The following is a 72,089-nucleotide window of genomic DNA, read 5'->3' as shown; positions in this document are numbered from 1 at the left end:
TGGCCCAACTGGAAAAACGAAGAAACTGAGCGAAGTTCAGTTTTAAGTATTAGACATTGAACAACATCACAGCCTAAGCCTATTGACACTTTCTGGGCGTAACATCTATACATAGATTAGATACACAGCCCAATTTAGTATTGATATTATAATAATATTAAAATATTAATATTATTATAATATTCATTATAGGGACCAGTGAACAAGTCAAACGAACTACAAGCTGACGCTGTACTGAATCCCTATTAAACCGTGAGTTTCATGACCCCACTTTTAAACTGGTTTTACGAACTTTTGGGGTGAAAAACATGTTGATGCATATCTATATACTCTGAATTGTTTGATGATGGGAATTATCAAAGTGCTAACACACGAAAGTCCCCACGAACACAGTGATTAACTTCGAACCGGTGGCTTGTGAATAGTACTATTGGTTTGACAAACCCAAATGGAGCCGGCACGGTTTGCCGAGACATAAAGCCGTTTGCACATAACCATAATTATACAAACACGCTATGTAGTGTTAGACATAGCTACTCGGGGCATGTTGTGGGCGGAAAGGGGGCACAGTGGTTGATTGAGCATGGGAAATGGAGGCACGCAACACGAACAGTCAAGGCTTCACTGTAGCTTAGCATAATTACATCATAAACATACAAACAAGCGTACTTGCGAACGTACATACATACATACTTGCGTATTTACAAACTGTGATTGTTGTACGCATAACTGATTTCTTGAAACTCGTGAAACTCACCAACTATTTGTAGTTGACCCGTTTTAACATGTTTTTCAGGTATACCAGATTTGGACTAGAAAGTCAATGTGCTACGTGTTTGACTTGTGATCAATGCTGGGTAAATTGATGAAAGTGTGCTAGTAAAGAGTAAAGACGCTTAACGGGCTGAATTTAATTTGTATCACCTAGGTGTAAACAAAGTTAGATCGATGTAAAATATTGTAAACTAGTTTGTATTGTTCTTTATAAACAATGTGGTTGATACCAGAGGTGTCTGTTACATTTCTGTTTTTTGCTTCCGCAAATCGCTCAATGGGGTGTGACAGCGTGATCAATAATTTTTTGCATGATTAACAGTTTTTAAGAAATCCTTAAAATTTTTGTGAGATCTCTAGATGCTACTTCAAAAAGAAGACTTTCGACGCAAAAAAATGCTTCAATTTTACATTCATTGCGATAATGAGGTTGGATCAACCACCAAGCCACCAAGGCTTGTAACAAAAAAATTTTGATAATTAGAAATTTCGGTTTCATTTGCAAGAAGCGCTGATCCAGAAATTTTAAGATCAATTTGACTAGGTCCTCACAAGCCTACTTTTACTAATGAGGTTGGTCAAAGCCTTAATAAAACAGTAGCCATGCTAACCCCTAAGGATATTAAAATGATGGATGAGGATTAGAAAACACATGGTTTCTTGACTACGACATTAACCCAATTATCAAACCGAATACTACCTTTGGGTTTTGAAATCCAACTTAATCGGGTTCGGATTCATTCAAGTCAAGTTTGATATTCGAATTTCCGATAAAATTGTCACCCATAATGGCAATATCGATAGGAAATTTTTGACCAAAGAAACAAGTAAATAAATTTAAATTTTCTTAAGTTGTGCCAGATACTATGTATCTAACTTATATTTAATTTTTATTAAAACCTAAGTTGATAATTACTTAAAATATCCACGGTAAAAAAATAAATATTCTAGTTATATATACTTAACTAGCTTTAGAACCCGTGTGATGCACGAGAAACTCGAAAGAAATACAACTAAACTATAAATATTAAATGATTAAATTGAAAAAAAAACTTATATTTTATCAAATTAAATAGTTAAATAACTTCAAATTATATTTTTTAATGTAATATTCATACGAATACGTAATGCATTCTCACGCAATTTCTTTACAATCACGAAATGATGCACCTAGTGATTTTATAGGTTGTAATTATATTTTTGAATGGAATAGCGAATTATAACAAAAGATAATAAGATATTTCATTATAAATGACATAAAAAGAGAACATTATATATAAAATTAGCATGACTAAAACACGCTATTGTATTACAGATTTGAAAGAGATAAATAATAACTCCATGGATCCATAGAAATTGAATAAATACGTGAGAATAAAAATGCTATTTATTCATAATTTCTTCTTATTTTTTTTATCTTTTTTAGACCTATAAATATCGTTAATTAATTTTTACCACATTTATCTTATACAATGAAAAATCTTTATAAATTGATTTAATAAAAAAAAGATACATATGATTTAATTAAAGAAAGAAATATTTTTATTATACATACATATCTACCCGCATATTTTTAATCTCTATAATTTAGGTAATTAGTTATTTGATTAAATAATGTATTGATATGTTTTTTTATTACACTGATATAAATAAGTTTTTATTAAAAATAGGAAAATAATTTGAGCAGGAAATTTGGCTAAGAATGAATCTCCAAGTGACATGTGTCCTCAGTTATTTTACTTTATTAGAATAGGTTGATAGCTATTTGTATCATAATGAAAAATAATTTACATGATGGTCTTAATTCTTAATCTTATCTTAAGGGTATGTTTGGCAAACAGCTTTTAGGAGCTTTTAGGAGCTTCAAGCTTCAAGCTTTTAAGAAAAAACTCATATTCAATAAAAAGTTTTGTTTGGTTGAGAAAGCTTCAAGCTTTTAAGTTTGGAGAAAAAGCTCATTTTTTAAACGCTACTACTACTAGCGTTTGAGAAAAAGCTACAAGCTTTTACATTTGAATTTACAAGTTTGGTACTTGAACTTTTATTAACTTTTGTTAATTTATTTAATAGTTAAATATTTTACCTTTATTCAAAACTAACTACCCAATGACTCTTTAAAATTCCATAAATTTTTAACACGTTAATATTTTTTTAAACAAATTACATCATAAAAAAGAGCATTTTATTCTCTTTAATTTGAGTATGATATTGCTATACTTCTTTACCGGTTATGATTGGCAACAAGTCGAGTTAGACGACTTCGGGTCATGTGTAAGACCAAATTAGGGTCGGAACGAGTCGATAAAAAAGGGTTAATTTAGTTCGGTTCGTGTTGGTACGGTTTTGGGTCGAAAGGGGCCAGGTCAGAACATGTTTCAGATTAAAACGGTGATGGGTCAGAAAGGTTTCAGATCAAAAGAGGTTGGTTTAAAAAATTATCTATTTGAAATTATTGTATATTTTAGCTTTGTTTCTTGATTTTCGTCACCGATTACACCATCACTGTCTTTGCACGAAGTACACGTCTGCATTCGGGTTATGCGTGCACTAATATTAAGTGAATCACGTACTGACACTAATTATGCGGTTGATGTCAGGTTGCGCACGCACTCCGCCGCACAGCGCTGGCACCCAATTAGTTTTATTAAAAGCTCCAGTTACTCTGCCAACTACCTAAATATATCTAAAAAACTCCAGCTACTCTGCCAAACACCTAAATATATCTAAAAAGATACAACTACCAGCTTCCAGCTACCAAATTCCAGCTAACAGCCACCAGCTAGTTTGCCAAACATACCCTAAATATAGCTAGTTTGCCAAACGAAACCATTAAAAGCTCTCTGGTTGTTTCTCATCTCCTCTCAAATCACAAGATTTATTTATTTGTAAATGGATGCTTCTCATGAATTTGACCCGAATTCATAGGTATGGGTCTCATCAAACCCGAATAACCCTTCAACGGGTTATAACATCACATTAAATTAAAAATTAATCTTGCCAAATATTTGATATGAAAATACTATAAAATAATGATATACTAAAAACAAATATCCGACTATTTAAAAAATATATTATTTATAATTAATAAACAATTTTATAGTAAAAAAATAAGCGGGTCGTGGGATCTACCAAACCTAGATAGTTTTTAAATGAGCTATAACATATCATTTATTTGTGAAACCTTTTCATCATCAAATCCTAAGTATATTATTAAATTTTTTACAATAAATAAAATTAAAATCTAAAAAAAATACATATAAATATTATAAACGAAAAATGTAAAACAAACCCTGCAAGGCTATGTGTAGGGGGACTACAAATTGGGAGCGATTTTTGACACATGACACCATGATAGCAAAGGGACAATTTTTATTATAGGAGTGTAACGGTTTTGTATCCCCATCACATCGTCACGTCATTTTTTTATTTTCTTTTTTAAAATTAAATTAAACAAATAAAAACTCATTAAATTAAATAAATTAATTAATTAATACATTCAAATTAAAAAAAAAAGAGTAAACTAAAAAAAGGTATATACATCTACTATTATAATAAACAAAAAATTATTTACGCCACTTGGCACGTAATTGTACTATAATTGTGCCACTTGGCAAGTTTTTGGTCAATCATTAAAGACTTTTTTTCTTTATTTAAATAAAAGGATAATCAAAACATTTTTTAAATATGTCCATCCTATTATGAATTAATTATTTAGTAATTAATAATAATAACTAATAATAATGATGTAGCATTGTAAGGTAATATTATTGGAATTTTTGAAACTCCAGAAATGAAAGTGTCTTCACCGGACATAACTCACATGAGTGCATATTATTCTTCTATGAATCATCATCATCATTGTTTAAAAAACAAGATTAAAGGACTTAGTTTAAAGAATAAGTGCTCGGTTTTATCATTTCAATCTTATAGTAATCTTTATAATTAATCATATTATATATACAAGTGCCTAGTTCAAAACTAATTTGAAGTAGAAAATTATGATAATCGCTTAACACTTATACATCATATGCATTAAAACTATAATCACATGTAATGAAAGAGAGTATATATATATATCTATATTTGTGCCATTTTGCAAGTTTTTATTTTCAATCATTAAAACTCTTTTTCTTTAAAAAAAATAATCATAATTAGTAAATGGGTATTTTGTAACCAACCCTTTTTATATAAAATAAATTTATATTAATTTTTATATAATTTATAACATACATGATGACTTTTCATGCCTTCCTAATCATATTTGACATAATTGACTTTCTCTCTAAATGATATCATACACAAAAAATTACAGTTTGAAATCTTATCTGAAGAAAAACTCAATCACATAATCTCAAGCTATTCCATCTATCAAATCTTAGTTATATCGATTTATCTATAAATTCTTTCATGATTTCTTCAAAAATCGATAATAAACCTCTAACGTTTACGATTTGTTTACCTGTTTGATTTTGGTTGAATTTATGATAATCTAGGTTAACATCTTAAATTTTTTACAATATTATTGAATTTGTTAGATACTATTTTCTAATTTCTATCACTGTATATGTGTTTTTATTGATGATTATGTTACATTTACTCATATCAATGTAATTTCAAATTGGAGAAAAAGTTGATGAGGCTTTACAAACTTAATGTAAATGTTACGCTTATGACTAATTTTGAGAACCGTAATGATGCATTTGTAGAACATGTCTACTTTGTAAATATAGCTGATGAACTGTGTAATAATTTGTCCTTTTGATATCATAAACGAAACGATGTTACTTATTTGTGTAACTCACTTATCTGCAAAGTTAACGCACATTAGTTCATGTAAAAGTATATAAGTAAAATAAATAGAAGTATTCATTTATGAATAATCATGTGTATTTCATAATTTAGTATGACTAACTTTTCTGGTTAAGATTATATTAGGTTTCCATAATCATCTGATCATCTTTTTGGTAGTTTCTCATATTTTGTTTGTAAATCAAACATATATAATTTAATGTTACTAGCATAAGCAGATACACCTCTACAAACTTTTTTAATAGGATCAAGTTTCTTTAGGGTTGTGATGTATCTCGAAAGACTTTATATGGAAAGCATGTTCATACATTTGTTTTTTTTATACTATTTATGAATCAAAATATTTGATTGATGATAACTTTATCATGATTCTTTTTTTGTTTTGTAATTTTTAATTTATTCGATTTTATAAATCTTTATATTCATTTATTAAAATCAAAATATTATCTATCCAACTCGTGTATCACACGAGATACTAACCTAGTTTTATATCAAACAAAATATTAGTCTACTCATTATTAAATATTTTAAAGCTTTACCCATACCCATACTCTCACTATCTCTCTTCATCTTCTCCAACCTTCGTGGTCTTCTGCATTTATCTCAACAATGGCTGCTCAGCTTCTTAATCTCCTCATTTTCTCCATGGTTGCTCACTATAGTTAAGCATTTCTCTATTTCATTTCCTTTTCTCTCCAGGTTCACTTTATTATTTAACTAGCTTTTAGCCCGCGTGTCACGCGGTTTGCTTTTATTCTTTGTTTTTTAAATTATTACGAATATATATGTTTAATGTATGATGTGTTTAGGCATTATAGTTAAAGATTACATGAATGTATAGAATAAGTTGTGTTTTTTAGTTTGAGTTAAAGTTTAGTTTGTTTTATTTATGTTTGTATGGAGTTGTTATGGTTGGTTGTTAGTGTAGAATGTTATGTTGTTTAATTTATCATCACAAATGGTCTTTCATGGGTCTATCAATTATTGTGGTCCAACATTTTGTTGTTTAATGGATTACTTCAAATGGCCTTTCATGGGTCTATCAATTAACGTGGCGCAACATTTTGTTGTTTAAGATATGAATTTAGCGAATAGCATAGTAGCATCTTAGCGACTTAACACTAAGTGGTCTGTAGCAACCAAATATTATGAAATAGCGAGAAATAGCGACCTTCTGCGTTTTTAAAATTTTTATTTTTATGACCTATTTTGGTGGTATTTATTGACTATATTAGCTATTTTGATGGTATTTATTGATTATAATTGCTATTTTGATGGAGTACTTCAATGTAAACTTTTAAAAAAAATCTAATACCTTATCAATAAACATCAAATAGCACCCGTTATTACGTCTCTATCCCTATGAAGAATATAGATAGGTTGTTACAATTGACCATTATTCACTATTGACAACTATAGAATAAATTTAAAATCATTAAAAAGTTATAAAACAAATGACTCTTATCATTATTATAATTTAAATCGTCAAATAATGTTTTCATGATTTCATCAAATATAATTACAAGTTTTTTTTTTCGAATTTAACATTTTAAGGGACTTTTATGATTAAAAAAAAAACAGAACGCATGTTGGTTTTTTATGGGCAAAATATTAAGGGACTTTTTTTGAGAAAACAGTAAGCATGTAGGATTTTTATGTGCAAACTAATGCTAAGAAAAATTTACAAGAAAAACCAGAAGGTTTTTTTTTTGGGTGCTATTTGTCTATTAATTTACCTTCATGAGCAACGCTCTATGCAGCTATGCCTATAAACACCAAACTAAAGAGACCTAATAGGGACAATAATGGAATTTGCTTTGATTTACCAAAAGAATGGATTTTTCACAGAGGTTAAGAAGAATTGCATCCTCGACAAGTTTATGCTCTATATGTTACAGAGTTTATAATGTTGTTGTGGGTCCTAGTAGGGCAAATGCAGACAAAAGGCTTGTTATAGTTTGAGTTGGATACCGAGTCTTCATACCTTTCCCTAAATAAGTTAAACCATCATTAGTTTAAAATAAAGCATGTGTTTCATTTTATATTAATAAAATAGCAAGATTGAGGAATTACCTATCCATGACAATAACTTCATGTTAACCAAGATCGAGTTTTTGCCGTAATCACTAAGAGGCAAGAAAGGTGTTGTTTTCTTAATTAAACAGGTTTACTGCATACCTGCAGAGCAGGATTCAGTCCACCATTTTTGTCCCGCTCAAGAGGGTTCGTTTGGATCAATTGGTTGATCAATCTCCAATGGGGCAGCATACTCTATTTTGAAACCGCCAGGTGGTGGCATGCATGAGCTCAATATCCCAATCCCGGTTATTAACTTTCTTAGATTGTGGTGTTGAATATGGTAATTTCCGTTTCTCATTTTTAAGAACTAAAGGTAATGGAGGAAGTATTGCAGATTTCAAAGTCGTCTTTAATCATGTCTTCGTCTTTAAGCACCACATCTAACACGGTTGCTTGCATTCGTTCTCGAGAGAATGCAAACACCATGTTCCATTCCGGGCTAGATGTTTTTGAAAAGTGTCGTGTGATTCCTTTATAGTTCGCAACCCGGACCTCGACAAATGGGCCGAGGCTTCTGGTCACGTCCTTTCTTGGGAGGTCTTGTGCTTTCACAGCCCAAACGAAAAGAAACTGCATTGGCTCCACGAGGTCGTAAGTGCTGGCTCGTTGGTTATCGCTGGTCACGACCTGACCCCTGATTACTTGGCTGCCTCCAAGAAATGGACTCGTTTCTTTGAGTGCATACTCCATTGGTTGTGATGAAGATCCTAAGTACATCCTCACCACCTTTGGTTGACTTTGAAGCTAACCAATTTGACTTTGATTTCTCATTTCCTCAACTCCGTATACAAACGCTTGCTGCAGCTAGTTCATAGCTGCCATTTATGGTTGCGACTTGAGCGGGCGGGACAGAGCTGGAGTTTGGGAAATGGAAAAATGTTTTCCTTGAATCTTTTGACCCGTTTTGGTTATGTGAAGAATTATCCATCTGAGGAGGTGGATTCGAGACCATAATCGACGGGTTATCAGTAACAACCACTTTCAACCCTAGCTCACATTTCACACGTGAAAGAATAGTCTTCTTTTCCAATGGGTAATGGAAAACAACAGCATCCGAGTAAGGAACAAATGTTGTCCCATTAATATCGACTTTACCCATGAAATTCTTCGAGGTAATTCCTTTCGATCGGCTATACACATATGCATCAAGCATATTAGTTGTTAAATGTCTTAGTATAGGCCCAGCCCTAAGTTGATTATAGCCGGCCCTAATACTTGTAATCCTAGTCTATATATATCCTACATGTAATCTCATTGTAATCACAAATCGTAATACAATCAATATACAACGATACCAAGTTTATCTTGGTATCAGAGCCTTTTCTGGTCCAACCCTAATTGTCACCTACAACAGCTGCAAACAATCCCTCTTCTCCTTTTCTGATGGCTGCTCATCCAATCACTGCCTTTACCACAGCAGACAAAACATCACATAACTCTCACAAGTTTAGTTTTACCCTATACCCCACAAATTATGGCCATTGGAAACTTATGATACAACCCTTTTTAACCACCCACAGCCTATTCGGCTATGTTGATGGCAGTATTCCCTACCCGCCTCCAACCATCACAGCCTCATCTGCATCCGGTAAAGACAAAGAAGACACGGCACCCGCTACTCAACCCAATCCCGAATACACAGCATGGTTGTGTAATGATGCGCAAGTCCTGATGCTACTCATCTCCACTCTCTCGGAAACCTCTTTTCAACACGTTCAAGGTGTCACTTCCCGTGATCTTTGGCTAGGTCTTGAATGTGCATATGCACCACACACCTCCTCTAGAGAATTTACCTTGAGAACGCAGCTTTTGAAGATCCAGATGAAACCGGAGGAGACATCAGCCGCCTATCTGTCCAGGGCACAGGAGTATGCCAATGCCTTTGCCAATATTAGCCAACCCATGGCTGATAAAGATATTGTGATGCTTGTTGTTGCAGGTCTCCGCAACGAGTACAATGGAGTCAAATAGACTCTCTTTGCAAGACAATTCACAGCTGTGTTTAATGAACTTCCTGGTCTCCTTGCGGACCACGAGTTCTTAGTCAACAAATCAAGTCCAGAACCTGCTCCTGTACAAGCATTCACAGCTGCTACAGCAGCAAACTCCTCATCAGCCTTGGTTGAAACAGTGCAGGTCATCCAACAGCTTGTTTCTCATTTGGGGTTTCAACTTCAACCTGTCTCGGGTGCCCCTCAGAATCCCATTCCTCAAGCTTTTTATACCAACAGGACTGGACAATCAAATTATTCACGTGGTCGTGGTCAACGTGGTGGCCGTGGTGGTAGGCATACCAACTACAACCGCAACCAAGGCAATCGCACTTCAGGTCAGTTTAGTTGGGCTTCTAACCAAAACACCGTGTATGGTACCTGTAACAGGTGTGGAATAGGGCATGTTCCCTCCCAATGCCCTAACAAAGATCCATCTGCAATTCGGAACAGACAACCCACTGCCAACTATGCGGATTTTCGATCACAGACCTCCACTACCTATATTCCAGAGACAGGATCCAATGGCCATGCTTTAGTAGATCTGTCAGGTTTTGATTGTGCTGAGCCTTACTTCGGTGATGAGAGTCTTCATGTTGGTAATGATATGGCTCTACCCATTTTACATATTGGTTCACAAAAAATATCCTCTCCTAATAAAACCATTTACCTAAAAGATATCCTTCATGTTCCCGCACTCAAAAAAAAAATCTTCTCTCTGTTCAAAAATTCTGTCAAGACAATAATGTGCATTTTGAATTTCATGCAACTTTTTTTCTGTGAAGGACAAGTCTACACACACAACCCTCCTCACGGGTCCAAGTGAAGGTGGACTCTACTCCATCAAGCTTCCAACCAAACAACCAATTCCAAAGGTCGCTTTTTCAACCACTCGTGCTACAACAACCACATGGCATCAACGATTGGGACACCCACACTCTCAGTTGTTCAAGACTATGCTTTCTAAATACCGTTTACCTGTTTCTGCAATGACTTTTAATTCTGATTGTTCTTCTTGTTCTGTTGGGAAATCCTCCAAACTGCATTTATTATCCTCTGATTATAAAGGTACTCATGATTTGGACATAATATTTTGTGATGTTTGGGGTCCAGCCCCTGTTACTTCGTATGATGGTCAAAATTACTTTTTGCTATGGGTTGACCATTTTTCTAAATTTATGTGTGTCACACCCTCAAATTTCCACTAGCGGGGTTTTTTTACCGCGAGGCGCGTGACACACCAGGATCCAACCATTCGTCATACCAAACCAACACGTAAAATAATTTAAAAACATTGTTTAACCCTCGTTAAAATACAAGTTTCAAAACAACCAAATCAAATCAGAAGTTTTGCAGAAGCGTAAAGAAAATAGTTTTAAGAAAACACAAGTATCACGTGCCAAAACATGCACAACCCACAATACTTAAAAGAAACCAACTGAAGTCCATGCAAATACTAAGAACTCCAAGCAAGCATGCTACGTGCTCCCTAGCACTACCTGGCGACCTAGACAAGTATCAATACTCAAGTGACAACACAGGGTTGGTGAATTCACAAGTTAAATAAAAATAATTATAATAAGTATAAGTAGATTTTCCACATCTCAAATTATATCAGGGTAGCTAACCCATTTACAAGCTGCTAGACGGTTGAACCGAAGCTGACTGTATGTATGCCTTCCTACCAGGTCTATCACCAACACTGGCGTATAAAAGTTAGGTAAATATCACACTCGTTTTACGACATCACAGCCGTGCTAGCGCGACTAGCCCGAGTGGGGTTTGTCAAACCCAGTAGTACTACTCAATAAAACCCCACGATCTCATCCTATCGGTTCAAAGTAAAGTAAGGACTTTAAGTGATAAAAGGGCATCTAGTATAAAATTGTGATATAAATAAGAAATTTCCAGAAAAATCCGAAGTATCCCACTGCATTTTCCTCCAGAAAACCAGTATAAGAGCAAATCAATGTTTTCTCCCCGAAAACATGTAAAAGGAAAATAGTTGATGTTTTCTCCCCGAAAACAAGTTTACAAAATCAGTTTGTACTTTCTTCTAGAAAGCAAGTATGAATTCACCTTATGTATGCAAACGAGATTCCACGAACAAGCTTAACAAAAGAAAGTGTGCCTGTCTAACCAATACCTAGTACAAGTATTAAGCTATGAGGAGGTGTTTAACAATACGACACCCTGGTACTCACGTAACGACCCACACACAAACATGAACCTGACCCGACGACTCGTTGGTGACATATAATAACGTCAATAGTTTCAAATTGCTCTAACATGCATCCTATGACACCACACCGTCCAAATATCAAGCAATTATCATTTACAACCAAATCTATACATGAAACCTTTGAGACAAATTTCCGCCCGCACAACCTAATTTATTAAACTAAGCATCCCTTTGAAATAAATTCCACCAAAATTACCACAAAATAAAGTATGATTTAGGTTTCTCAAGATATTTTTATTATATTTTTGTTTTGTGTGCAATATTCACAACAATTCAATCATTCCAGGTAGGTACCGATCATTCATCAGTTTGCGCAACAAAATATATAGACTTGGCTAGACCTCTAAATCAAAGTAAATCAAGCAAGGCCAATTGGGTTAGCTTCCTAACTCAAGGTATGAACTTCCAGAAGTGGAATTAGCCCATTTGGCTTTGTCATCATCGAGTTATGATATCGTGAATATAGATCAAAATCCTACCTTACAAATCAGATTCGACCTTCGGTTTTGTAAACTCATAAAACCTATCAAGAACTCGACCAAAAATTACGAAATACAACTTTCTGAAAACTAGACTCAAAGTTGTAAGTCATCAAGCAAAGATTTAATCAAAACTAAACAATATTTATCAAGTTACAAGCAAAATCATAAGCGAGTTAAATTCTGTCCAGAATTCAATCTATCTTGAACCCTAACTAAATCATGTTTACATGAACAACAACATTCTAATCATCAATTATCGATCAAAAATGTTTTATAATGGTTATATCACTGAGATTTTCATGCCATGCATCACTTAACATCAAAGAACACACAAAGAATCAAGAAAACAACGGTTAAGAGATAGATACTTACAACCAACGATTGCTATTATGTAAATACAACCCCTAGCACTTCCAATACACCCCTAAGCTTCCCAAGTGACCCAAAATCTCTAGGGTTTCGTCCAAAAACGGCAGAGGCCGATAGTATGTGCTCTAGGGTTTTTAAAGTCGTTTTAAACAATTTTCACGACCTGACAATCCCCCGCGCGGTGCGAGGGTTATAGCCAAATCCTACGCGCGGCTCGGGGCGCTTTAAGGGTTTTTTTTGTTTTAAATATATTTATATATATAAATATATAAATAATAATAATAATAATAATAATCAAAGTATGAACACGCAAAGCTAGTAATCACATAGCACGCACATGTATTCGATTACGAGGTTGACATTTATCACCAACGCATACGGACCGACTCTTTTGTGTGACTCGTTACCGACTCGTTAAATGTTATGTAAGATTGTCTAAGGTAATGAAGTATGTGTTGACGAGGTTAACCTAAAAATGCGGGATGTCACAATGTGGTTGTTCCCTATGAAATGAAAATCAGAGGTGTTTAGAATTTTTAAACAATTTTTCATTATGGCTGAACGCCAATTTTCCACCAAACTTAAAACTGTCCAGTCCAACTGGGGTGGAGAGTTTAGAAGTCTTTCACCTCTACTTGCCTCTCTTGGCATTATCCATCATTTGTCTTGCCCTCATACTAGTGAACAGAACGGTATCGTTGAACACCGTCATGTCACCGAAACTGGTCTCACCCTCATGGCACAAGCCCATGTTACCCAACGTTTTTGGCACTATGCTTTTGAAACGGCTGTTTATTTAATCAACCGCATGCCCTCTCGCACACACTCCACAGTTTCTCCTTTTGAATATTTATTCAAGCGTCCACCTGATTTCTCCTTCCTTCGTGTCTTCGGTTGTCAGTGTTTTCCCCATCTTTGACCATATAATCCACATAAAATGGATTTCCGTTCTATACCATGTATTTTCCTCGGATACAGCACATCTCATCATGGTTACCGTTGTTTTGATCCTCTTACTGAGCGCATTTATATTGGTCGTCATGTTCGGTTTCACGAACATATTTTTCCTTCTCCATTACCACCACAAACCAAGTAACCACACCTCCACCTGACAACCTTTATGTTTCCTCTTATCCAAATCCGCCCATTCCTGTCCCATATAACATACCCACAGCCCACACCACACCAGCACCGACACCCCAAAACACCCAAACGCTAGTCCAGACAACAGCCCAACATAACTCAGCACCAATCATCGACGCCACCCACCAGACCGGTTCACAACACCGGCCCAGAACCAAACCCAGAATCGACCCAACCACAAACCCAACCCGGTACTACCTACTCCCGTCGACCCACATCTCAGCCCACAACTCAGCCAACCGGCTTTGACCGCTACAAAACCTCCACTGACACAACACCACCTCCGCCTACTCCTTCCAATACATCCACTACCAATACAAATCATCCACCTCAGCCTCGTACTCGCCCACCAAACCTACGTCAAAACCCCAAACAAACAAACCCATTTAAGCCCACCTCCTTCCATACATCCACCACTACACCTGAATCATCATCTGATGTGGAACCCACCTCCTTTGCCATTGCCAACAACGCATCTCACTGGCGTCAAGCTATGACAGATGAATACAATGCCCTTATTCGAAATGGTACTTGGTCATTGGTTCCTCGTGCTCCAAACACAAATATAGTTGACTGCAAATGGGTGTATAATGTTAAAAAGGATCAGCATGGGGCTGTTAAGCATCACAAGGCGCGTTTGGTTGCTAAAGGCTTTAACCAGCAAGCGGGTATTGACTATACTAATACTTTCAGTCCAGTGGTAAAATCTACCACTATACGGGTTGTTCTTTCATTGGCAGTTACACGCCATTGGCCCTTACGTCAATTAGATGTTCAGAATGCTTTCTTGCATGGTGACTTGAAGGAGACAGTTTATATGAAACAGCCACAGGGTTTTCTTGATCCTCAAAAACCAAATCATGTGTGCCTCTTACATAAGTCCCTTTTATGGGCTCAAACAAGCACCTCGAGAATGGTTTGAAAGACTCTCGGCAGCACTAATTGCTCTTGGCTTCCGGGGTTCTAAGACGGATCCCTCCCTTTTTATATACTCACACCATGGCACACTTTTGTATATGCTTGTCTATGTAGATGACATTGTTTTGACAGGTAACAACAGTAGTGCAATTGATCGTGTTGTCAGGGGTCTCACCCAATCTTTTGCCATACAAGACATGGGATCCTTATCTTATTTCTTGGGGAGTGAAGTCGTACACACTGGGTCTGATATTCTCCTCTCTCAGAAGAAATATATTAATGAATTACTTGCTCGGACAAACTTATCGTATTCTAAACCGGTTTCCTCACCGTGCACTACCAATGTCTCACTTTCTCTTGGTGATAGTCCCATGTTTGCTGATCCAGTTAAATACAAGCAAATGGTTGGAACATTACAGTATGTGACCCTCTCTTGACCTGAGATCACCTATGCAGTCAACAAAGTCTGCCAGTTCATGCACTCTCCCACTGAAAATCATTGGTCTGCTGTTAAACGTATTCTGCGGTATTTACATGGGACGTCTGATCATGGTCTTTTGATTTCCAGCACTTCTTCATCTATTTTTCATGCTTATACTGATGCCCACAAGTTAACTGCCTTTTCTGATGCGGACTGGGCTGGTTGTCCAGATGACCGTCGATCCACGAGGGGATATGCCATCTATTTGGGGTCAAACCTTGTCTTTTGGTCAGCTAGGAAGCAAAAGACCATCTCTCAGTCATCCACTGAAGTCGAATACAAGGCCTTAGCCAATACAGTTGCTGAATTAACATGGCTTGAAACATTGTTGGCTGAACTTCGTGTTTCTATGAAGATACCTCCGATTTTATGGTGTGATAATTTGGGAGCTACATATCTTTCTACCAATCTAGTCTTCCATGCCAAAACAAAACATGTAGAAGTAGACTTTCACTTTGTTCGTGAGAAAGTTGCAAACAAGAAGTTATTTGTTCAATTCATTTCTACACATGATCAGATTGCTGATGTCTTCACAAAACCCTTGTCTTCTGATCATTTCCTCTTCTTGAAGTCCAAGCTGAAAGTCCGGTCCCGACCTTAGCTTGAGGGGGAGTATTAGTTGTTAAATGTCTTAGTATAGGCCCAGCCCTAAGTTGATTATAGCCAGCCCAAATCCTTGTAATCCTAGTCTATATATATCCTACATGTAATCTCATTGTAATCACAAATCATAATACAATCAATATACAACGATACCAAGTTTATCTAAGCGAAGGTTCGGTAAATCTTTTGGGTTAGATATACCGAAATAAAACGTCTCGTTCCAATACGGATCAAGATCCTTTTCTTTCAAAGTGGTAGTGAACTTTTGATGGTCAAAGTGAAGCTTGACGTACAGCCTAGCCGAACCGTCCATCTTTCGCCATGAGCTCGTGTGCACTTTTGACCTCGACTCCTAGCTTTAGATTGCTCATATTTTATACTTTCTTCTCAGAGGACTTTTCACAAACAGTCGGTGGGTATCTTTAATAGTCTTAAATGCACACCTATAATAAGCAATATCAATCTTTTTAAACACAAAATCACATGTATATAAACAGAATCACAGACGAATCTTGTTGGAATTTGGTTCAAAAAAGGTCATATATATGTACCTTTTGAGAAACAAAAGAGGGATAATACTTTTACTTTATAGTTCATAGTATATACTCAACTCAATCTACAGACATCAATCTTGACTTTTGGGTCAAACAGAACATATTCCAAATTCACGCAAAATAATCACAAATCACATAGCAGTTAACCCTAGTCTTTCAAACCCACATATGAATTATAATTTTCCCTCTGCAAAAACAACCCGTTTAAAATGATTTTTTCGTACTAATACTATAAAGGTACAAAATTTGAAACAAAAAAATATAAATAAATATACAAATACGTTTAAATTATAAAACTTGATGTTGTATGTTTCTCTTTTAGTTTTTAAATTCTAGCATTTAAAAGATTATAAGTTATTGCATAATAAAAATTCAAAAAACATCTACGACTCAATCCACGAACCCGTCAGTTCTGCCCGAAGTCTAAGAGCGTTCGCCGGTTTGAACCGAAACTGACCCAAACGGCCAAACCCGTGAATATCGTGTTAGGTTCGCGTAATGTCATAAATTCATAGCCATAATTTTGGGTTGTGCCAAAAAAAATGCAAAGTCCTTTTTCTTTTATTTGTTGGCTAATCCTTATTTAAATTAATAATTTGATCATATTACCTAATTCCATGATTTTCATACAAGTTCTTATTGCATATGCATATGAATATGTATACAAAGAGGAGAAAAGGGGTTTCCCAAAAAAATTAGTAACAACACCGTCAGCAACAGACATGGATCCAAAACTTCCACCACTCAACAAATTAGTCATTATCTTAATCTGTAAGTACCACCAAATAGTCCGTCTAAAAATCCAAGTGTATCTTGTTTGTCAAATCCTTATATCTAAAAGCCCTAATTCAAACTCACAAAGTTCATTAAACCCCTAATTCCTGACAATAATCACCAAGCAAGTTGTTCGAAATCAAATTCGAACGGAAATTGACAGGTGGTCGGATTTGACGGAGACCCAACCTAGGTTTTTGTAAAACAAACGACATCTTAATAAATCATGATATACAAAATCATGTACCTATACTCAAACCGAGAGCGATGAATGAATAGCAACTGAAGGAGCCAAAGGAGTAGCGTCGCTGCACAAAATGATGTAGGGTGAACATAAACATAAATCCAATTGATGAAACGGGGGTTAGGGTTTGGTTGGGAGAGTATGGGGGAGATGTGAACGGCAGGATTACCAACATAGGTTCTAACCCGTTTTTTTAATATGGGTACCAAGACCCGTGGATAGTACTCATGACCCGCGAATTTTTAAAAGGTGAATGAATTAGAAGACTGCATTTCTGAATGGAGCAACCTGGTGGTACGAGAAGGGGTGGGAAGCGACGTGAGGCCTTCAAGTAATCTATATATATAACTAGATTTTATCCCCCGTATTACGGGAGTTGTTTTACGCTATTCGTTTTTAATATATATATATATATTTGGATTTTAATTTTATTTATTGTAAGAAAGTTAATAATTAATATACTTGAGGTTAGATGATAAAATGGTTTCACAAATAAATGATATGTTATAATCCGGTTTAAAAAGCTATCTGGGTTTGGTGATACCCATTAACTCGTTTATTTTCTTTATTATAAAATTGTTTCTTAATTATAAATAATATCTTTTTTTTAAATATAATAGGATATTAATTTTTAGTATATCCTTATTTTATATAGGATTTTCATATCAAATATTTGATGATATTAATTTTTAATATAATGAGATGTTATAACCCGTTTAAGAGGTATCCGAGTTTGGTGAGACCTTTACCCGTGAATTCGGGTCAAATGCGTGAGAAACCTTCATTTACAAATAAAGCAATCTGATGGCTTGAGAGAATGGTTGTTTTACATTTTTCGTTTTTTAATATTTACTTTTTGGATTTTAATTTTCAATCAATCAATCAATCATGCCCAGTACAATCCCACCGACAGCAAAGCTATAAGTAGGGTCTGGGGAGGGTGGGATGTAGGCACACTGTACCTCCATCTAAAGGAATGAAGAGGTGGCTTCCAGAGAGACCCTCGGCTCTAAGTACATGTGTATGAAGCAAAATAAAGGAAATCAAAGTTTAACAGTTATATACAAACTACTACTAATTATAATAATATTAATAATAAGATCACAGTTTAACAGCTATATAAAAGCTAATAATAATTATAATAATAATAATAATATATGTAAGGGAAATACCATTATGGTATGCGACCTAAATAAGTTAAGTATAAGCCCTAAGGTATTCAATTCTCTCTAAAAATCCTTAACTTTAATTCTACTTCTCCACGAATTCCTATCCTCAACCATGTCCTCGGAGAGGTTTAGGTCTATCAAATCATGCCTAATCCTCTCATCCCAAGTCAATTTCGGTCGTCCTCTACCCCTCCTCCCCTCTATAGTAATATTTTCTACGGATCTAACAGGATTCGTCGTCTGTCTTCTCTTTACATGTCCAAACCATCTCAATCTCCACTCTCTTATCTTGTCTACTATGTTCGCCACCCCTAATCTCTCGCGAAACACAACGTTTCTTATTCGGTCTAGCCTTGTGTGCCCACACATCCAACGTAGCATTCTCATTTCTGCTACCTCCATCTTCTGCACTTGTGCCTTCTTGATGGCCCAACACTCTGTTCCATATAGCATTGCAGGTCTAACTGCCACCCTATAGAATTTTCCCTTTAGTTTAGTCGGGAAACTCTTGTCGCACAATATACCTGTGGCTGCTTTCCATCTACACCATCCTACCTGAACTCGGTGGGTGACATCACTGTCTAATTCCCCATCGCTCTGTACAAATGATCCTAAATACTTGAACTTCGTTACCTGCGGGACCACCTGCCCTTCAATTGTGATCTGTGCGTCTTCATTGTCGTTTATCCCACCAAAATCACAGTGGAGGTACTCCGTCTTAGATCGGCTAATCTTTAAACCTTTTGTCTCTAAGGTTGTTCGCCACTCCTCAAGCCTCCTGTTTAGATCTTGTTTTTTCTCAGCAAGTAACACAATATCGTCTGCGAACATCATGCACCACGGGAGAGTCTCCTGAATCGACTTTGACAACTCATCCAAGACAACTGCAAAAAGAAACGGGCTCAACGTGTGACATCTGCCCTGATCCGACCCGACCCAGGTACCCGTTTCTCTGACCCGATCTCTTTCTTTTATGACTTAATATTTATTTATACTTATATTTTACTTTTAATAAAAATATATATTTCCTTCCCGCCTTTTTCTCTCTCTTTCTTTCCGCCGTCCCCTCCCTCTTCCTTCTCTCATTCCGCCTTCTTTTCCCTCTTGTCGCCGTCCCGCCCTTAAGCCTTGTTTCCCTCTAACTCTTTGCTTGTCCTTTGGTTCTTCCCGCCTAAGGATGTCTGCAGCTCCACGCGCCAGACTCCTTACATGGAAGCCTGCGTGAAGACATCTTGTTCCACGCGCGCTAAGAATGCATGTTCTTCCCGCAATGCGCTAAGAATGTATGTTCTTCCCGCGATGCGCTTAGAATTCTTGTTCTTCACGCAGCACGCTAAGGATTTGTGATTCTTCCCGCAGTACGCTAAGGATTGTTGTGCCAGCCTTCGCGCTCGCGCACTTAGCCTTCTCGCGCTAAACCCCTTTGAGTTTTCTTCTGTTTAAATCTAGCCGTTTGCTTTTGTGTTGTCTTATCTTCTGTGCTGTTGACCTAACCTATCTAATGTCTGAATAGTTACTTTCGGCGCAGCATGCGTACCAACCCCATTGGTTGGTAGAAAAAGTGACTGACATTATCTTTTGAGATCTGCTTTTGCCATGCTTGACCAGTACCTTTATCTGATCCGCCCATGCTTTTTACTGTTCCCTGTCAGCTTTATCTTGCCCCCTGCAGCTGCCATATCTTTTGATATCTTTACTTTTCAGAACTTTTTACCGTTGATATCTTTTCTTTTACTTTTTGAGATCTTTTCCCCTTTTTCTAGGGTTTGTGTCTCCTAGGGTTTTCCTATAAATAATAATAATATTTTCATAACACATCACACACAAACACTTAATCTCTCCTGTTCTCTTGCTCCTTGCTCTCTCTGCCGTCTTCCTCTCTGCCTCCGTCTTCCTCCCTGTTCTGCCCTGCTTTTCCGGTAATATATATATATTATATAATAATTTACTTATTAATTATGCTAACTTATTATCAAGACTTAAAACAGATCGTTAAAACAATAATCTTAATTATAGGTTAACTTGTGCTTGTTTAAAGTTGGTTCTTGCTTTATCTTACACCGCATCGTTTATCAAGTGAGTTATCTCGTATCTAATCCCTTTTTGCTTTTAATGTTTTGGGATGTTCATGTGTTCATACAACTTAGAGTCTTAAACTTGTTTATGAACTTTAGTCGCGCAGTATCCCATGTGTTGAGGACGTAGACTTGGCTGTTTATTTGTATGTGTGGATCATTAACCGTATGGACGGTCTATTCCGCAGTTTTCATGGTACCATTAGATGAACACGGGAGAACTATCGTTTATGATTTTCTCTTTTGTATACACATGCACAGTTAGTCTTGTTTGTGAGCTCAATTGTGAGCACTGGCAGTCTTGTCTCTTAGAGTTGGTCCCGATCAGATTACACCCTTGTTGAAAACCAGACATACACATGTTGCGCGCAGATTTATTATTATCTATGTATTGTATTAAACTTGATTTCTCACCAACACGCAAGTGTTTGACGTTTATTTTAACACATGTTCAGGTTTGCAGTAGCTGTTCTGGAGCTTGTGGACACGTAGGACGTTTTTACTTTTGGACCTAGAATTAAAATGTATCAAGACAAGTTAATGTTGTTTGAATGTTATAATTTATAATATATTGATTTATGTTTGATTTATGTTCTTTATTTTCCCCGCTGCGCGTGCGCGATAAAATGTGTATTAATAAATATTGACACCAATAGTGTCGCGAGTAATGAAGCAATATGTGGCGCCCCGATGTATAATCCGCCTTTGGTCGGGGTGTTACAGATTGGTATCAGAGCTCGTTGACTTTAGGATAGGTGGTTAGACGTAACGGCCTAGAATACCTAAGAGTCCCTTCTCGCGCATGAGAGAAATCTCATGTTTGCGCGCTTATTGTTAATTACTCGTTATTTATGAATATGCTCGCACTTGCGCAGTATATGGTTTTATGTTTTATTCCGTGATATTTCGATTTTTGTGAATTTCGATTTTTATTGATTTTACTTACATATTCGTTTGTTGGGATTGAAAATCCGAAAAGTCATGGTGATACATGAATAGTTGATTTTCAATTTCCATTTACGATTATGTTCTGAGGTTGGAGACTTGAAAAGTCATGGTGATACATGAATTGTCAACCTCCAATACTCATTTTCTTGTATATTTTATATTGAAGATTGGAAAGTCATGGTGATACATGAATCGTCAATCTCCAATACTCGTTTACTCGTATATTTTAAATTGGGAATTCGGAAAGTCATGGTGATACATGAATTGTCGATTTCTGATTCGAATTTGTTACCTTTCTTAAGTCTGCATTTAGGGTCATTTAATCTACTTTAACTTTTGATAGCATCTAACTCCGTGAAACCAAGCTTTATAAGATTAAAACTTTGCGATAAAAACCAAGATATTAACTAAAATTAAAATTTTTATAGAATGCCTCCGCTATCTCGCCGATTTCAGAGAAGAGAAGCCTCGCGCATGCGTAGACAGCAACGTTCCCAGGAAATGGCCGCCGCAATAGCCCAAGCTTTGAGCCAAAACAATACCAACACCTCGAGTTATAACATTAAGTCCTTTAATGCGGGTAACCCTCCGAAGTTCACAGGTCTTGAAGGAGCCACCGTGATGCTCCAATGGCTTGAGAAGATAGAAAAACACTTTCCTTCACACCCAATGCCCCTCAGACAGACGAACCCTATATGCTTCCAGTGTCCTGGAATCCAGAGCGCTTACATGGTGGAATGGAGTAGCTCATGCGCGTGGCGCAGAGGCTGCTTCTAGCATGACATGGGAGGAATTCAAGGAAATTCTTACGCGAGAATTCTGCCCTCCCAACGAAGTTAAGCGCCTGGAGGAAGAATTTTGGAACTTGAAGCAGTACCGCGGTGAAGCGCGCGAGTACGCGACGCGCTTCCATGAACTAAGCCTGCTTGTCCCTCACCTTGTTACCCCTTCCCGCCGAGCCATCGAGAAATTCCTTGGGGGTCTCCCCATGGAAATTCAAGATTCTGTATGGGCCAGAAACCCAGTTACCCTCTCTGACGCCATCGAGTTGGCCGCTGTGCTTAGCGACAACCATGTCAGAGCAGGAACCCTGTTCCTGCGGGGAACTGAGAAGACCAAAACCACCAAAACTGTCCCTGAACCCGCAGAAACCAAACCAGAACCCTCAAACCGTAACAACCTCAAGCGCAGGCGCAAGGCCTATGCGCTTACCAACCCGCCCATTGTCCAGCAACCCGTTTACCAACCCCCAGTTTACGCGCCTAACCCACTGTCAACCTACCCAGCACCTCCTGCAGTCCATAACTATGCCTTAACCAATCCAGCACTCCCTGCCCCGCCTCCTAAGAAACCTTACACAGGAAACCATCCCTTTTGCCCAACCTGTAGATTTCACCACCCAACCCAAACCCCGTGTCGACTTTGTACCCGATGTGGCCGTACTGGTCACACTGCTGAAAACTGTAGAGTCCTTCCCGCAAATCCAATTGCGCCAACACCACCAGTCTACCCGCAGAACCCACAATCAATCTACCAAAACCCACGACCCAGATCGTGCTTTAACTGCGGTGATCCCAGTCATTTCCGGAACGCGTGCCCGAGACTGCAAGTGCAAATCACACAAGCGAATCCGGTGAACCAGATTTCGAACCAAGTGACGCGTGGACGAGCTTTTAACATAACCGCGCACCAAGCGCAAGCGAATAATGACGTAGTTAATGGTACATTTTTACTTAACGGATTTTATGCTTCTGTACTTTTTGATACTGGCGCCGATCGAAGCTTTATCTCTCGCGCCTTCGAGCAGAAGCTTGCGCGACCGCGCAACGATTTAAAAGAAGATTTTTCAGTTGAATTGGCTAATGGTGAAATTATTTTAATTAACTCAGTGATTAAAGATTGTACGCTTAATCTTAACGAAAACGATTTTCTGATCGACCTCATCCCTATGCCTCTTGGAAGCTTTGATGTTATTATTGGTATGGACTGGCTCTCGCATAATCGCGCCGAAGTTATTTGCGCCAAGAAATTGATTCGCATACCTCGAGAAAATGGTGATCTTCATATTTACGGCGAAAAACCCTCCAGTGGTCTTAAACTTATGTCTTGCGCCGAAGCCCAAAGACTCATGCGGAAGAAGTGTGTTGCATTTCTAGCCCATGTGGTTAAACCCGATGAAGGAAAGAAGCTTCGCGATATCCCTGTTGTGCGTGATTTTCCTGAAGTTTTTCCTGATGATCTTCCTGGTATCCCTCCCGCTCGTGAAGTCGAGTTCCGTATTGATCTTGTCCCTGGTGCTTCCCCCGTGGCTAAATCTCCTTATCGTCTTGCACCCGCTGAGATGCAAGAATTGGCAAGCCAACTTCAAGAGTTGACTGCTAAAGGATTCATTCGCCCTAGCTCTTCGCCCTGGGGTGCTCCGGTGTTGTTCGTTAAAAAGAAAGATGGATCGTTTCGCATGTGTATTGATTACCGCGAGTTGAACAAACTCACCATTAAAAACCGGTATCCCTTACCGCGTATTGACGACCTCTTTGATCAACTCCAAGGTGCCTCTTGTTTCTCGAAGATTGATCTCCGCTCTGGCTATCACCAGTTGCGCATCCGCGATGAAGATGTTCCGAAGACTGCTTTTCGAACTCGTTATGGCCATTTTGAATTCTTGGTCATGTCCTTCGGTTTAACCAACGCACCCGCCGTTTTCATGGATCTAATGAATCGGGTGTGTAGGCCTTTCTTGGATAAATTCGTGATTGTGTTTATCGATGATGTTCTGGTGTATTCTAAGACCAAGGCCGAGCACGAGCAACATCTTCGGTTGGTGTTGCAAAAGCTTCGAACCGAGCAGCTCTATGCTAAGCTTTCCAAGTGTGAATTCTGGTCTGATGAAGTACAGTTTCTTGGTCACGTTGTAAACAAGATGGGTATTCATGTCGACCCATCCAAAATTGAAGCAATCAAGAACTGGATTACGCCATCCTCTCCTTCTGAGATCCGTTCCTTTCTGGGCTTAGCTGGTTACTACCGGCGATTCATTTCGAACTTCTCGAAGATCGCTTTGCCTTTAACAGCTCTGACGCACAAAGGTAAACCGTATATTTGGGGCTCGAAGCAAGAAGAAGCCTTTCTAACGCTCAAGCGTTTGTTGTGTGAAGCTCCTGTTCTAGCGCTACCTGAGGGAAGTGATGATTTTGTTGTGTATTGTGATGCCTCCAACCAAGGTCTCGGTTGTGTTCTTATGCAACGAGGCAAGGTTATCGCTTACGCATCAAGGCAACTTAAGGTTCATGAAAAGAATTATACAACTCACGATCTCGAACTTGGTGCAGTTGTTTTTGCCTTGAAGATCTGGAGACATTACCTTTATGGTACTAAGTGTATCCTCTACACTGACCATAAAAGCCTTCAGCATATCTTTGATCAAAAGGAACTTAACATGAGGCAACGCCGATGGAACGAACTCATCAGCGATTACGATTGTGAGATCCGGTATCATCCTGGTAAGGCTAATGTGGTAGCCGATGCGCTCAGCCGAAAACCCTGCCAGCTTAACTGTATTTTGCCGCGCACGCAGCTTCACTTCGCGCCGATTCAAAGCAACCTTGAATCGCGTATTCGTGACGCGCAGCGCGCATCCATCAGTAATGGTAACCTTCGCGCCGAGTTAGCGTGTGGCGCGGAAGCACATTTTGTCCCTAATCTGAGTGGAATTCTCTGCTATCTTAATCGCATCTGGATTCCCTTTGATGAGAATCTTCGCGCTGATATCCTGAGTGAAGCGCACAAATCTCGGTATTCTATTCATCCTGGCGCTGATAAGATGTACAAGGATTTGCGCATAACTTATTGGTGGCCCGGTATGAAAAAGGATATTGCTGTGTTCGTAGCTAGGTGCCTGACTTGTTCTAAAGTTAAAGCTGAACACCAACGCCCGTCTGGTTTGCTCGAACAACCAGAAATTCCTACGTGGAAATGGGAAGGTATAGCGATGGACTTTATTACCAAGTTACCTTTGACAGCAAGCAAACATGATAGCATCTGGGTAATAGTGGATCGATTGACTAAATCTGCTCACTTTCTGCCCATTCGTGAAAACTACCGTGTTGAGCATCTCGCGCAGCTTTATGTCAAGGAAATCGTCTGCCGCCATGGTACTCCTTTGAGCATCATATCCGATCGCGATGGCCGTTTTATATCTCGCTTTTGGAAATCTCTCCAATCTGCGCTAGGAACTCGCTTGGACATAAGTACTGCATATCATCCTCAGACTGACGGACAGTCTGAGCGAACTATTCAAACTCTTGAGGATATGCTCCGATCTTGTGTTCTTGATTTTGGAGGTAATTGGGATTCACACCTGCCTTTGATCGAGTTTTCTTATAACAACAGCTATCATTCCAGTATCGGTATGGCCCCATTTGAAGCACTTTACGGTCGTAAATGCCGCTCCCCGATCTGTTGGAGCGAAGTGGGTGAAACTCAAATCACAGGACCCGAACTTGTTCAAGAGACAACCGATAAAATCGCCAAGATCCGTGATCATCTGCTGACTGCCAGAAGCCGACAGAAGAGTTACGCAGATCGTAGGCGAAAGCCTCTCGAATTTCAAGTTGGTGATCTTGTTCTCCTCAAAGTGTCGCCTTGGAAAGGTGTTGTCCGCTTTGGGAAGAATGGTAAGCTTGCTCCTCGTTATGTTGGTCCATTCAAGATTCTCGCGCGTGTGGGAAAAGTTGCCTACAGACTTGACCTGCCGCTCGCGCTCAGTAATGTGCATCCAACGTTCCATGTATCCAATCTCAAGAAGTGTTTAGCTGACGAGAACCTTCACATTCCACTTGATGAAGTTCAAGTTGATGAATCTATGCATTTCGTTGAGAAGCCTGTTGAGATTATGGATCGCGAGGTTAAGCAAACCAAGCGCAGTCGTATCCCTATCGTGAAAGTTCGTTGGGAGTCCAAGCGCGGAGCCGAGTTTACATGGGAAAGGGAAGATCAAATGAAGATCAAGTACCCGCACCTGTTCTCTGCGCAACCTACTTCGAGATAAATTTCGGGACGAAATTTCTTAAAGTAGGGGAGACTGTGACATCTGCCCTGATCCGACCCGACCCAGGTACCCGTTTCTCTGACCCGATCTCTTTCTTTTATGACTTAATATTTATTTATACTTATATTTTACTTTTAATAAAAATATATATTTCCTTCCCGCCTTTTTCTCTCTCTTTCTTTCCGCCGTCCCCTCCCTCTTCCTTCTCTCATTCCGCCTTCTTTTCCCTCTTGTCGCCGTCCCGCCCTTAAGCCTTGTTTCCCTCTAACTCTTTGCTTGTCCTTTGGTTCTTCCCGCCTAAGGATGTCTGCAGCTCCACGCGCCAGACTCCTTACATGGAAGCCTGCGTGAAGACATCTTGTTCCACGCGCGCTAAGAATGCATGTTCTTCCCGCAATGCGCTAAGAATGTATGTTCTTCCCGCGATGCGCTTAGAATTCTTGTTCTTCACGCAGCACGCTAAGGATTTGTGATTCTTCCCGCAGTACGCTAAGGATTGTTGTGCCAGCCTTCGCGCTCGCGCACTTAGCCTTCTCGCGCTAAACCCCTTTGAGTTTTCTTCTGTTTAAATCTAGCCGTTTGCTTTTGTGTTGTCTTATCTTCTGTGCTGTTGACCTAACCTATCTAATGTCTGAATAGTTACTTTCGGCGCAGCATGCGTACCAACCCCATTGGTTGGTAGAAAAAGTGACTGACATTATCTTTTGAGATCTGCTTTTGCCATGCTTGACCAGTACCTTTATCTGATCCGCCCATGCTTTTTACTGTTCCCTGTCAGCTTTATCTTGCCCCCTGCAGCTGCCATATCTTTTGATATCTTTACTTTTCAGAACTTTTTACCGTTGATATCTTTTCTTTTACTTTTTGAGATCTTTTCCCCTTTTTCTAGGGTTTGTGTCTCCTAGGGTTTTCCTATAAATAATAATAATATTTTCATAACACATCACACACAAACACTTAATCTCTCCTGTTCTCTTGCTCCTTGCTCTCTCTGCCGTCTTCCTCTCTGCCTCCGTCTTCCTCCCTGTTCTGCCCTGCTTTTCCGGTAATATATATATATTATATAATAATTTACTTATTAATTATGCTAACTTATTATCAAGACTTAAAACAGATCGTTAAAACAATAATCTTAATTATAGGTTAACTTGTGCTTGTTTAAAGTTGGTTCTTGCTTTATCTTACACCGCATCGTTTATCAAGTGAGTTATCTCGTATCTAATCCCTTTTTGCTTTTAATGTTTTGGGATGTTCATGTGTTCATACAACTTAGAGTCTTAAACTTGTTTATGAACTTTAGTCGCGCAGTATCCCATGTGTTGAGGACGTAGACTTGGCTGTTTATTTGTATGTGTGGATCATTAACCGTATGGACGGTCTATTCCGCAGTTTTCATGGTACCATTAGATGAACACGGGAGAACTATCGTTTATGATTTTCTCTTTTGTATACACATGCACAGTTAGTCTTGTTTGTGAGCTCAATTGTGAGCACTGGCAGTCTTGTCTCTTAGAGTTGGTCCCGATCAGATTACACCCTTGTTGAAAACCAGACATACACATGTTGCGCGCAGATTTATTATTATCTATGTATTGTATTAAACTTGATTTCTCACCAACACGCAAGTGTTTGACGTTTATTTTAACACATGTTCAGGTTTGCAGTAGCTGTTCTGGAGCTTGTGGACACGTAGGACGTTTTTACTTTTGGACCTAGAATTAAAATGTATCAAGACAAGTTAATGTTGTTTGAATGTTATAATTTATAATATATTGATTTATGTTTGATTTATGTTCTTTATTTTCCCCGCTGCGCGTGCGCGATAAAATGTGTATTAATAAATATTGACACCAATAGTGTCGCGAGTAATGAAGCAATATGTGGCGCCCCGATGTATAATCCGCCTTTGGTCGGGGTGTTACACAACGCTGACCCCTGGTGAAGACCTACCTCTACAGGAAAGAAATCAGTATCCCCCACTGGCGCACGGACACTTGTTTCACTCCTGGTATACATATCCATAATTATCTCTATGTATTTCCTGGGCACTCTTCTACCCTCCAAGCACTCCCAGAGCACCTGTCGTGGCACACTGTCGTAGGCCTTTTCTAGGTCAATAAACACCATATGTAGATCACGCTTCTTCTCCCTATACTTTTCCATTAATCTTTTTAGAAGGTGTATTGCCTCTGTGGTGGAACGCCCCGGCATGAAGCCAAATTGGTTGACCGTAACCTGAGTTTCTCGTCTAAGTCTACCCTCAATCACTCTTTCCCATAGCTTCATAGTATGACTTAGTAGTTTGATTCCTCGGTAGTTACCACAACATTGGGCGTCTCCTTTGTTCTTATAGATAGGAACTACAACGCTGCTCCTCCACTGGTCTGGCATCTTACCTGATTTGAGAATACTATTGAACAGAGTAGTTAACCACATGACTCCTTCCTCCCCCAGACACTTCCACACCTCGATGAGTATGTTGTCTGGGCCAACCGCCTTAGACCTTCCCATCCTCCTAAGTGCATCCTTCACCTCTTCTCGTGTGATCCGTCGGCAGTAGCAGTTATTCGATTGTTGTCGTTGAAAGTTTGTGTTGTCATGTTCTTCTTGGAAAGCTCTCCCATTGTTAAAAAGATTGTGGAAGTAGGTTTGCCATCTTAGCTTGATGTCCTGCTCCTTGACCAGTACATGCCCATCTGTATCCTTTATGAACTACACCGGTCCTAGATCTTGCCTTCTACGCTCCCTGGCTTTGGCAATCTTAAACATAGCATGTTCCCCCTCTTTTGTTTCTAGACCTTCATACATCCGTTTAAAGGCCGCCTTCTTTGCTTCCGCCACTGCCTTCTTCACCTCTATCTTGGCCGTTTTGTAGTTGTCCCTCAATTCCACTCGCTCCTCCTCATTCGTGCACCTCATTAGCTCCCTAAAACATCCTTGTTTGTCCCTTATCTTGTCTTGCACTGCGTCATTCCACCACCAAGACTCCTTATGCCCACTTGTCTTTCCTGTTGTGACCCCGAGAGTCTCCTTTGCTACTTGGATGATCTTTGTCTCCATAGCTTTATATGAGTTGAGTCCCCATTTAGTCGAGCCCGCGTATGCAGCATGAGTTTATCCTTAAACAGTAGGAGATTTTCGTCCTTCAAATTTCCCCATCGAATTCTCGGTGTACCTTTCTTCTCTCGAACAGTCAGCTTATTTCTGAAGGCTATATCTGTCACTAGTAGTCGATGTTGAGTCACAACTGCCTCCCCAGGTATGACTTTGCAGTCCTTCCACCAACGTCGGTCTCCTTGCCTCATCAAAAGGTAGTCAATTTGCGTGTCGCTTCCGCCACTGCTAAAAGTGATTAAATGAGAATCTTGTTTCCTAAAATAAGAATTTATAATACCTAGGTCATATGCCACCGCAAACTCTAGAAGATCTGTTCCGGTCTCATTCCTATCACCAAAACCGAAACCCCCATGTACGGCTTGAAAACCATCGTTAGCCTTACCAATGTGTCCATTAAAATCACCTCCTATGCAAATCCTCTCCCCCCTAGGTATGCCCCCTGCCACTGCGTCTAGGCAATCCCAAAATTCTCTCTTTTCCTGATCCCCTAGGCCTACATGGGGCGCGTAGGCGGAGACTACTGCCATTACTTCCTCTCCTAGTACTAATTTCAACACCATAATCCTGTCATTATGTCTTATCACCTCCACCACACTAGTGTGTATTTCCTTAGCCACTAGAAACCCCACTCCATTCCTAGCTCCATCAGACCCCGAGTACCACAACTTATACCCATTACACTCAGCCCCTCTATGTCCTTTCCACTTAGTCTCCTGGAGGCATGCTATCTGAACCCTACGTCTTTTAAGCACATCTACCAATTCTAGCAACTTACCATTTAATGTTCCTACATTCCAAGAAGCCAAACGCAATATACGCTCCCTATCTTTACTCTTTCCTACACCCCTCGTTTCAGGACATGGTCTCAAGTAATAGTCATGGTTCCTACGCTCTATGGTTGCAACTAAACACACAAACACAAGCAATAGAACACCAAATCAATAATAATAATAATAATAGTAACAAAAACTACTAATAATAATAGTGTGTAGCAATAACAATAATAGTCAAGAGATCTTAAAATGAAAATAAACTCCAAAGATCCGGATCACGTATGTTCTAATGATAATAATAATAATAATACTAATAATAATAATAATAATAATAGTGAGAAAGGAACGAGTATACCGTGAAGATGATGAAGGTAGATACAGCTCAACGGCAGCCAGGTTACAAGAAACCCTCGTTTATCAAAACCGGGAGAACACCGAGATATAACGAATCGAGCTAGACAACACAACAAGGTGAACCAACAATTCCGGCGACTTTTACGGCGGCCGTGGGTGGTGACGCAGTGGCAGCAGCGGCAGGAGGCGGCACGACAGCAGATCCGGCAGGCTGTGAGATCGGCGGACAGGAGTGGCATCACACACCAGTGGTAGCAGCAAACAGATGAATTCCGGTGGCTGCAGCTCGTCGAAAATGACGGCGGCGCGTCGGAAAAACAAACACCAGTCGGTGGCAGTAGCAAATGACAGCACCGGCGGCTCAAGAGGGTTGCGGTGGTGCTTGCGGTGGTTAGGGAGTAGCGACGGCAGCAGGGAGGTGGTTAGGGTGATAGATCCTGTGAAGGGGTTAAGAAAACGGGAAGATCCGAATAGAGTGATATGGTTCTTTTGGATTTTAATTTTCTTTATCGTAAAAAAGTTAATAATATACCTAGGGTTTGATGATGAAAGGGTTTCCGGTTTCATAAATAAATGATTTGTTATAACCCGTTTAAAAGCTATCTGGATTTTGTGACCATTACCCACTTATGTTTTTTAGTATAAAATTGTTTATTAATTATAAATAATATCTTTTTCTTTTTAAATTGGATATTAAATTTTAGTATATCCCTATTTTATAGGATTTTCATATCAAATAATTGGTAAGATTAATTTTTAATTTTAATGAGATATTATAACCCGTTTAAGAGATATCTGGTTTTGGTAAGACCCATACCCATGAATTTGGGTTAAATCAATGAGAGGCCTCCATTTAAAAATCAAGCAATCTGGTGGCTTCCGTAAAAGAAGGGAGTGACCACATCGCGACACGTAGGATTTTAATGGTTTCTTTTTTATATATTATAGATAGAAAAAAGAATCGTCTACCAACGTAATTCATTATTTGTCCATAGAGGTGGGAAAAAGACATGTTAACTTAATCGACCTGAAAAGTGAATCAAAATCGAACTGATTTGAAATCGATTATATAGAAACCGGCTAGGAACTGATTGATGCCATAGGTTCGAAACTAGTTTCTAATTCTCTTTACCGAAACCGATTTCTAACCGGTTAATAGAGCTGAAACCGGTAAAAGAAAAACAGGCAAAAACCAAACCAAACATATTATATAAATTGGTTTTGACTTTGTTGGTCATACCAAAACGGTTTCGATCCAAACCGGTTTCAGCTTGTGATAGCTCCTTTTTTTGCCCACACAACCTACGTGGACACAATTCTCGAGTGATCCACAAATGACAAATAAAAAAAATGTTCGTAAAAGAATTATATAGTTTCAATAAAGATTTGATTTAATATTTTCATTTATGTAACGTTAGAAGAATAAGAACTGCTTGCATTATTGGTGATTTATATGTTTTTATATTATTTATGTAAAGAAAATCTTAGGTATATAATAGTATACAAGTGTGTATGTTTGTGGTAAAATATATGAAATCTCTTTATTCTCCTCTACGCCCTGCCTTAAAGAGATTATATTGAATAAGACTGTTTGTGCGCGAACACTCTTTGATGGAAGATTACTTCAATAGCCTGCTGCTTTGGAACAGTCACTCATGGTGGAGTATTACATCTCCAGGAGCATATCAGTCGCTTCGTTTTGGCCTATGATAATTACTACCCACACGAATACTATTTGGGTGATGAAATATATCCTAAATATTCTATTATTGTGAAAACGTTTAAAGAACCGATCGACGAAGAAAGTGAATATTTTAAGAAAGTGCAAGAGCCTCACGAAAAGACATCGAGATGTGTTTTAGGGTTCTGCAACAACGTTGGCATTTTGTGAGAAATCCATGTCGTTTATGGGCATTGGAAAAAAATGAGAAATGCTATGTATACGTGTATCATATTGCATAATATGATTATAGAAGGCGATGAGAGAGCAATATGTCAAAACTATATATCAGAAGATGTTCAAGAACAAACTGGCGCAGAGAGTGGAAAATGTGCATGCCCCACGTTCAAAAGAATTACATAACGCATTAATGACGGATTTGGTACAACATGTTTGGATGGTTCGAAGGATTCTAACGAAGGTGAAAATGAAAACGATAATGAAGACGAAGATGAGTTAGCTGAAAACGAATTTGAAGATGAAGGAAAACAAGAGGAAGAAGATGAAGACGAGTTGTATTTATGTATTTTTTTATAGATTAATTTTCAGTTTTTTTTTTATTTTATTGTGGTTTTAATTTTAATGTAACTTTTATAGTTATTTAATGGAATAATATTTATTTTATTTTTATTAAAAAATTTGGAAAATAAAATAGAAAAAAAATAATTAAATAATGATCACAGGGACTTCATAGCACCACACCACTTTATACAAGAAGCCTCATCTAATTAAAGCAAGATGATTTTTTCACATGGCATCATTCTATGGCTTCCACGTAAGATGCCATATATATGTCATGTGAGCAGTTTCCTATTTTATCATCTCTTATTCTAAATAGATGATATGATATGGAGCATGAACCCGTTTAGTTATGTTATAACCCATGACCCGGTTTCTCTTCAAATACAACCATCTTCATATAAAGATAACACTTTGTAAAATTTTGAAAAATAAATTATTGTGTGATACAAGTCTTGAACCCAAGACCTCATGTTTCAAACAAAAGATGTTTACCAACTCCATTTAAGTAGTTATTGTGTTGGATTTCTTGACTTATAAATAATATATTCTTAATTCACTTATAATTAATACTAGAAAATCATTAAAGAATTAAGTTAACATCCAATGTTGTATTCAAAGAGGCTTTTTGAGATTTATGAATTGTAAAATTCTTTTTATCATTATTAATATCTTATGAATCTATAAGATATGTTTCATGTCTAAATTTAACTTTTTTGTTGTTTTTAACCACCTATGTATCACACGGGCTCTATCCTAGTAATTCATTAATCTACATCTGCATATATTATTAAAGCAAGACAATGTTTCCGCATATCATTCAATTAGACCCTTCACATGGACTATCAAGTGTACAAGTTTTCATTTTTACAATTTTCTCCTCATGAATTATCAAATGAAAAATATATTGCTGGTGAGAATCGAACTCACTACCTTGCTTTTAAAATGTTTGTGTATTACCAACTCAACTAGGATGAATTGATGTTAGTTTTTTTTTTTCTTAATTGTTATAGATTCACAACATTCCATTTTGTTTTATTTTATTTTTTTAACCACCCGTGTATTACACGGGCTCTATCCTAGTTAATAACTGACACGCCACGTATCGCAAAACGTCCAAAGATAAGGCTTTACCAAACTACGACTGCAAATGTTCTAAACATGTTATCAAAAAGTTTTGCTTAACTATGTATTTCAAGACCTTGGAAGTTGGTACATCATATGATATTATTTTCTAAACTACATATGAGCATTTTCTTTTCTTTTAACGATGTTTAAAACTACCATCAATTTTGATACTCCAACCTAAAAGTCATCTAGCAACACCATCAAAGAAGAAACCTGTCATTGTAAGGTAAATCACGATTGAGTCAAGTTTTAAATCTGAGACCTCAAGGATCTCAAGCCTTAACCATCACCCTATGTCACTGGATCAGAAGGCCAATCGCACATATACGACATCTTTACACCATTATTTTAACATTTTCAAACCCGTTCCAGTAAAAACACCAATTCAACCGAACTTGTTCCGGTCCGAATCCTGTCTTGCGCAAAACTCGTGTCAGCCCGAAACTCGATCAAAACTGAAACCCATCTTGTGTCGGCCCGAATTCCGTTCCAAACCGAAACCCGATGCGGGTCCACCCCATTCTGATCTGAAACCGTCCCGGCTCAATACCTTATATGAATCGAACCCACTCTGATCCAAAACACGTGCTTGCATGAAATACGTTTCAAACCGAACCCGTTCCTATCCAAAAACTGGTTTCATATTTTTAAGACAGAATTACAGAAATTGTCCTTTATCTTTCACCCAAATTTCACTCGTTGTCCCTCATCTTCAAAATTGATCCTTTTTGTCCTTTATGTTTCAAAATCCGACACCCTTTGTCCTTTTCGCCTAACCTGGTTAGATTTTCTTGTTAACTCATGTCAGCTGCACTCACGTGAGGGCAATTAGGTCATTTCAGCTACCCTTCAAATTTCCCCCAATATATACCCACCCTAACCCCCTGACCGATCATTTACTCACCTTCAACAATCCCTAGGTTCTCTCTGCAATCTAGAAACGTTCCGACCATGGTTCTCTGCAATTGTGGGAAAACGGCGATCATCCTCACATCGTGGACCGACAGGAATCCTGGTCGGCGTTTCTATCCATATCCTGACCAGGTAATTGACGATAATTAGGGTTTTTTACATTCTTTGTCTAAAATCTTGTTTTTATGTGAAAATCCAGAATTCAAGATGTGGTTTCGTTGGTTGGTACGATCGTCAGTGTCAAAGATGTGCTGACATCATTTTGGGCTTGCTTAGGGTGAAGGACAACCTTGAAGTTGGGAATGAAAGGCCTGTCGGGAAACTGAAAGCAAGTGAATCCGACGCAATGAAGCTTAAGAAGTTGCTGATTGTTAGTTGGATAGGGTTTATTTTGTATCTTCTTTTGGTTCAAGGTGCAGACAAGTAATGTTGTGGGTTTGGCTGTTGATAGGTAGTCTTTTGGATGTGGGGTTGGCTGTTGATAGTTAAGTTGTCTTTTGGATGCTTTCGTCTTTTGGGGTTGGTTTAGGTTGGTTTTAGGTGCAAAGTGCACGTCTTTTGTATCTCTTTTGTATGTCCAAGCAACATGATGTACAGTTTGTAGATTAATGAAAGTGCTACAATGCACAAGTTTGTACCACAACCATTTGTCATACTCTGGTGCACAATTGCAATACACAAAGTCAAAATTATTCATGTCAAACTTAATCAAGTCAAACTTTTTGAAGTCAAAGTGTTTAACACAACCTCAAACATAACCAAATCAACATAAACCTCATAATTCACATAACATAAGTTATTCACAATACATAACCATAACCAGTTACCACACCTAATAAAGTCAAGTGCTGCCACTAACTTTAAAATACACAAAATCATTAGAGGGTTCAAAGTACACAACCAAAAGACATTACTAAATCAAGATAACCAAATGAAGATCTAGTGAAGCAGGATCCCATGAAGCTGCCTTTTTTCCCTTGTTCTTTAGTGGGCCTGTGCAAGTCCTCACATTATGGCCAGTGCTCCCACACCGCTACATGCTCCAAAGGTGTTCTTCTTTGTCAATTTGCCAGTTGCTGGTATATCATCCTTTTCCACAACTAACCTCTTTCTCGCCTTCTTAGGTCTGCTTGCCATGGTGTGGTGCTTGGGTGCTACAATGGTTGTAGGAGCCTCACATTTTGTCCACAAAGTCATCCCATTTATTGGATTTACTTTAAAGGAGTAAACCAACTTCCACCTGTCCATTGTATGCACCGGGTGAACCCAACTTTCTAATGGCCCCACCCTTCCTCCATTAGCAGCCATGAACCAAAGTGCAGCCACATCATGTCTGTAGGGCATACCTGTACCAAATACAAGTCTTCATATAAACAAGGCAACTTGCTACAATTAATTCAAACAAAATGTAATCAACATACCTGTAATTTCCCAGCCCCTGCAACTACAAGTCCTCATTGCCAAGTTGACAACACGTGGATCAGTAGGTTTTCCACTCACCTCATATAGATCCCCTCCATTCCACTGCACACTGTAATGATTTGCTTGTTTCTGGATTGCTTCAAACAGTTGTGTGGCCCTAGGTGTAAGCAGGCCTTCACATTTATCAATAATCCCAAGCACAGTCACAATCCTCCTCATTAAATACTCCCTTACATACTCAAGTGCAGATATGATGGGTCTGTCCCTGGCTTCCACAATCTTGCCATTGTATACCTCACACATGTTGTTAATCATTACATCAGAAATTGCCAATCCTGTTAAAGGATTACACAAGATAATAAGCAGACAGTCTAATAAGTATCACAAGCATATAGACAATTGCTAAAGTCTTTAAATACTAACCAGAGTAGTGTGACCTGGACCAGGATTGAGGTGCTATTTTTGACAACCACAAGTGTGCTTCCTTGTTGAACTCCTTTAACTCATTCATTGCAGTAAGAAACTCAGGTTTGGTTGTTGAGGTAGCACATTTGTATAGCATGTTTTTGTACAGCACACCTCTATATCCTGCAAGCTTCATATTCTCATGGATGTGCCTAAGACAGTATATGTGCTCAGCACAAGGAAACAAAGTTTGAATGGCTTGAAGAAGCCCCTGTTCAACATAAACAAAGGTTAATAAATAACATAATGACAAATATCAAGTGAACCTTTAATTCCCTACCTTTTGCCTGTCACTCATGAAAGTAAACCTTGAATTGCTTCCTATTTCCAGATCATCTGCCATAAGCTCTAAGAACCAAGTCCATGAGCTAAAACTTTCTGACTCCACAATTGCATAGCAGACAGGGTAGATTCCATTGTTGCTATCAAGACCCACTGCAGTAAGCATTTGACCAGGAAAGATGCCTTTCATGAATGCACCATCTAGACCAATCAAATTCCTGTCTAATGCTTTAAATCCCTGTTTTAAAGCGGCCAAACAAACATATATCCTTTTGAACTGTCTGGTTGTAGCTTCATGAGTTGATGGTACTTCAACCTCAATCTTAACAGTGCTACCTAGATTTTTATCAACCAACTTAGCAGCATAATCCCTAAGAAAAGAATACTGTTGCTTGTAGTCCCCTTCAACTTTTCTCTTTGCTTTCATCTTGGCCATGTATGCTTTCATCTTATGAACACTAACACCATACTTCCTTCTAAATTGATCTTGAACTGCTTTAATAGGGATGTTAGGGTTTTCTTCAATCTGTTCTAACATCCGTTCAGATAGAAAAGTGGATGTGCAAGCATATATATTCCTTGATTGAATGCATGTGTGGTTGGTATTTAATGTCCTAACAACCCAACTTTGAGAATCTTTTACTTTGGAGAGAAACAAGACCCATGGACATTGATAAGCATGTGACTGTGTCCTTTTGCCCCTACCACCATCATGTAGTTCGGCTCTTGTTCCCACTAGCCCCTTCCCCTTTCTCTTTTTGTTCCCACTAGCCCCTTTACTTTTTCCTTTTTCCTTTTCAGCCCCTTTGCCTTTCTCTTTTTTGTTTTTAGATTTCTGTTGGCTAGCAACATGCACCCCACAGTCATCAACCTCAAAGTCTGGCTTAGAACCAGTGCAAACTACCTTTACTCTTATGTGATCATCTTGTTTAATTTTAATTAACCTTCTGCTTTCAACTGCATGTTGTCCAATCAACTTCTTAGCTTCTTCTTTTCTTCCAAATACCTAGCCAAGATAAAAGTTTGACATGTTTTCATTGGATCTTCTTATACTGTGAAGATTGTTTTTCCTATTGCTGTTCTCATTCTCATCTGATTCTGACCCACTAAGAAACTTGTCATTGTCTATTACATCCTCACCAAAATCTAGTGGTTCTAAATCATCCTCATCTTCAACATCTGTATCAACATTCAATCTGTAATCACTCATGTCCACTTCAGGGCCTGTCATGTTATTCTCCTCATCCACAATATACGTATCATCATCATCCTCATTGTCAACCCTATTCTCTTGTATATCCTCTTTCTCATTCCCAAGCCTACTTTGCTCACTAATGTCTACATCCTCTTGATAATTCCCAAACCCACTATAATGACCAATATCTATATCCTGATTGTCATTTCCAAACCCACTAAAATGACCAACATCTATGTCCTCATTGTCAGCCCCACTAGATTGCTCAACATCTTCATTTAACTTTAAAGGCACAATAGCAAATGGTCCAGGTTCATCAATCTCTTCATTAGTGATGGACTTAGACTTAGTTGGTGAGGTAAACAATTCCTTTATGTTTTTAATACCATGAGTGGTATAAATATGGATGAGCTTATGCTCTTCCACATGTCTAGCTAACTCCAAACAATCTCTGTCACTACTTAGATGTTCAAGGCCATTATCTAAGTTCTTTTCAGGATGCAAGAACTGGTAGTACATTGGCATTGTCCCATTGTAGCCTAACATATCCAACATCAGATCAAGCTCATGAATTGAAAACTTGTCTATGTCTATCAAGTCCACAAACGTTACCTTACCTCCAACATAGGTACGGTTTGGAGGTGTTGATAACTTACCACCAGTATGCAAGCACAAACTGAAATAACTAGGATATAAGCCCGCAAAAAAAAATTTTAAGTTAATCAACGGTTAATCGCACCTAGGGTTACAATTTGTAGCGGAAGACGCAACATTACCGTATAGAGCATCGAGGTCATATTCTTCGGTTGTGTCGTGTACGACCCAGCCCGAATCACCCATCGGAGTTGATGATTGGTCTTTTTGTGGCTAAATATTAACTTGTCGAAGAGCGAGGATGAAGAAGATGAATTACTGAACGGTCAGGGGGTTAGGGTCGTTTATATATTGGGGGAAATTTGAAGGATAGCTGAAATGACCTAATTGCCCTCACGTGAGTAGCAGCTGACATGACTTAACGATATAATCTAACCAGGTTAGGCAAAAAGGATGAAGGGTGCCAGATTTTGAAGCATAAAGAACAAAAATGATCAATTTTGAAGATGCGGGGCAGACGAGTGAAATTTAAAATTTGGAAGAAAGATAAATAATAATTTCTACCATTCCGTCTGATTTTAAGACCCTAATCATTTCATCCACCAAGAACGACTTCATCAACGTCTCCTCCTTCCCCTCAACAAACCCTCGCCCCCTCTTCTCAACGGCCATGTGGAGAAGAACAAACTCACTGAGTCAACTCACTCAACTCGCCGCCTCTTCCAAATTCCATTCTCCTCTCAATATTATTCAACCTAATTATTATTATCATTATCCTTATCCTTTCCGTCTGTTGCAATTGCAATTCTCCGGCCATGGATTAATCACCAGATCCAGCTCCACCGCCGTTGACCGTGTCGGAGAAATTGGATCCACTGCTGCGGTCGTTGATACGACCGCGTTTGGGGCTAAGTTTGCTGACGTGGCCAGGCATTTCGGTCGGTGTTATTGGGAGCTGTCCAAAGCTAAGCTTAGGTCAGTTGTAATCCATTTATTATTATTGGTGATTGTGAATTGCTAATATGTGTGAATGCTATGATTAATTATTGAATTAGGTTATGCAGATTTCTATTGATGAATGATTTAGAGACTGAATTGCTTAGGAATGGTGGAGATGAGATTAGTGTTGAACAAATATCTTTCATGTTGTCGAAAGTTAATTTTGAAACGAGTTAAATAGCGAAAGTAGAAGGGGCTTAAGGGAAAGAGTTTAACTAATATTTTTAACGCCTAGAGTTATCGGTTATTAAGTTTATTTAGTTGCATGCTTATCTTATTAGTTTGAAAGTCTAGAAATAGGAGTTTGAGTCAGAGGAAGTTAGATTGTTAGGGGTATGTAGTTAGTGTGTACAGAAAGAGTCGATCTTCGTTGATATCAAATTGCGTGTCCTTGGCCTGATTTCTAGCGCATGTGATGTGTGTTTTTATGTTTAATTTCTTTGATGGTTAAGTTATTTGCAACAAACTATTAATAAGTTATTATAATTGTTTCTTCAGTAGTCTAAGGGACTTTATAAATTTATATAATGTTTTGTGAGAGTTTAAGGTAGTTACATACTTGAGTTATGTTATGTAGTCATGTTTTTTATACATAGCATACTAAATGTAGTTTGTGAAATTTGATTGATTGTTTGTGTTGTTTTCTTTTGTCTGTAGTTGGATTTGGTTAAAGTTTTGCTTTAACTTTATAGGTTGTTTGTTTCTTCAATCAATCTGTATGATTTTGGTTTCGAGATAGGAACCTAATATTCTGGTTGCATCTTATTGTGGTACTAGGAACGTGTCACTGTTGCAGTTTTTGTTAGGTTTCTGGTCAAGCATGGGTATCGATGAGAGAATTTGCATGTCATTGTGTCATTCATAGTGAAAGGCTTGAATGACATTAATGCAAGTTTTTAGCAGAATCCTTTGATATGTATTAGTAATAATTTCTTTATAGTTTATTACAAATAAGTTAACAGAGATTAAGGTTTGAGCAATGTTCATGCTCATTTATGGTACACGAGCTTGATGTTCTGACCAATGCTCATTTTGAATTTGTAATGTGTATTTTTATATGTTTGATTGCTTTGATGGTTCATTAGGTTATGTGATTTCTGATTGGTAATATGCGCTTTTTTGTTGATGAATAGGCTTTTGTTTTAGTTTTGGTGAATGATTTAGAGACTGTTAGGAATGATATTGATGAGATCAGTTTGTAAAAATTAGGGTGTTCAGAAACCAACAGGGAAGATCAAGTTTGAACAAATAGTTTTCATTTGATGAAAAGAAGATGGAAAATAAATTAAACACATGAGTAATTGCTTGTTTTTCTTGGCTAAAGTTGAAGTGTTGAACATACCCTTGGATTTAAAAAGTGAGAATCTAAAACCTTGGCGCAAAAGCACACAAATTTCATACGCGAAGCACAGGGTGCTCACATCATATGTGTATATTTTATGTATGTCATAGGTTTTCAGCATTCTCTTAAAACCTAGCTATTAATAAGCTTTATTTATGGTTTATTATATAAATAATCTATATGTATAACCTAAAAAGCTATATGTACAGCATCTTACTGCACTAACATGTAAAAAGTATAGGACCAGTTTTGATAAAAACTATAAGTTTGAGGACAAAAGTTGTAATTTCGTTAAAAGGTAGGTGAAAATAGAAATAAGAAAGAGGCCACGACTATTTGCATATGGCTTCAGTTTAGTTGCAGGCTCATTGCAGCTTCTCATTGTGGGGTGTATACAGCTGTCAATACCATTTGTTTTCCTTTTTGCATGTTTTTACTAGTATGGATACTACTTTAAAGAATTAAAACCCTTAAGTAGCTTTATAAAACTGAAACAGTAAATCATTATGATGAAAAGTTTATGTTGCTATGAAATCTTGATAGCATTAGATTCTCAATTTTTTACTTGCACGATTGGCACCAGTTAGGGTCAAAATGTATATCTTTCTGTATGCAAAAATGAGTGCGTTTTCAGTTGCTTATGCTGGTTATGTTTCAGATGTCAAGGTCTTTCTGATTCTTGTATCTTGTTTTGTACATATCTTCATTTTTTTTATTAGAAATTCAGAATAGATGGAAAATTTATGATAGTTTTCATACATCTTATCCATTATTTTTATTACATACTTCTAGCATGCTAGTGGTTGCTACATCTGGAGCAGGCTATGTTCTTGGAAGCGGTAGTACTGTTGACTTAGCAGGACTATGTTATACTTGCATGGGAACCATGATGGTAGCAGCATCTGCTGGCACTTTAAATCAGGTTGGTAAAATACGCTAGCTTTTAGTCTTTAAAATTCAACTATAAAGTTTGTGAAGCCTCACACTCGAATGTTGTAATAGAGTTTCATTTTGTGCATAACTTATGGAATGCTTATATTATTAATATTTTTTTAAGGGAAAGCCTAACAATAGATCTTAGGGATATCATTAACAACTACTAATGATTTATTAATATTCTTCTAAGGGAAAACCTAACAATAGATCTTAGGGATATCATTAACAATTACTAATGATCATTATTGCTATAATTTTATTAACCTGTGTTGCTGACTTGCTTCACTGTTTCACATTAGCGGTACTTTTATCAAGAGTGTTATTTTCCCGTTTTTGCGTTATATTAATTTCATCTGTGTTTTAGGTATTTGAGGTTAAAAATGATGCAATGATGAATAGAACAAGGAGAAGACCATTACCTTCGGGACGAATCTCTATTCCTCATGCAGTTACATGGGCTTCTTCTGTTGGTCTAGCTGGCACAGCTCTATTAGCCAGCAAGGTGGAAAATTGATTTCATGTAACTTTTAAACTTTTCATGGAAATTGATTTCATATAACTTTTAAACTTTTCATTTATCGATTAGTTTATATAATTTGTAAGTACTCAATATTTAGAAATATAAATTAACTAATACAAAATATATCCTTAAAACAATCTCATTGAGATATTTAAAATGGTCCAAACTTCAGTATGGAATTTTCAATTATGTGTTTTCAGTATTTATGTAAATTTTACAGTTAATTACTTTCTTAAATAGTTAAGTAGACATAAAACTAAAGATACATAAACATTGTTTTTTTTAGATTAGTTTAACTATATAATTATAATTAGTTTATTTTATAAATAAAAAATGATTTATGTAAAATAGTATGCATTTAGTTTGAAAAAAATAATTTAAGTGAAATAAGTTAAAGCGTTATTGTAAGTTGGTTAGTTTCTAAATATTTGGTAAAAGTATTCGGCGTAGAGGTGCACAAATCGGTTTTTTAAAAAAACCGGTTCGGTTATTAACCGGACCGGTTTTTTTTGGCCCGGAAAAAAACCGGTTCGGTTAATAACCGGACCGGTTAATAACCGGTTTTTGTACGTCAAAACCCTAACCGGTCTAACCGGTTAGGACCGGTTTAGAAACCGGTTAGAACCGGTTAATAAACCGGTTTTTTTATTAACCGGTTTTTTAATAACCGGTTTTTAGGTTAACCGGTTTTTTTTTTTTTTTTTTTTTTTTTTAAATAACCATTATTTTTTCACAGTATAAACAAACCGGTAACTACAAGGCAAACCGGTAACTACAAGGCAAAACGGACTGACCGAAGCCATTCTTTGCTTTCGTTGTTAGGGTTCTTTGCTTGGAAGATTAAAAACACATAACTTTCATTTATAGTTTTTACATTAAAAATACAAACATTAAATCGTTATCGCATATTCGTAACTCAAAAATACAAACATTAAAGAATGCTTAGACACGATTACATGAACAACTTCCTGTTTCTTACTCATTATTTGCCTCCATGTTTGCTGTTTCTTTAACTAATTTTCTTCGCTACCCGATCCCGAGCTATTCCTTAGGTAATCGTCGTACGCGGCTTCTTCATCGGTCATTGGTTGAGTGTGTCCTTGATTGACCTCGTCTTCATACAAGCCCGCCTCATACTCCATTTTCCCCTCGAGTGAGCGTTGATGTTGTGCGCTATCTAAAGAGTCCAAGTAATCCTTGTAGCAAATCGACATCTCTACAGCTGGTGGAGTGAGTCGAGTCCTCCTAATCGATATAACCCTGCCAGAAACAGAAAAAGCAGACTCCGAAGCTACCGTGGAAGCTTGGACCGTTAGTAAATCTTTGGCCATGGCGACGAGGATCGAAAACTCATCCTCCTTACCTCTCCACCAAGCCAGCAAATCAAGACTTCTAAATTCATCCGGAGTCATGTGTTTCACAAAGTTGGTACCACCATACCTTCCAAGTTCACTGCTTGGGGTGTTTACCTTTTGACGTTTACCGGCGTCTTCCCAAATCATGTAGTACATCCCCATTTCAAGGTCGGTTTGGGATTGGGATTGGGCAACAGCTCTTAACGAGTCATGAATTTGGGAAGACGACCCGTATTTTGTAAGGTAAACATCATACATGTTTGACAAGGTGGTGTTGAAAGCATTCTTTAAAGTTTGGCTATAATAGGGGTTTTGATCGTCGTTTAACTCTAGCTCATCACAAATTTTTTCTATTAAAGCTTCAACACCACCAACATTGATGCAAGGGTTTAACGCAGCAGCACATGTCAAAACAGCGGGTAGTTCTTGAAAATATTTTCTAAATTTTTCTTTCATTTTTACACCCATATCAAAATAAGGTGCACTCCTACAATAAAGTTCACTCAACTTTGTGCACATGACAGCAATTTTTGGTAAAGCAATGGGGCTTGTTGGATAGTAAACCCCGGATAAACTAGTTGTGCAAGATTTAAAAATTTGAAGGACCTCCGTAACGATCTCAATCAATAACCAGTTTCTAGGATCGTACGGTGCACATTTACCCCTACTTGACAAAATTTGATGAAACGCAATTAATGATTCTTTTTGTTGGATGGCTTTCTCAAACATATCACAAGTCGAGTTCCATCTTGTTGGACAATCCCAATTTGGCCCCAACCATTGACAATTAGCTTCTACACAAAATTTTTTGTATCTTGAAAATGTTTTATTGTTGCTAAAAACATCTCGTAACATTCTTTTAAAATTGTTTCTTTGCGTTTCGATCACGTTTAACCCATCTTGCACGGCCAAGTTGATAATATGTGCAATGCATCGGCTATGAAAAAACGCTCCATCACAAATAGGTTTATACTTTAATTTTAAATGGCCAACCGCGGCCGTATTGTTGGACGCGTTATCAAACGAAATTGAAAAGATTTTATGTTCAATCTTGTATTGTCGAATGACTTTATCCAAGAGTTTAAAAATATTTCTACCCGTGTGCGGGTAATCAAACAATTGAAACGCAACGGTTCGTTTCATCATTTGCCACGACTCGGGGTCAACCCAATGAGCCGTCACACAAATGTATGAGTCGGGCGAACCATTAGGTACCGACCACACATCCGTTGTTAAGTTTACACCAGTTTGTAAGTTTGAAAAGTATGAAATTAGTTCGGATTTAGCGTTTTTCCATGCTTTAAGACAATCTCTTCTAAGGGTCGAACGACTTACGTGTTGGTAGCGTGGTTGAACATACTTTTGCATCATCTCCGTGAATTGAGGGTTGTCGAAGTGGTTGAAAGGAAGTGTTTGTTGAATCACAAAGTTTGAAAACTTTTGACGTACCGCTTCAAGGTCGTACGTAAACACCGTTCCTTGATTCGTCATCTCCGGCTGCGAACTACTTCCCGATTCGTCCTTCAAGGCCTTGCAAAAGGGTCTTTGTACATGCGCTTTTAAAGTGGAGTTTGCATCTTTGCCATAAAACTTCAAACAATGTTTGCATCGAGCTTTTTGGCTACCGTTAGACATTTCGCATAGGTCGAAATGTTGCCAAACATCTTGGTTTTGTTTCGTGGGGATGACCCGAACGACCGTTTCTCCCGTGTTTGAGGCACCCATGTTGACGGATGAAGCAGCACTTTGGGAGGCCATGATAATCGACTACGAAATAAGAGCGTATGGAGTGGTAATGTGGTATAATTGAGCGTGAGATAACAAAATAATCGCATATGAAATAAACGTTTAGAGCGTTTGGAGTCGTATAATCGAGTGTGATCTAACCAATACCCAACCTAAACTATATATAGATGTTTGTGGGGGTAAAATGGTAAAAAAAAAAAAAACGGTCAAAAAAAAAAAACGGCCATATAGCCGTTACAACGTTCAAAAACCGGTTTTTAACCGGTTAACCGGTTATGGAAAAACCGGTTAACAACGGTCAAAAACCGGTTTATAAAAAAACCGGTTAACCGGTTTTTCCATAACCGGTTATTAAAAAAAACCGGTTTTTTTAATAACCGGTTCGTTAACCGGTTTTGGCTCTAAAACGTGTAACCGAAATACGAACCGGCGGTTTGTAAACCGGTCAAACCGGTTTTTAAAAAACCGGTTTTCGTAAAAACCGGTTTCCGGTTTAAACCGGCAAACCGGTTCCCGGACCGGTTTTTTTGACCATCTCTAATTCGGCGTATAAACTAAAGTGAAACCAATTTTGGTGTAAATTATGGTGTATGCATTGGAGTTGGTCTAACCTGGGTTGGTTTGGTTGTAGTTTATCTTCAAGAAGTTAAATTGGTTTACCTCAAAAGTTTATTAAATGCTTAAAACCTTGGATTTGCTTTGTTACAGTAAGATTATTATAGCAATGGAGTTGTATTATTTTGTTTAATACATTACTCATTATGAAATTGAAAGATAGTGGAACAAGAAAGTAATAAGGGGTCAGCCCAACGTAACCTCTTTGGACCCATATTAGACACCAGTTTCAATTTCATAATAAGTAATGTTTCAAACAAATAATAAAACTATATGGCTATAATAATAGTACTTTCTGTAGTAAAGCAATTTAAAGGTTTTAAGCATTCAAAAACACTTTTTGAGTGACTTTCGTCTCATTTGACCCTGTAAACCAATGCCAGTTGAGTTCTTGGAGATAAATTGCAACCAAATCAAACAGGTTAGGGCATCTTCGATGCACACATCAAAGTTTAGACAAAATTTGGATTCACTCTTATGTATACACTAGACATATGCGCCAGATATTTGAAAACCGAACTAATTATCTTAGCTTTGTAATTTATTTCACTTATTTTTTTACTAAAACTAAATACATACTCTTTTTAAGTAAATATTTTTTTATTTATAAAATAAGTTAATTCTGACTGTATATTTAAACTAATTACTAAAAAAATAAACCAATATGCTTATGCACCTTTGATTTTATGTCTACTTAAAATTTTTTAAAGAAGTAATTAATTAAAGGTGAAAACAATATGACATAAAAAGATGAGAACATTGTATTTAATACATTACTTGTTTATGTTTATGAAATTGAAAGAGAAATGGAACAAGTGTTAAGGGGTCGGTCTGGCATGTTTAGACCGGTATTAGTAGGCCTGTACGTTCGGAGGGGTGTTCATTTGTTTAATAAAGAACAAATTTATTGTTTATTTAGGTAAACAAACGAATATGAACACATGTCTAGGTCGTTGATTATGTTCACCAACTTTTGTTTATTTATGTTTATATTCATCATTTAAAATAGTTATGTTTGTTTATATATTCATTCAAAATAATTATGTTCATTACAGTTTAGTCTAATGCTATGAAATTAAAGTATCACATCTTACAGTTTAGTCTAGTTATATTGTTTTCTAAGCCCAATACATTGATGTCCATGTTTACTTTTAATCGTTGTTTGCTCGGTTATGTTTGTTAATCTAAGTTTATGTTCGTGAACCATTCGTTTTATACTTTTAACAAAAGAATATGAACATACTCATGTTAACACGAACAAAAAAACCATGCACGTTTACTTGTTCATGTTCGATCATTTGTTTAGTGAAAGTTAAATGAACCATGTTCGTGCGGTTCGTTTACAAGCCTACGCATTAGAAATCTACTACTTACCCTCCCCCGCTTTTTTTATTTATTTTTGTTTTTTTTATCTTATTTTCTGATTTTGCCACCTGTATCTGCAAGATTTGTGCAGGCTAATTTATTGACAGCTGGACTTGGTGCTTCAAATCTTTTTCTCTATGCGTTTGTTTACACACCGTTGAAGCAGATACATCCGGTGAATACTTGGGTTGGAGCTGTTGTTGGTGCAATTCCTCCTCTTATGGGGTAATCTGTTTTTGATTAAATAAATACTCGATAAACTAATAAACTCTCTTGAAATTTTTTTTTCAATATTGACAGTATGTATACTGTTTATTATGTTTCAAGATCTGTATTCTTATTTCTTTTTCTTTCACATCAAAGGTGGGCTGCAGCTTCGGGTCAGATCTCACTCAACGGATGGATCCTTCCTGCTGCACTGTATTTTTGGCAGTTACCACATTTTATGGCCCTTGCATATTTGTGCCGTGATGATTATGTAACTGGAGGGTATGTAACCAACTAACTCACTTTTCAAATTGTTTTATTTTTCTGCATCATCACTAGTTTTTTTCCTTTTCTTTTGTTTTTAATGCAATGAGAAGCCAAATGGTATGGTTAAGGAAATCAAATTTGTCGATTTCTTAAACAGTTAGATGTTTGAGTTACTTAACTAGTGTTTTTAATTCGTTTACTTAGGACAGAGTTTGTTGTGAACTTTCAAATTTGTTTTTATGCATCTTGAACATGATTGCGTGTGTACCTTATATACACATGTATACGTACGCACAGTGAGTTGTGTTTAATTGGTTTCAACTTTTATGTAAATTTCAGGTTTAAGATGCTCTCGTTTGCTGATCCTTCGGGTAGGAGAACAGCCATGGTGGCTTTGAGGAATTGCATATATTTGATTCCATTGGGATACTTGGCCTATGATTGTAAGTTTGCTATCAACTTTGAATTCTGTAATTGATTAATAGATCCAAAACTTCTAATTTTTTATAAACAGTTAGCGTGAATAAGCTTGTAAACGAACGCGGACGGAGCATGTTTGTGCTGGTTCATTTAACTTCAACCAAAAAAATGATTGAACGCGAACAACTAAATGAACATGGTATTCTTGTTCATGTTCTTTCATTAAGATTTAAGAAATTGAATGTGTTTGTTTTCGTATATGTTGTTAAAGAAACCGGACTTGGGTTAACACATGAACAGGGGTTGCATATCACACGAACTGATTAACAAGAATGTAAACGAGGATAGAGATCGATGGGGTGAAAGAGCCCCTGAACTTTAGGACTACATTGTGATATGAATTATATATTACAAGAGATAACCCCTCTTACAATTAGCACGTGTTTGCTCGTTAACAGTATAAATATAAATGAACGATTCATGAACGTAATGTGAATGATCTTAATAAAATGTAAAGTAATGAACATAAATTGTAGTGGGTCTGAAAAATTAGAATGAATAAATTGACACACGTAAGTGAATGATCTTAATAAAACTTTAAATGAACACAAACAAACGAAATCTAATGAACGAACGCACATAAACTTTCACAAACACAAAAGAACGAATAAGATGTGTTCATGTTTGTTTATTAGATAAATGAACTTCATGTCGATTGGTTTACTGAACATTTGGTTCGTTTACAGACCTAGTCACTGAACAAAATAACTTTTTTTTTCTAATGAAATAGTTTATGAGGCTTTGTTTTATGACGTGGACTATTTTGCAGGGGGCATTACTTCTGGATGGTTCTGTCTAGAATCAACACTACTAGCTCTAGCAATTAGTGGAACCGCAGTCTCGTTTCTTCTAAATCGTACAAAAACAACCGCCAGAAGAATGTTTCACGCAAGCCTTCTTTATCTCCCCGTCTTCATGTCAGGCCTTATGTTCCACCGAGTTTATAATGACGATCAACATTCACTTGCAATAGAAAACACCAAGGATAATATGGTCATTTTACACCCAACTACCGCCCACGAGAAGGAAAGCAGAAATCCCGACAAGATAAAACACGACAAGGGTAATATGGTTGTTTCACGCCCACCTGTGGCGTATGCGTCTGTAGCCCCGTTTCCGTTTCTGCCAGTCCCTATATATGCATCATCTTGAATTATTGCAGTGTGTTGCATTCATATACACCATCTCGTTTATGAGATCATTGTAGAAAGGTAACTTGTAAAAGCGGTTCGCTATGGTTTTAATGTAACCAGGGTTCATTGTAAAATCGGTTCGTTCTTGCGAGATGTGTTTGAACTTTGAAGTCATCTGGAGCTATCTTTTTTTAGTGTTTTTTAACGGGTCGGATTTGTTATAGTTGGTTATGGGTATGACTATACCGAAGCTTTGGCCTCCATATTTTGCTAATGACATTGACGATGATGATAATAAATGTGTATATGATTTGACATGTTGATGGATGCGTCTGTTGTATTATCATGATACATCATATTTGGTCATATATTTGTGCATATGCTGCTTTTGAAATAAAACTGGTGACACCGTCTTAGATTCATATCTAGGGGCGGTGTAGCTGTTCGGAAAACAATGGGTATTTGTGTATCTAACCGGTTGTGAGATTAATTTAAAAAATCACGGGTTTGGGTACAGTATGGGGTGATATCCGATTACCATATGCTTATATCCGATTACCATATGCTTGTAGAAGTGCACAAATCGGGTTCAAATGGAAAACCCGAACCGGTTCCAAACCGGTTTTTTCACACCGGGTTGTAAAATGGCACCGGTTCCAATCAAGAACCGGTTCGGTTCCCGACCCGAACCGATGCCCAGATATGCGAACTTTTAAGAACCGGGTAGGGTATGAACCGGAACCGGTTTTTACGTAAAAACCGGTTCCACCGGTTTTTTTTGAAATTTAAATATTAGAGCCGTTAGGAACCGGTTCCAACGGCTATATAGCCGTTTTTAACCGTTGGAACCGGTTTTTTAACTATAAATAGGTTATTTTCTTACTATAAATAGCAAGGTTTGTTTGTTTACTTGTTAAACCACTTCCAAAACTATAAAACACACTCCAAACCACAATTAACCTTAAACCGACAACAAATGGCAACCAATGATGACGTTATGGTGATCGAAACAACAAGATGCCCCGATGTTTGGGTTCATTACGATTTGTGTCTAATGACCGACTCACATGAGTTGGCACGTTGCAAATATTGCTCGAAGTTTCTTAAAGCAGGGTCCAACTCGACATTACGAAAAACATACGAATAAGTATTGTCGAGAGAAAAGAAGATTGGAAGCTAAAAAAACGGAAGTGGGAGAGTCGTCCGGCTCTACAACCCAAAAATAAGTATTCCCGGATTAAAACGACGGACTTTGTTTTTTATGTTTTAGTTGTTATGTTTAGTATCGTTTATGTTTTAATAATGTTTGTAATAGTTAGTTTTTAAATAAATAAAACGACGGGCTATATTACCGTTGGAACCGGTTCCAACGGATCTATTGTCTCAAAAACCGGTTCCAACGGCTATATTACCGTTGGAACCGGTTCCAACGGCTAATTGGTGTCTAAAAAACCGGTTCCAACGGCTATATTACCGTTGGAACCGGTTCCAACGGCTAGTTTGACTTTTGTTTGACCCTTCAAAAAAAACCCGTCGGAACCGGTTTTTCCGGGTACGGACCGAACCGGTTCCAATTAAGAACCGGGTAGGAACCGGGTTGGAACTGGTACTGACATACAAATAGGAGAACCGGGTACGATTTTCGGGTACAAAAATACCCAAACCGGGTATTGTTCCAACCGGGTTGGAACTGGAACCGGTTCCGGTTCGGTTCCACCAGTTAGGTTCCGGAACCGATTTTTTTGTGCACGTCTATATGCTTGAAAGGTTGTATATAGACTTAAATATATGTTTGAAGGGTATAATGACTTACAATATTTTGCACAAAAGGTTGTATATAGACTTATACGTATGTTACTTGTATATTTGTCTGTATCAAAACATCATATGATGTGTTTTTCAAATTATGTTGGTGGATGAGGAACAATGAACGCTTGACCACTAAGATTTTGTCTTATATAAATGTTGAAAAACGTAGGCTTATGTAAAGAACTTATGTTATGACTTAATGGGGATCTCTAAAATGCACAAAAACTTGCTAGAGATTTTAAGGTAAAAACATATTTACTTGTAATGAACTGAATAATATCATAACTTTTTGTTTCATTGCAATGCTAATTCCTTTTCTTTTACCGAAATGACTATCAAATGAAACTAGCTTTGTACTTATTACACATTCAATTTGTTGGACGTAATTCCCTCTTGAACACAAGACGGTGTTGGGTTAGGTTGAGGGGGGCGGTTTTGAGTTATGAAATTGGGTCAATTATTTAAATCAATTATGGATAAATTAAATGAGTTGTATTTATTGTCTTATGACTTATGAGTTCAAGTACACCTCTAATTGTGTCATGATTTGTATAACCTAATCAAAGTTGTGATTATAGTTATGAGTTTGTAATTAGTTTCACAGTTATATATATATATATATAAAGGATCCAATACAATAATAAGTTATCGTACATTACGTACGCGAGGATCCTGAACGTAGATCGTAATTTTTCACAATCTGATATCGTAACTTAACATAGGGGTATAATTGTCTTTTAACATCCTTTAAAAATTCAATCCTGCTACTAATTTTAGAAATCTGTTTTATATAAAAACCCATAAACCGTTTTTGTTGAGTAATTGAGGTTACGATTTTGGCGATTTGGCTCATATGAATTAAGTTTTTGAGTTTTCGTTCTATTTTTGTAACCGGTAAAGTAGTTTTGATTTGATTACAGGTAATTATCTGAAAAAACCTGGTAATCGCTAATTTGGTGGTCGATGGTATGAAGAACGTATTAGAATTGAACGAATTAGTTAAGTATTTGAACGTGTTAACTTAAATAGGTGTGTATAGAATAGATTGGAAATTCTATTCAGAACGTATTAACTGAACTTATTAGAAAAACGTATGAGAATTGAACTTAGTTAATTAGTGTCGTGTTAACTTTAAACAGTTCTGTATAGAACGTATACGTAGTCTATTAATTAGAATTGAACGAATTAGTTAAACATTTGAACGTGTTAACTTAAATAGTTGTGTATAGAATAGATTGGAAATTCTATTTTAGAACGTATTAACTGAACGTATTAGAAAAACGTATAAGAATTGAACGAGTTAATTAAGTAGTGATCGTGTTAACTTTAAATAGGTCTGTATAGAATCATATACATAGTTTTCAACACTCAAATTTGATTTCTTCTAATATGCTTTACTAATACGTTCTTTTAAAAAAAATTGTCTGAAAAAATTATTCAATACTCCAATTTTATTTTTTCTAATACGTTTTGCTAGTACGTTCTTCTAACACGTTCTATTAAAAAAAATGTCTGATAAAATACGCTTTGCATCTGACTGTAGATTGACCTCCATTTGTAAGAAATTGGTGGTTTGATTGCCGTTTGGAATGCGGTTTTAGGTTTTAGTAGTTGAGTTAGTGAAGAACTAAGAACGGATTTAAGGGAATTGAAGAAAAGATTTGGGGAGGTTTACTCGAAAAATCTTTTGGACGTAAATACCCTTCTGATAACCGGCGTATAGTGGCGTATAGTTTTATTACAAAAATATAATATCGTATAATCAAACGTTCAGGATCCTCGCGTGCGTAATGTACGATAATGTATTAGTGTACGTTAACCGCCCCCTGTATATATATATATATATATATATAGAGAGAGAGAGAGAGAGAGAGAGAGAGAGAGGATCAGATACAAATAAAAAAACCCTGCTAATCGTGCGAACCAAGTGAAATCACGTTGGCAAATTTGTAATTAACATACAAAACTTAAGAAGTGAAGGAAACACATAAACTAAACGATGTTGAAACCTAATTTGTAAATTTATCATTCTCTTTCAAATGAAAATGATCAAATCATATTTATCGGATGTAATCGATCAGTTATTCATTGAATAAAATCGCTCAAATCATATTTAGATTGATTAAATCATATTCGTTTAACTAACCTAATTGATCAAATAGGATGAACTGACGCTTTTGATTAATGAACCGAAACTTGCAAGCCATATTCGATTGTTCAATTGAGCCTAGTGAATCGGATTTAACAATCAATTTGTAGTTGCATAGTGATTTTGAAAGAGACTGTGTCAAACTTAATCGATAATTAATTGAAGCATGCAAAATGGACTAATCAATCAACCGAAGCTTGTGAATTGGACTAATTGATCCATGGTAGCTTTTTCGAATCAATTGATTGATGAACTGAAGCATACAAATCAAAACATCAAAAAATTGAAATAACAGAGCATTTGCAAAGGTTTCATATGATATGATGTATTTCAATACTTACTCTAGTTATACACGAAAATTACACTAATTACAAAACAAGCATAGAGATATTATAATAATTACTCTGTTTACACAACAAAATTACACTACATATAAAACATAAGTGTAATTGCTTTTATAAGTAGAGTAATTACTTTCTGGTCTGTAATCGGTTGCTTTTTGTTAGTGTATAACTAGAGTAATTATTTTTATAACTAGGGTAATTATTCTTATACATAGCGTAATTGTTTAATAATTAGAGTATCTATCATCAACTTTATAGTTACTCTACCTTTAAATGAAATTACTCGATTTGATAAAAACAAAACAAAATTATTGAATGATGATACGATTCAATTACTCAGTAATCTTTATATAATTACTCTACTTTATATACGATTACTCTGTTTTATAATTAGAGCAATTATTTTGTATAACAAGAATAAAATCCAAGAATATCCCTAGCTTCCAAATGTTGAAACTGTGATATGTTTTTCTTAAATTTGTTTATCCCGATTCCAGATGAATAGACTTCTATAGTATGATAATGATTTGATCTGACCAGCAACGCAATCAAATATGGCTTCAGCCTGCTACAGGTTGTTTTTGGGTCAAACATTTATAAATATTAATTTACAATTTTGAGTTTTAATCGGATCCTTTTGTAAATTACTATAAGTGAACAATAATCTGCAATTTATAACTCAACAATAATCAACTAAATAATCAAATACAATTTTGATTTGGGTTACACAATTTATAAATGAGCAATAATCTACAATCTCAAATCCAATCATTAATCTCAAGTCTCAAATTCAATCAATTTCTTTAGGTGCTTCATTAAATGTATGCTCCAGATAATACTTTATTGTCTCAATGTTGTTGCATGGGTTACAACATAATTTTAGCGTCCTGCTTTTGAATTCTCTAACCGGCTTCATGAGATTGACTCTGGAAATGTATATATTGATCTATTTGTGGGTGATTTGATATCATCTGGTGACTCTAACAATTGTTTCTGTTTCCCATCCTTTTTCATTATAAATTTTCTCTTTTTTAAGCTCTTTTTCTATATCAGCAGCTTTAAGTCTTTTTCTCTTTGTCAATAGTTTCTTCTCCATCATCACCTAAAACAATAGGTAAAGATTCATCGTTTAAGTATCTACAAGCCTTTTTTATATCTATCCTTTCACTTTCCTTCTTCTCACTATTAAATTAGCATTAAAAACAACTAATTAGAAACATAACAATAATTACTCTATTTATACAAACTAATTACACTACATATAAAACAACTAATGTAAGTTCTATGACTATGATAATTACTCTAGTTATTCAATATAATTACACTATAACAACTGAACTAAGTAACAAAAACTATAAACTGACTAATTACACTACATACAAAACAGCTACTATAACTATAATAATCACTCTAGTTATTCAATGCAATTACACTACGACCATTGAACAAAGCTACAAAAGCTATAGACAGACTAATTACACTACATACAAAGCAACTACTATAACTATGATAATGGCTCAAGCCATTTAATAAAATTACACTATAACCACTAAAAAAATTACTAAAGCTATAAAGAGACTAATTATACCACATATAAAACAATAATAATTACTCTATTAATTCAATATAATTACACTATATATATAAGAAAAAACACGCAAACAAGTGATCAGAAAGATGAAATTTACCTTCAATCGACATTCTTAGCAGATGATTTAGCATATGATAGTGAAATTGATTGAGGAGCGTAGAGGGTTTTGGGAGAATCGTTTGGAGTTTTGATGATTTTTGGTTTTTGAGGCGATAGATTTGGGGTTAATGTGAGAAATAGATATTTCAAATTATTTACATAAATGCCATTGCCAGATTCTTTTATTCGCACGTTTAGTACAAATTTTTACTTTGTATGAGAACCTTCTCATATATATATATATATATATATATATATATATATATATATATATATATATATATAGGGGCTCCTAATGAGAGAACTAGAGAACTCCATTAAAACCATTGATTTTATTTGATCAATGGATAATAATAAGGGAAGGGGAAAAAGAAAAAAAAAGAGGGGCTTTTAACAAAGAAGGGTAAAATCGTATCATAAATTTCTCTTTGTTCCTCTAAAAGCGAAAAGAAGTTCATCAAACTTTAAGCGAAGAATTCAAATGAACTCTTCAAATTCTTCAAATTAACGAGTTTTTCTCTCTCGAATATCCAACCGCCCTATTAATTCTTTATAACGCGCTCTATTTTGTTTTGACAAATAAGCCAGCAACCGTTGACTTTTTCCCAAAATTTTCCGCAGACCTCTCTGAGATAAATAGTCTTTTTTGTGCAATTCCTTCTCTTAAACTCTCAAGTCTGTATGTTCATGTCGTTTGTTTTCAAATCGGTGATTAGGGTTTCAATTCATCCAGATCTATTGCAAAATCTAGCACAAATCAGAAGAATAAAAAAAGGTAAACGATTGTAGTCTTCAATTTCACAGATTATCTCATCGATTAGGCGTATTAAATACCTAATCGAGCACAAACAGAAGCTATCACATGTATTATTGTGAGCCTAATCATATTATAGCTTAAATCATATGCACGTGAAGGATGCCTTCTTTTTCTCCGATCCAATATTAATGAATTTGGTAATTATTGCCTGATTGCTGATGTGAAGATATTATCATAATTTTGGACTTTTGCACAAGTTAGGTAGTCTATTAATTTGTTGGAATTGATTGAAAGTTTGTAGAGTTTTATCGTTAATTTGATGAATTTGATATTGTGATGTTGAATTTGTTATTAATATGCTGAATCTAATTATCAATGTGTTGAAATTTTATTACTAGCTTATTTAATTTGTAGACTTGATTGTAAAATAGCTGAATTTGATTGTAGTTTGTTGAAATTGATATGAATATGTTGAATTTGATATTAACGTGCAGGATTAGTTATTATTCTAGAATTTGTTACTAATTTTCTAAATTTGAATACTAATTTATTAAATTATGAGCCAAACTTATCCTAACAATGCATATTATAATACTTATATTGCATAGAACATACACAATGAGATGTTTGTTTTATCATCATACATATATGGTATAGATATAAAGACATAAGGGATCCAAAAAGGGAACAAAAAGTGAAACAGGGGAAATTGGACAATATAGACGAGATTTATTCTTGTAACCATGATGCAATCGAAGTCTTGATGGTACGGTTTGGATACAATATTACAATTTACGCACATTTTATTGTAACACATGCATTCATATCAATAACATTACATGTATGTTACAGTCACAAAGACCGGGGGAAGGTCAAAATGACCACGTGAAGTGAAATAGACAACATTGGTAGACAAGGAATACAAGTCCGATGAGGAAAATAAGGACGAAAATGACACAACCTTAAACGGTATGATCTATATAAGTTAAAATCGCATTAATTGTATAGACTATCACGATTACATATATGCAGTGATGCACTACATATACACAGTGCTGATGCACTAGACATATATATGCAGTCCTGATGCATTACATGTATGCAGTGTTTATTTATTACATTTTTGTAGTAAATAAATGACTATTTAATGCATATTTTAGTTATATTGCATATATGTAGTGTTTAAAGCAGTAAGGCTCATCTAATTGTATATGTTTATTTGTACTGCATATATGTAATATGTTTGAACCTAGTAATATAATGTAACCACCCATATTTATTAATGTTGCATATATGTAATGTATATGGAAATTGTGATGATAACCTTATTGCAACGTTTTTTAGGTATACTGCATATATGTAATATAATATATTTGACGGTAACGTTTATACAAGTTATGATTACATAAAATGCATTATAGTGGTTACATATATGTAGTACTTCCATCGCATATATTTTTAAAACACTATAACTATATTACATATATGTTAGCAGCAATGTATTACATATATGTAGTACTGATGTATTGAACATGTACACATGTGTAATACTAATGCATTACTATTGTATTAATTTACATATATAAATTAATTGTTGGCTTTAATTTGTAACCAGGTGATAAAGAGAATAAGGAATAAAAAGGTTTCAAGAAATAGAAAGAACAGTGCTTGAAAAAATATGAAGTTACAAAAACCAAAGGCGTGAAAAAAAGTTAATGATTTAGAATACGAATCAAAGAGACAACGAAATGTTTTTAAGGTTTGGGATCGTTAGTGTCAAGAAAATATCAATATGCGCATTATGGTACTTTTATGTGGTGGTGATATTTATTGTATGAATGTATGTTTGAAATATTTTACACATTACTGGTGAATGTTATAACAAAGTATTACGACTTAGACATGTATTTGTGATCATTAAGAACGCACTATAGTAATTCTACATATACACTATAGTGTGGTTTCTATTTAGTTTCTTGACTTCAGATCTAAAAGACTTTAATTTTAAAACGAGTATTCAATTAGACAATGCCATGTGTGTAGTAGCTGTTATGGAGAATGTGCGATAACAAATTTAATACGGTTCTAACTACCAAGTAAAACGAATTAGAGAATGTGACATAAACATAGGAAATAGTTTCACACCATATTACAAAGATGGTTAAAAAAAACAAAAAAATTTGAATGACCATATGCACCACCAGCTAGCTCCAGAAACATTTGAACCACATTTGCCTTCCCTTTGCACTCCAACTCTATATCATCTTATATTAATTGCACTTTCTGCATTATACAATTAACATAATTATGTTATACTTATATAGAAAAAAAACATATCAGTCAGCATATATTGCGCACGTGTAATATATGTTTATAATGGGTAAAGTAAATGCTGATGCAAATGTTTGGGTATAATACATATATGTAATTTGTAAAATGATAATGTTCGATTGTTGCTTATGCGTAATAAATAGTTAGTGGGGAGGCAATCGTAAAATATATTGCATGCGTGCAACGTGTGTTGAACTTGTTTGGGCATTCAATTATTAAATTAATAACAACAATTAACAGTATCACAATAAAATAGTTGTAACAAGACACTATAACATACATGTAGTACGCACGAGTAGATATATGTTAATTACATACACTATATTACATATATGTAATACTTAACATTATATTACATATACATAGAGTATCCTTGTTGATCAAAAGCAGCTATTGGAATTGAATAGTATTAGAATTGACAGATGTTGAACCAATATCAACAGATGAACTCGGTTACGCATTCCGATCAAACAAATTTGTTTTTTTAATTGAGTAGCAACAGCTTATAACATAGAAACACCTAAATGTGGAATTACAATGTCAATATTACATGTAAATGACTTATGCACTGATTAACTATTTTCCACTAAATTAGTTGTTGGCTTGTTGGTCAACACTAGCAAATTACAAAATAATTGTCATAATTTAAATAAATATCAGCACATGAGCTCATTTGGGAATTCCAATCAAACAAGTTAGGTTTTTTTTACTCAAGTAGTGATTGTTTCTTACCTAGAATCATTAAGGAACTACGATCAAACAAATTAGGGCTTGTCTAATTCTTAGAAGAAGTAATACTTAAATCAACTTACCAGTAAAAAAATTGTAAATCAGTAAAAAAACACTAATGAGAAAGGAAGATAACAGTCGGGTCAAAAGTACCTTAAATTGTCATATTAAACAATTGAAATCAAGATGAATTGATACTCAATAGAATTCTGCATGAACGTTGGGTGGATGGATCTTCAATATGTATCAATTAAAAGCCCTACAATTGGCATAGAAAGTAGTTTGTGAATCTCCATTAAAGGCCTTGAATTTCAATATTTTACTTCATAAAATAGATAAAAAAAACCCTAATTTAGAATATTCTATGACTCACGTAATTAAGAAACAATAACACACTTTTTGCAAAGATCTTACCAATTTCTGATGATTTAGGTTAACAATTGACTCAATTTTACCAAATATACACATACACATTGTAAATTTTGAAAAGCGATGAAGTGTGTAACAGACAAACTTCATAGTCACCGCTCACATGAAGATCATGGAGACAATTAGGGTTCCAAATCGTCTAGTTGTGTGTCTACGAGTTGTATATTGTGTGTTAGTTTCGGTCATCGCACAGGGAAGAAGAAGCAGAAAGCACAATGTGCAATTAGAAATCAATTTACAAATATACCCCTCTAGTAAGGTTAGAATAAGAAGTGAACATTTCCTAAGAAGTGTAGGAAGTGATCTAGACCTTTGGATGGACTAAGCAGATAAGGGTAGGATCATCCATATTGTATTTTCTTATTTTTGGTAATTTATAATACACTTAATAAAATTCCTTATTACACCATTTCTACAAAACTTGGTTTATATATCCGACAAGATTCTAAATACTCAGGTACCCATTTCTTTATTTTTCATCTTCAATTCCGGTTGCCCACCAAGTGTTGGACCTGTGAAGTGTTTTTCAAGATCGCAGCTTACTTATTGGTTTATGAGTTAATTGGGTTTGCTTGGTAGCGGTGGCAAGGTTGTTGGTGCCGGATCAGGTTGGGGGCTAGGTGGCGGTGGTCGACATGGTTGGTAGTGGTGGCTGGTCGACATGGGGTGAACGGAGGTAAGGGCGTCGGAAACCATGGAGTCGTCGGAAAAATTTGGGGGCGTCGAAAACCATGGAGTCGCCGGAAAAGGTTGTTGGTGCCAGATCGGGTAGGTGGCTGGGTGGCGGTGGCTAGAGTGGTGCCGGTGTCGGTGGCGGCGATAATCGACGGTTCCGCTTGATGGAGGAGCCATTCGATTGTTTTGGCCATCGGACTTGTGACCTGGCTCACGAGTGAGCCGGAAAACCCTAGCGGTGGAGGTTGCATGCCAAATGTTTGATGAAATGCCGAAAAGGAATAACGTGTTGTGGAGTGTTTAAAGTTGGTGCATCAGTATGATGTTTATTATGTTTTTGTTCATCATGTTCAACATAGTGTGTTGCACGCCAACAGTTTGATGAAATGCCAAAGAGGAATAACGTGTCGTGGAGTGTTTAAAATTGATGCATTAGTATTATGTTTATTGTGTTTTTGTTCAACATAGTGTGTTATTGTTCTTGATGTTCTTGATCTTGTGTTTAAAAATTATAACACACTGGACGAGTATGCCCTTGGAGTGTTATAAAACAAGTATTAAAATAAAACACACCGCCTAAAAAACACACTTTTCATCTAGACCATCAGATCATTAAATCTAACGCACCAGATTATTTCATATACTTTTTAGACACACTCCACTTCTTATTATAACTCCACCCTATATATATAGGGTTTGGATCAAATACAAATGAAATTAACATGCTAAACGTGAGAATCAAATAGAGTAATTATGTAATTACATCATAGAGTAATTACGTAAATACTCTATGGTGTAATTATATAATTACTCTACTTATATATATAATTACTCTACTTGATTCTCATGTTTAGCACGTTAATTTTATTTGTACGTTAACCCTCCTCTCTCTCTCTCTCTCTCTCTCTCTCTCTCTCTCTCTCTTTATATATATATATATATATATATATATATATATATATATATATATATATATATATTGGATCATACGCCCCATCTCCAAAACCCCCTAATATCGATATAACTTGATAAAATCGATCGTTGGAAAATGTAATAACTAGTTTGATTGATGGTTTTCATTGAAACAAGGGTCAATGGAGGATATTATTATTCAAAACTTGATGTTGAACAATGACAGCAATAACAAGATAAAGAAGTTGAAAGAATGGTAGGCATAGGGCTTCTTCACATTTAATAAGTTGCATCAACTGGAATCAACGTTTGATGATTTTTTTAATTATTACGACAATTCTCGATACCCATTATTTATTGTTTTATTTTTGTATCAGATCACAATGATTTCCTTCACAATGATATTTGGTAAGTATGGTATTGGTACCAAACAAAAATAGCTAGCACAATCAATGACAGCCCAACAACATAGACTTCTAATATCAAACACAATGACCAACAGATAAGTTAATAAAGATCGGCCCACCAAGTAAGTAGCTCTTCCATGCATATATCCCAAATTCTCGGCCCAAAAGTAATATGAGCCCGAATGCGCCTAAAAGATGCGTCAAGAGTAAGCAGCCCAAACAAAGTTCCAACCCGTTTATTTCGTTGGGCCCAAAATTATTTCATAAGCCCAAATTTCTAGCTACTATTATGATCGGTTCACCACATCATGATCCATTGTAAATTTGTATGCCCAAATTCAGACTTGGCACTAATGTTCTATAATTATGATGTCGATTTATATAATCTTCAAATTATTTTACTTGGATCAAGTATTCTTGTAGCATTTTATGTCTTACCAAAGAGCATCTGTAAAACGATAACTTCTATAATGAATTAAGATGCTCTTTGTTAACATACCTTACTATAACACGGAACCACACGCGTAAGTGGGTACATATAAGACTTCTTTGCATTTAATAAGCATACAACATAGACTTGTAAGTTGTAATATCAAACACCATGACCGAACTAATATGTTAATAAAGATCGGTCCCACCAACTCACCAAGTAAGTAGCTCTTTCATATATCCCAATGCTCGGCCCAAAATGAATGAGCCCAAATGCACCAAACAGATGCGTTAACTAGCAACAACGTTCAAATCCCACTCTTTAAGGTTGTCTGCATGACTGATAGCATCTTATCCTTCTAAAACCCTAATTTGGCTTTGCTATTTGCGGGATTTATTGAATACAATGATGATGATGGTGATGATAGGGCTGGCAATTTATACCCGATACACGACACGAACCTACACAACTTTAATAGGTACCAGGTAAGGCCTTAATAGGTTTCGTGTACTAAACAGGTAGACACGGATCTACCTGTTAATTTTCGTGTCTAAATAGGTAAAATACCAGTTTACCTGTTAAGTGCATGTTAACTACCTTATCAGATTTTTATAATTAAATATATATAATTATAAGTTATCCTAAACCCCAAATTTCTAAAACATTCTCACTTTCTCTTAGCCATCACATTCTCACGAAATTCCCAATTAGGTTAATACGAATAATTTGGCTGTCATAGGATCGATTTCAGCTCTTATCGTGCTTTATTGTGTATACCAGGTATTAACAGGTTCGTGTTTGTGTTTGAGATACAGGTACACGATAAGTTTTCGTGTCGTGTACAAGTATACAGATTTCGTGTTCGTGTCATATCGTGTATACACGATATGCCAACCCTAGGTGATGATGGTCCCATTCTCTTAGATAGAGATAAGATTTAGAAAAGTTAAACTTCTCTATTTATAAAGACACAAAGTCAAGTCTTCATAAATAAATTATTGTTCGTGTATGAAAAAGAGAAAAATTAATAAAGTAAGCTTATATGAGTATGAAAAAGTTAGAAATAGAGAATTAGTTGTGAGTGGTTTTTAAAAATTAAATAAATTTTAGAAAAACATGTGTGTTCTTTTTAAAAAAGAAAATTATAAAAATGAAAATAGAAAGATTTGAATAAGATGCGAATGAGCAACCCAAACAAAAGTTCCAACCAGTTTATTTCTCCGGGACCAAAGACCTTTCATAAGCTCAAAGTTCCAGCTACTATGAATCTAAGATCGGTGGCTCGGTGCACCACACCATGATCGATTTTAAGTTTGTATGCCCAAATTAAAACTTAGCATTAATGTACATACTTTTGAAGATGAATTATACAATCTTCAAATTATTTTACGTGGATCAAGCATTTTTATAACATTTTATATCTTGCTAAAGAGCACTGGTAAGACGATAACTTACTACAATACAGAAGGGTTATACATGCTTGACAGTTGGCACGTGTAAAAGACATACAAAAAAACCGCACGTGGTACACGTACATATAATTTAAAGGAGTCATTTTTATACTTTTATTTATATAAATATAATTACTTATGTATTTATTAAAATTTTAACGAACATCAACGAATGGACAAAAACGGGCGTTCATAAACATAAATGAATATACAAAATGTGTGTTCGTATTTGTTCGTTAATGTTTAATTAAATGAACAACAAATCTTGTTCATGTTCGCCTATTTACTAATAAACAAACATAAACGAACTTCCCGCCGAACTATTGATGAATTTTCGGTTCGTTTACGGTTGAACTTGATGTTTAGACATTATGTCATACATGGTTGAATCAGCTGTAGAAAATTATAACAATCTTCATACTTATTATTTTCTTTATGCTACTTGAATATATATGGTGGATCATAATACCCGTCTCCAAAACTCTATTTAATCCATAATAATATCAATATACCTTTGATAACATCGTTTTGAAAATGTAATAATTAGTTTTATTGATGGTTTTCATTAAAACAGGGGAAAACTCTATTTAATCCATAATAATATCAATATAGCTTTGATAACATCGTTTTGAAAATGTAATAATTAGTTTTATTGATGGTTTTCATTAAAACAGGGGTTAACGGAGGAGATTATTTAGTTATTACGACAAAACCACGATACCCGTTTATTGTTTTATTTTTGTATCATATGACAATGTTTCCCTGTCAATAACCTTTAATCAATTTCTGAGATTGAAGGGTGTTGACCGGTCAGTTCGATTAAAACCCGTTAAAGGGCATAATAGTCAACAAGTTTGACTACTCAGTTTCTCATACTTCTGGTCAGAACCGATATTCGGTCCAGAAAATTTTTATTTTCGTAACGAGATTTTAAGGCTACTGAACAAAACCCGACTTCCGACTCGCTGTTCGGATTTTGGTCAGTACAAAGCTCGCTTAAACGTTTAAATTATCATAACCGGAGTTCTAGACATCTGTTTGGAACGATTCTAGTGGTAATGATTTCTGTTTTACTCATATTTATTTATTTTAAAGTTTCAGGTTCATTTGATTTACTTCGTTCAAGGCATTAAAGGACGATTCGTGTATTTATTAATCGTTTAATCTTATTCTTATTTACTCGCTTACGCAATAAGGTGAGTTTGATCTGTTAATCAGTTCTTCACGTATGTAATAGAAAACATAAATGTTATGATAAACCCATAAGTAAAACATACATGTTACAGTAGGGGAAGTAGTAACTGCCCGGAGATGGATGTAGACGACATGATAGTCAGCTTGGTCGAGTTCCCCTTTCGGATATATGTTAGTGATGGGGATTAGGGTTCTTGAGGAAACCGAATTATAGAGAGATACAGGGGTCACGAATTACTTAATGCGAGAGTTAGGTTTTCTTATGATGTTAATATATATCTCTTCCATGTATTTATATACACCCAAGGGGAAACCCTTGATTAGCAAGTAATGGCAATATGGTCAATCAACAATTACCTAGCTAATATAATAACAAGGTATAATTAATTTTTATCTATTATTATATAAACGATAATGATGGTCACACATAAATATATATATCCATATATTTATTCTTACATTCTCCCACTTGGCCGAATAATCATTTATTATGAGCGTTAGATTAGTCTGCAGATTTTAACACTCATTTTAGCTTTAAACTCAAACTGTAGTAGAAAAATACAGCCATTGAATTGAATATCAGCTCAAGACCTCCATTAATCATACTGCAGTCCTTGTTTAAAACCTAAGTAGTTATGATCAAAATTTTATAAGTAAGCCCTTCAAATATTTGATTTGTATATTAATTTGTCTATATGTCATTACGCATGCAGAACATATTAAAAGACATACAAAATCAAAACTGATGAGGAAAATTAATAATTAGTCAATAATAATTGGTCATTCATATAATGATATACTATTATACATGGTCATAAATAATCTCATCTTTATTATAAGCGCTTTCATAAGACTTATGGGTAATAGACCTTTAGTTATAGGATCCTTAAGCATATCATGAATGTATTCGATATGAGAATTTAGTTTCCTCAATTCGTTCATAAACGAATAATTCACTTCATATCGAAATTTAATGCAGCACCTCTCGAACTGTTACTGTTTGAGAAAACGTGGTAGCTGACTTTATCACAATAAGTTTTCAATATATAATTTATATGGAGTTAATAAACTTATGATTCCAATGATAAATTTTCAACAACATTTATTGACAATTGCGTTGAGATTTAATCAACATATTATGTCGTTAAAATTTAGATTGTTGTTATCAGTTCATTATGACTCATCCATGAGATAGATTATCTTCTGACATAAGAATATATCCCGAAAATTACCTTTTCTTATTTTTTTGAATATGACGAAGTTTAGAGTAATCAACGGTTTGAATTCTCACTTATTCTTTTAAATTATAGTTCCTCGTTTCCTTTAAAGATATTCAATACTCTTTTAGATGCTTCGCATTAATCTAGACATATCTAGTGTGTTGCGATTCGAGTAATATCTGAACGAGTATAGAATTGTACCTATATAAGGTTTCTACTTAATGAAGCACAAGGAAATAATCTCAGTGATCCTATTATCCTCTAAAGGAGAGCGTTATTGTGTGTTACGTGTACAAGGACCATTTTAAGTTAATACTTATAGAACAAAAATAATGTCCCTTCGGGTCTATCTCAGTATGTTATGATATCTATCACGTAAGAGATATCTCTTGAGATTTATCATATCAAAGTATGTACAAACAATACTTAGACTTATGTAACATATGCTTGTCAAAAGAATGTCATCTATACAGGGACAAGTTTGTTTTTAGTTGCTCCCACTCATCTTGAGGTAGGTAAATTGATCCACTTAGTTGTTGATGAAAATTATTGTATAAAGGTTTCATCACATTTCTAATGTTTGCATTAACCCATAAATGGAATATATTGACTTACAGATTAAGTGTTCTTTGACCTTCAGTTTAGAACTTCAAGTTGCTTTATGAACATGTAAATATGCAAGCCAGTTGTTAGGAAAAGTTGTTTAGCTGTTCATGTAATGTAGCTCTTAAATATTATAAGTTACTTGAACAACAGTGATGATCCTCAAAGAAATCTTTTATAACATGAAAAAAATTCTTTGATGATTTATTCTCTCTTGAATATAACCTTTAATAATCAATCGTGCTTCTTAGTGTCTTAACATTTGTATTTGGGTTTAGTTTAGTTATGAACACTCTTAGGTGATTCAAGCAAATCCCAAACGTTATTTTGACTTATAGAATTTAATTTAGATTGCTAATAATAGCTTTATTCCATTCAGAAGATTGATTAATATTAATGGTTTTAATAAAAAGATGTAGGATCAGTAAACTTTTCATCATCCATTTCAACTTTAGTTAAGGAGGGTTATATAATCATCAAAGTTAGTAGGTTTTTTAAAACCTAGATGACCTCTTGAGTTAGTTATTGGGTTTATTAGAAGTTTCGGTTTTTATGGATTAGCTCTTGTTTAGGTTGCTATCATTTTCAGGATTCTAAGTGTATAAGAGTTGGTGCAATATAGTGTACAAGAGGTGTAATCTGAGTTAAATTTTGAGTAAAATTTAATGGCTCCCCCCCCCCCCCCCCGCCTCTTGTACTTCTGATAAGTCATTTTAAGAACTTTTACTGCCCCCACTGACCTTAGAAACCTTTAGAAATTGGCATGCTTAGGGTCAATATTTAAAGACCAATAGATTCTAATGGAGAAACTAGTCGTTGTAGTTTCTCTTGTTTTGAGGATTACTTTAGTTATGATAATTTTAGGGCACGGATTTTCAGTATCCTCAGCAAACATTATTCAAAACGAATTTAGGATGCTGTATCTTCTAAGGTAACATGTATCCTAATTATGTTATATAACTAACGTATTGTCTGCTACTTTCCTTGTTTACCAGGTCAAAGATAGTTGCGTAAATTCCCCAAAGACTCACACTTTCAGTTAATAAAGCGTGGCAAGAAAGGAAACGTGCTGATTGAAGGGCTAACGGCTAATGGGACTGATTCCTTAGTTTCCTAAATTATAGGCAATAGTTGTTAGACTTTGTTTATTATAAATAAAGCTCTAAAAAATGATCATATACACACTCTAGCACTCGAGAACTTACTAGTACTCGCATTCTCTGTAATCACGATCAAATTTGAGCTCCACACTTGTAATCACCTTTATTATTAATAAACCGGTGGTGATAGTTTTCACCACCCGGGGTTTTTTTCTTGTTATCCTAAGGATAACAGGTTTTTTCCTCGCAACAAATCTCTGTGTTTATACTATTGCCGAAGAAAAATATTCAACCCAGAGGAGAACTTCAACCCAAAGGAGAACTTCCACCATTCGCGAGATCCTCTACACGGGTAGACCCGGTTATTTCTAACAATGACATTTTTGCTTTGATGAAACAGGTCAAAACGCACATGGAGCAGCAAGAAAAGACCAACTCAAGGCTATTTAAGGAGATTGAAGGAATCAAAAAGAAGCCAGGGCAAGAGGCTACTCTAATCATGCCCAGGGTTCTTGATTTTGGTTCTCCAGGATCAACCATCCTTCAGAATCCCGGATCCTTGGGGACACAGTCAATAAGGAATCCGTCTCAGCAATAATCAGGATATAGAGGAACTTATATTCCAGTATCCTCATAATTACCTAGACCAACGAGGCCAGATTTCATCAACATGTAGCCTCGTTCAACCATGCCATCCGGCATATTCTCATAGGAATCTCCCATGGTGTCCTCCGAAGTACATGTTGGAGATGACATCCCAATGCAGGCGTCACCTTATCCTGAGGATATCCTCAATGGAGGAACTAGCCGTCAAGGCTCAGGATACCAGAGACCTAACCATGACCTCGGTTAGGTTAATTTATACACTAACCGTGGACATGTGCAGGATAAGGGGATATCCCCCGAGATAGCTAGGGAACTGCAAAAAATGAAGGATATTATTTCTAGTATCCCAGGGATAATACATCCCATAGCTGAAGTACCCGCAGGTAGCCACAAGCTATCTAGGTTTACTTGGCCTATATGCGACATAGAAATCCCCAAGAAGTTCCAAACTCCCAGCATGAAGCTCTACGACGGCACGACGGATCCTGAGGAACACGTAGCTCAGTACAGAGAAAGGATGAAGATCAACCCCATCCCCATTGACATCAAAGAAGCTTGCCTATGCAAGGGATTCGACTCAACATTAACTAGGCCAGCCCTTGAATGGTTATTGAGTATTCCTTCCAACACTATTACATCATTTTCTCATTTGATTAATTTGTTCAATAATCAATTTTCTTGTAGTAGATCTTTTGAAAAAATGACAAGTGACTTATATAGAATTGTTTAGAGTAATAATGAATCCTTAAGGGATTACATAACCAGATTTAGCAGGGAAGCTTTGGAGATCCCCAACCTTGACATGGCAGCTGCTGTCGAGGCCTTCAAGATGGGACTAAGGAAGGATTCTCCTTTCTATGATGACCTTGTCATGACCCCATGCAGGAATCTTGATGTAGTCAGAAACAGGGCATTAAGATATATTCGGCTGGAGGACAACAAGAAAGCTCATGGAAGCTCGGTTATCCCGAAATATGAATCTACCAATAGAAAGTCAGACACTCCATAGAAGTACACTAGGCCCAAGCCTTATTCCAACCAGGATAATCCCAGGATAAAAGCTTTGGATGAGGATGATGAAGAGTATCCTAAAATCTCTGAATATTGTTTTAATATTGATATTAGTGGTGTGATTTGTGCAATGCAGGATCTTGGTGACAAGGCCAAATGGCCTAAGAAAAATGAAAAGCCCGGATCCATCAAAGGCAAGTCCAAATGGTGTGCATTCCATGAAGACTTTGGCCATCGCACTGATGATTGTATAGCACTTCGGAAGGAGATAGGATACCTTCTCAGCAAAGGATACCTGAAGGAAATATTTTGAAGGAACAAGGATAAGAGTCAGGATCCTGTCAAGATACCTGAAAGGGCACCTTCTCCTCCATCTGGAGCTAAGGTTGTATCCTTTATCTCGGGAGGATCCGACATATGTGGAACCTCATATTCAGCAGCTAAGAAGCGTTCCAGAGAAACAAAGATGGACAACGGAGAAAGACCTCTCCGCACTTCCACTCTGACAACTCAAAAAATCATATCCTTCGATGAGGAGGATCGATGTGATCTTATGGATCCCAACCATGATGGTTTGGTAATCACTTTATGTATAGCTAACTGTTTTGTGCGTAGGATACTCGTTGATGGAGGAAGCTCTGTGAACATTATCCAAATGGATGCCTTAAAGAAAATGGATATCCCGGAAACGGAGATTATCCCAAAATCCTCAGTTCTTGTAGGATTTAGTAGCAAGACCAAGAACACTTTGGGAGAAATCAAACCTCCAATATATATTGAAGGAACTAACTCTCTACAAAAATTTTGTGTTATTGACTCATTATCTTGTTGTAATGTGATATTAGGCAGGCCCTGGATCCACAGCATGAAGACAGTACCCTCAACTTATCATCAATGTGTGAAACTACCAAGTCCTTGGGGGGTCATCAAGATTGAAAGCGATCAGCAAGATGCCAAGGAATGTTATGCTTCATCAATGAAGTGGACTACAAAGCCTACTCAAGCATAGCAATTACAGAAACAACCGAGGAAGGTCCTACAAGCAAGAGAGTAGGACGTAAAGGAAGTATCTTTGGATCCTCAGGATACTGAGATCAAAGTATTATTAGGATCAAGTATTCCTGAGGATATTGAGATGGAGTTGATATCCTTCCTAAAGAAAAGAGCTTCTACCTTCGCCTGGAAACATGAAGATATGACAGGTATCTCTAAATCTATAATCACTCATAAACTTGGTATAGATAAATCTTTCAGGCTGGTACATCAAAAGCGAAGGAAGTTTGCTCCTGAAAGAAACACTATCATACAAGAAGAGGTGCAGAAGCTGCTCAAAACCAAGATGATAAGAGAGGTCCAATATCGTAGATGATTGGCCAATCTAGTTGTAGTCCAGAAGAAGAATGGAAAATGGAGAGTATGTGTGGACTTCACAGACCTGAATAAGGCCTGTCCAAAAGATCCATTTCCACTCCCACACATTGACTCAATGGTGGATGCTACTGATGGCCACGAGCTGCTAACCTTCATGGATGCATCCTCGGGATTTCAACAGAGTCAAATGGAGCCTTCAGATCAAGAAGATACAACCTTCATGACTCCCACAGGTATGTACTGTTATACTGCAATGTCTTTTGGACTAAAAAATGCAGGTGCAACATACCAGAGGCTAGTCAACATGATGTTCAAAGACCAACTGGGGGACACGATGGAAGTCTACATAGATGACATGGTGGTAAAGTCAAAGAAGACCGGGGATCATCTCAAAGACTTGGCAACAGCATTTGATATCCTGGATGAATACAATATGAAGTTGAATCCAGCCAAGTGTCACTTTGGGGTCAAAGCAGGAAAATTCCTGGGATACATGGTCACCAAAAGAGGAATAGAAGCAAGCCCAGAGCAGATCAAGGCTATCCTGGATATCAAATCACCAAGAAATGTCAAAGATATCCAAAGGTTGACCGGAAGAATAGCTTCTCTCAACAGATTCATCTCAAGATCTTCAGAGAGGTGTAAAGACTTCTATGATATCCTGAGGAAGAATTAGAAGTTCGAATGGGAAGAGAAGCAAGAAAGGGCATTGGTATCGTTGAA

At 36.3% G+C, this 72,089-nt stretch overlaps 1 protein-coding gene across 1 annotated transcript; it reads left to right on the top strand.

Annotated features, from left to right (window-relative positions):
* The first annotated feature begins 39,853 nt into the window (after window positions 1–39,853).
* On the top strand, window positions 39,854–50,191 carry LOC143540856 (protoheme IX farnesyltransferase, mitochondrial-like). The gene is made up of 7 exons (XM_077033822.1): window positions 39,854–40,158; window positions 42,317–42,446; window positions 42,825–42,962; window positions 48,153–48,286; window positions 48,425–48,550; window positions 48,875–48,978; window positions 49,785–50,191. Exons 1-7 carry the CDS (start codon window positions 39,854–39,856, stop codon window positions 50,165–50,167), a joined length of 1,320 nt encoding a protein of 439 aa, XP_076889937.1. The 3' UTR covers window positions 50,168–50,191.
* Window positions 50,192–72,089: the final 21,898 nt, after the last annotated feature.

The sequence above is a fragment of the Bidens hawaiensis genome, unplaced genomic scaffold (assembly GCF_021521415.1).
Source record: "Bidens hawaiensis isolate Kalapana, Puna unplaced genomic scaffold, B.hawaiensis_p1.1 tig00012376_1, whole genome shotgun sequence".
NCBI classification, from domain to species: Eukaryota; Viridiplantae; Streptophyta; class Magnoliopsida; order Asterales; family Asteraceae; genus Bidens; species Bidens hawaiensis.
This window is presented reverse-complemented; position numbering and strand designations above follow the sequence as displayed.

Bases quoted from the DNA above. Each gene is read 5' to 3' on its own strand.
- LOC143540856 (XM_077033822.1), top strand. From the start codon at position 39,854: ATGTGGAGAAGAACAAACTCACTGAGTCAACTCACTCAACTCGCCGCC. The intron at 40,159-42,316 runs GTCAGTTGTAAT...ACATACTTCTAG, and splicing joins CTGTCCAAAGCTAAGCTTAG to CATGCTAGTGGTTGCTACAT. The intron at 42,447-42,824 runs GTTGGTAAAATA...TCTGTGTTTTAG, and splicing joins CTGCTGGCACTTTAAATCAG to GTATTTGAGGTTAAAAATGA.